The 61,721-nt window shown below is 50.0% G+C and overlaps 2 protein-coding genes across 6 annotated transcripts; one reads left to right on the top strand and one right to left on the bottom strand.

The window, feature by feature from the left end:
* Positions 1-18,758: 18,758 nt before the first annotated feature.
* Positions 18,759-36,243, bottom strand: ASL (argininosuccinate lyase). 5 transcript variants are annotated; one of them, XM_024358179.3, is made up of 17 exons: positions 36,159-36,237; positions 35,922-35,976; positions 30,050-30,244; positions 29,596-29,679; positions 29,111-29,167; positions 28,873-28,970; positions 25,064-25,141; positions 24,905-24,982; positions 24,357-24,409; positions 23,952-24,014; positions 22,836-22,950; positions 22,558-22,642; positions 22,399-22,458; positions 22,039-22,122; positions 19,626-19,706; positions 19,050-19,156; positions 18,759-18,945 (listed from the first exon to the last, which is right to left on the bottom strand). In XM_024358179.3, exons 2-17 carry the CDS (start codon positions 35,931-35,933, stop codon positions 18,801-18,803), a joined length of 1,395 nt encoding a protein of 464 aa, XP_024213947.3. In that variant the 5' UTR covers positions 35,934-35,976; positions 36,159-36,237; the 3' UTR covers positions 18,759-18,800. The 5 variants fall into 5 exon arrangements, with proteins under 5 accessions (XP_024213947.3, XP_024213948.3, XP_063670347.1 ...); XM_024358180.3 differs by lacking the exon at positions 24,905-24,982 and having other exon boundaries at positions 36,159-36,243; XM_063814277.1 differs by lacking the exon at positions 30,050-30,244 and having other exon boundaries at positions 36,159-36,228.
* Positions 36,244-40,676: 4,433 nt separating this feature from the next.
* LOC107976134 (golgin subfamily A member 7-like) lies at positions 40,677-41,072 on the top strand. Its single transcript, XM_054655634.2, has one exon. The coding sequence runs from the start codon at positions 40,677-40,679 to the stop codon at positions 41,028-41,030; it is 354 nt and encodes a 117-aa protein (XP_054511609.1). The 3' UTR covers positions 41,031-41,072.
* Positions 41,073-61,721: the final 20,649 nt, after the last annotated feature.

The raw sequence follows: 61,721 nt of genomic DNA, 5'->3' as shown, positions 1-61,721 counted from the left end.
AGGGAGTTAGCTGGGTGTTCGAATGGTACCTGGTAGGCCAGGTGCGGTGGCTCATGCCTGTCATCCCATCATTTCGGGAGGCCAAGGCGGGTGGATCACTTGAGTCCAAGAGTTCAAGACCAGCCTGGCCAACATGGTGAAACCTCATCTCTACTGAAAATACAAAAATTAGCCGGGCATGGTGGCAGGTGCCTGTAATCCCAGCTACTCAGGAGACTGAGGTAGGAGAACCACTTGAGCCCGGGAAGCGGAGGTTGCAGTGAGCCGAGTAAACATTCTTTTTACTGTCTGCACCTCTGGTCCTGGATAGTCGCTGATCACCATGACAATTAAGGGTATGGACCTTAAGAAGAAAAGATTATCCTGGATTTTCTATGTGGTATCAACATAATCACGTGGATCATTAAAAGCATAAAATCATTCTCACATGATGTCAGAGCCCAAGGGAGGTGTGGCTAGGGAAGAATGATCTGAGAGATGCAATATTCCTGCCTTTGAAGATGGAGGAAGGGGCCATGAGCCAAGGAATGTAGGTAACTGTAGAAGCTGGAAAAGGCAAGAAAACAGATTCTCCTCTGAAGCTTCCAGAAAGGACTGCAGCCCGGCTGGGTGCCACGGCTCACACCGGTAATCCCATCAGTTTGGGAGCCCAAGGCAGGCGGATTACTTGAGGTCAGGAGTTTGAGACCAGCCTAGCCAACATGGTGAAACACTGTCTCTACTAAAAATTTAAAAAATTAGCTGGGTGTGGTGGCAGGCGCCTGTAATCCCACCAACTTGGGAGGCTGAGGTAGGAGAATTGCTTGAACCCGGGAGGGGTAGGTTGCAGTGAGCCAAGATCGTGCACTCCAGGCTGGGCAACAGAGCAAGACTCTGACTCAAAAAAAAAAAAAAAAAAAAAAAAGGACTGCAGCCCTACCAACACCTTGATTTTAACCCAGTGAGACTGATGTAGGACTTCTGTATTACTCCATTCTCACACTTCTATAAAGAAATACCTGAAGGCCGGGCACGGTGGCTCACGTCTGTAATCCCAGCACTTTGGGAGGCTGAGGCAGGCAGATCATGAGGTCAGGCGTTTAAGACCAGCCTGGCCAACATGGTGAAACCCCGTCTCTACTAAAAAATACAAAAAAAATTAGCTGGGCGTGGTGGCGCACACCTGTAATCCCAGCTACTGGGGAGGCTGAGGCAGGAGAATCTCTTCACCCAGGAGGCAGAGTTTACAGTGAGCTGAGATTGCACCACTGCACTCCAGCCTGGGCAACACAGCAAGACTCTGTCTTAAAAAAAAAAAAAAGGAATACCTGAGACTAAAAAAGAAAAAAGAAATACCTGAGACTAGATAATTTATAAAGAAAGGTGGTTTGGCTGGGCGTGGTGGCTCACACCTATAATCCCAGCACTTTTGGAGGCCGAGGTGGGAGGATCACGAGGTCAGGAGATCAAGACCATCCTGTCAGTGAAAACCTGTCTCTACTAAAAAATACAAAAAATTAGCCAGGCGTGGTGGTGGGTGCCTGTAGTCCCAGCTACTTGGGAGGCTGAGGCAGGAGAAAGGTGTGAACCCAGGAGGTGGAGCTTGCAGTGAGCCGAGATTCTGCCACTGTACTCCAGCCTGGGCGACAGAGCAAGACTCTGTCTCAAAAAAAAAAAAAAAAAAAAAAAAAGGTGGTTTAATCAGCTTACAGTTCCACAGGCTCTAGAGGAAGAAAGGCAGCATCTTCTTCTGGGGAGGACTCAGGGATCTTCTACTCATGACAAAGGTGAAGGGGAGCAGGACCAAGAGACGAGGGGAGGAGCTACACACTTATTATTATTATTACTTTATTTCTTTATTTTATTTTTGAGACAGAGTCTCGCTCTGTCACCCAGGCTGGAGTGCAAGAGTGCAGTGGCATGATCTTGGCTCATCACAACTTCCGCCTCCTGGTTTCAAGCAATTGTCCTGCCTCAGCCTCCTGAATATCTGGGATTTCAGGTGCCTGCCACCCTGCCCAGCTAATTTTTGTATTTTTAGTAGAGATGGGGGTTTCACTGTGTTGTTCAGGCGGGTCACGAACTCCTGACCTTGTGATCTGCCTGCCTTGGCCTCACAAAGTGCTGGGATTACAGGTGTGAGCCACCACGCCCAGCCCATGTCTGCAAATTCTCTGACACCCCTCATGGAGTGGAGTCTAACTCCTCCCCACCTTGAACATGGTCTAGCCTTCCTGACTTACTTCCTTTTCTTTTGAGACAGGATCTCACTGTGTATCCCAGGCTGGAGTGCAGTGGCGCAATCACGGCTCACTGCAGCCTTGACCTCCTGGGCTCTGGCGATCCTCCTACCTTAGCCTCCTGAGTAGCTGGGACCATAGGTGCTCACCACCACACCCAGCTGATTTTTTTTTTTTTTTTTTGAGATGGAGTAGCACTCTTGTTGCCCAGGCTGGAGGGCAATGGCGCGGTCTGAGCTCCCTGCAACCTCTGCCTCCCGGGTTCAAGCAATTCTCCTGTCTCAGGGTCCCAAGTAGCTGGAATTACAGGTGCCTGCCACCACGCCCAGCTAATTTTTGTATTTTTTTGTAGAGATGATGTTTCACCATGTTGGCCAGGCTGGTCTCAAACTCCTGACCTCAGGCAACCCGCCCACCTCGGCCTTCCAAAGTGCTGGGATTACAAGTGTGAGTCACTGCTCTCGGTAGATTTTTGTATTTTTTTGTAAAGATGGAGTTTCACCACCGTTGCCCAGGCTGGTTTCGAACTCCTAGGCTCAAATGATTCTCCCATTTCAGCCTCCCAAAGTGCTGGGATTATATGTGAGAGTTACTGTGCCTGGCCAACTTACTTCTTCTAATTCTTTTATTTTTTTTTGAGACAGAGCCTCCCTCTGTTTTCCAGGCTGGAGTGCAATGGCGCGATCTTGGCTCACTGCAGCCTCTGCCTCCCGGGTTCAAGCTATTCTCCTACCTCAGCCTCCCAAGTAGCTAGGATTGCAGGCATGTGCCACCACACCCAGCTAATTTTTGTATTTTTAGTAGAGATGAGGTTTCACCATGTTAGCCAGGCTGCTCTTGAACTCCTGACCTCACTCAGGTGATCTGCCCACCTCAGCCTCCCAAAGTGCTGGGATTATAGGCGTGAACCACCACGTCTGGCCCTGACTCACTTCTAAGAGGTAGAATGTGGTCAAAGAGACTGCATGACTGCTGAGGCTGCGTCAGAAAAGGTAATGCAGCTCCCACCTGGCTCTCTCTGGGGCTATGGGCCTTTGGAGCATGAAGCCAGCCTATAAGAAGCCCAGCTGCCTCCATACCACCATGCTGGAGGGATTACATGGAGAGATCACACAGTTATACTGTGAGATGTCCTGTCTGTCCCAGCCCTCAGCCATTTGAGTCTTCCCAGTCTAAATACAAGACGTGTGACTGAGGAAGCTTTTGAAATGATCCCACATGGTGGTGCATGCCTGTAATCCCAGCTGCTTGGGAGGCTGAGGGAGAGTTGCTTGAACCCAGGAGGCGGAGGTTGCTGTGACCAGGATCAAACCACTGCACTCCAGCCTGGGTGACAGAGCAAGACTCCATCTCGAACAATAAAAATAAAAATGAAGGCCGGGTGTGGTGGCATATGCCTCTAATCCCAGCACTTTGGGAAGCCGAGGTGAAAGGATCACGAGGTCAGGAGATAGAGACCATCCTGGCTAACACAGTGAAACCCCGTGTCCACTAAAAATACCAAAAATTAGCCCTGTGTGGTGGTGGGCACCTGTAGTCCCAACTGCTTGGGAGGCTGAGGCAGGAGAATGGCGTGAACCCGGGAGGTGGAGCTTGCAGTGAGCAGAGATCGGGCCACTGCACTCCAACCTGGGTGACACAGCAAGACTCCATCTCAAAAAATAATAATAATAAAATAAAAAATAAAAATAAAAACATGGTCTGGTCTTCATGACTCACTTCCTTTTGAGACAGGATTTCAGCCAGTACTGTAAACATATGAGGAACCATAAGCAAGACCTCCTAGCTAATTCAACCCCCTGAATTATCAGAGGTAATAATTGTGACAGTTGTTTTACAACCTGGGATGTCTCCTTACACAGCAAAAGACAACAGATAGACACATATAGTACTTTGCACATAAAAAACATTGAAAACAGCAGTCCTGGCCAGGCACGGTGGCTCACTTCTGTAATCCCGGCACTTCGGGAGGGCGAGGCGGTGGGATCACCTGAGGTCAGGAGTTCGAGACCAGCCTAGCCACCATGGTGAAGCCCCGTCTCTACTAAAAATAAAAAAATTAGCCAGGTGTAGTGGTGTACACTGGTGTAATCCCAGCTACTCAGGAGGCCGAGGGAGAATTGCTTGAACCTAGGAGGTGGAGGTTGCAATAAACCAAGATCGTGCCACTGCACTCCAGCCTGGGCAAGAGTGAGACTCCATCCCAAAAACAAAAACATGTCAGTCCTAATTGTTATTATTATTTCAAACCAGCTTTATCTTGACCCACTAGGCCCTTATGTCATAGCAACTATTATTTATTGAACACTTAGTATAAATCAGCACATATGTGCACACCTTGTTATACTCCACTTTGATTTATTGTGCTTCACAGAAACTGCATTTTTTACAAATTGAAGGTTTGTGGCAACCCTGTGTTGGGTAAGTCTGTCAGTGGCATTTTTCCAACAGCACATGCTCACTTCATACCTCTGTGTCACAGTTCGGTAATTCTGGCAGTATTTCAAACTTTTATTTTATTTATTTATTTATTTATTTTGAGACGGAGTCTCGCTCTGTCACCCAGGCTGGAGTGCAGTGGCGTGATCTCGGCTCACTGCAAGCTCCGCCTCCCAGGTTCACGCCATTCTCCTGCCTCAGCCTCCCGAGTAGCTGGGACTACAGGCGCCGGCCACCACGCCTGGCTAATTTTTTGTATTTTTTAGTAGAGACTGGGTTTCACCATGTTAGCCAGGATAGTCTCGATCTCCTGACCACGTGATCCACCCGCCTCTGTCTCCCAAAGTGCTGGGATTACAGGCTTGAGCCACCATGCCCAGCCCAAATTTTTAATTATTACTATATCTGCTGTGGTGATCTGTGATCAGTGGTCTTTGATATTACTACTACAGTTGTTTTGGGCATCATACACCATGCCCATTTAAGATGGTGAATTTAATCAACAAATGTGTGTGTTCTAACTGCCTCTCTGACCAACTGTGCCTCCGTCTCATGCCTTCTTGCCCTCTTGAGTCTCCCTATTTCCTGAGACAGAACAATATTGAAATTAGGTCAATTAACAAGCCTACAATGGCCTCTAAGTGTTAAAGTGAAAGGAAGGGTCCTACATGTCTCACTTAATGTCAAAAGCTAGAAATGATTAAACATCATGAGGCAGACATGTTGAAGACTGAGAAAGAACAAAAGCAAAGCCTCTTGTACCCATTAACCAAGTTGTGAACACAAAGGAAAAGTTATTTTTTTCTCTCTCTCTCTTGAGACAGAGTCTCGCTCTGTGGCCCAGGCTGGAGTGCAATGGCGCAATCTCGGCTCCCTGCAACCACTGCTCCCGGGGTTCCAGTGATTGTCCTGCCTCAGCCTCTCAAGTGGCTGGGATTATAGGCACGTGCCATCACAACCGGCTAATGTTTTGTATTTTTAGTAGAAACGGGGTTTCCCCATGTTGGCCAGGCTGGTCTTGAACTCCTGACCTTAGATGATCTGCCTGCCTTGGCCTCCCAAAGTGCTAGGATTACAGGCATGAGCCACCGTGCCTGGCAGGAAAAGTTCTTGAAGGAAATTAAAAGTGCTACTCCTGTGAACACACGAATGAGAAGAAAGCAAAGCAGCCTTATTGCTGATACAGAGAAAGTTTGGTCTGGATAGAAGATCAAACCAGTCACAACATTCCCTTAAGCCAAAGCCTAATCCAGAGCAAGGCTCTAACTCTCCTGAATTCTATGAAGGCAAAGAGGGGTGAGGAAGCTGTAGAAGAAAAGGTGGGGCTGGGTGCGGTGGCTCAGGCCTGTAATCCCAGCACTTTGGGAGGCTGAGGTGGGCGGATCACGAGGTCAGGAGTTTGAGACCAGCCTGCCCAATACAGTGAAACCTCGTCTCTACTGAAAATACAAAAATTAGCCAGGTGTGGTGGCACGCGCCTGTACTCCCAGCTACTCAGGAGGCTGAGGCAGAAGAATCGCTTGAACCCGGGAGGCAGAGGTTGCAGTGAGCAGAGATTGTGCCACTGCACTCTAGCCTGGGCAACAGGGCAAGGCTCCATCTCAAAAAAAAAAAAAAAAAAAATTAGCTGGAGGTGAATTGCTCAATCCCATGAGCAAACTTGAATGAATGAGCAATTGCTTCTTATGACTGAGCAAAAAAATTGGTTTCTTCCGATGGGATGTACTCCTGGTGAAGATACTGTGAATATTGCTGAAATAACAGCAAAAGATTTAGAATACTACATAAAAACCTAGTTGATAAAGTAGGAGCAAGGTTTGAGAAGATTGACTCTAATTTTGAAAAAAGTTCTGCCGTGTGTAAAATGCTATCAAACAGCATCACATCCTACAGTGACGGTGGAAGTCAATTGATGCTGCAAACTTCAATGTTGTCTTATTTTAAGAAATTGCGACCGGGCACGGTGGCTCAGGCCTGTAATCCCAGCACTTTGGGAGGCCGAGGTGGGCGGATCACGAGGTCAGAAGATCGAGACCATCCTGGCTAATACGGTGAAACCCCGTCTCTACTAAAAATACAAAAAATTAGTCGGGTGTGGTGGTGGGCACCTGTAGTCCCAGCTACTTGGGAGGCTGAGGCAGGAGAATGGCGTGAACCCGGGAGGCGGAGCTTGCAGTGAGCTGAGATCACGCCACTGCATTCCAGCCTGGGCGAGAGAGCAAGACTCCATCTCAAAATAAATAAATAAAAATAAATTAAAAAAGAGAAATTGCAGCCAGGCGCGGTGGCTCATGCCCGTAATCTCACACTTTGGAAGGCCAAGACGGCTGAATCACCTGAGGTTGGGAGTCCGAGACCAGCCTGACCAACATGGAGAAAACCCCATCTCTACTAAAAATACAAAAACTTAGCCAGGCATGATGGCGCATGCCTGTAATCCCAGCACTTTGGAAGGCTGAGGCGGGTGACTCACCTGAGGTCAGGAGTTCGAGACCAGCCTTACCAACATGGAGAAACCCCATCTCTACTAAAAATATAAACAATTAGCCAGGCATGGTGGCACATGCCTGTAATCCCAGCTACTCGAGAGGCTGAGGCAGGAGAATCAATTGAACTTGGGAGGTGGCAGTTGCAGTGAGCCAAGATCCCCCAGGTGTGCACCACCATGCCAGAATAATGAAAACTTTTTTTTTTTTTTTTTTTTAAGAGATGGGTGTCTCCCTGTGTTGCCCAGGCTGGTCTTGAACAGCCTGGGAAACAGCAAGAATCACTTTCTAAAAAATTAAAAATAAAAAGATTAGCCGGATGTGGCAGCACACACCTAAAGTCTCAGCTACTCATGATGCTGACGGAGGTGGATCACTTGAGCCCAGGCGTTTAAGGTTACAGTGAGCTATGATCATGCCACTGCATTCTTGCCTCTTTTAGTGAGACCCTCCTTTAAAAAATAAAAAGTTATGTTTACACTCTTCTGTAGTCTTTTATTAATTAATTAACTTTTTTATTTTTTGAGAGGGGGTCTTGCTGTGTCACCCAGGCTGAAGTGCAGTGGCGTGATCTTGGCTCACTGCAACCTCCACCTTCTGGGTTCAAGTGATTCTCCTGCCTCAGTCTCCCGAGTAGCTGGGATTACAGGCACATGCCACTCTGCCTGGCTAATTTTTGTATTTTAGTAGAGATGGGGTTTCACCATGTTGGTCAGGCTGCTCTCGAACTCTTGACCTCAAATGATCCACCCGCCTCTGTAGTCTCTTAAGTATGCGATAAAATTATGTCTATAAAAACAATGTACAGGCCGGGTGCGGTGGCCCACGCCTGTAATCCCAGCACTTTGGGAGGCCAAGGCAGGCAGATTACCTGAGGGCAGGAGTTTGAGACCAGCCTGGCCAACATGGAGAAACCCCATCTCTACTAAAAATACAAAAATTACCTGGGCCTGGTGGCACATGCGTGTAATCTCAGCTACTCGGGAGGCTGAGGCGGGAGAATTGCTTGAGCCCGGGAGGCGGAGTTTGCAGTGAGCCGAGAATGTGCCACTGCACTCCAGCCTGGGCAACAGAGCAAGACTCTGCCTCAAAAAAAAAGAAGAAAGAAAGAAAGAAAAAAAGTATATACCTTAACTTAAAAATAATGCTTAAAAATATTAATGATCATCTGAGTTTTCTTTCAGTAAGTCATTACATTTTTGTTAGTGGAGGGTCTTGCCTCGATGTTGGTGGCTGCTGACTGATCAGGGTGGTGGTTCCTGAAGGTTGAGATGGCTGTGGCAATTACAGGCGTGCACCACCATGCCTGGCTAATTTTTCTATTTTTAGTAGAGACAGTGTTTCACCATGTTGGCAAGGCTGGTCTTGAACTCCTGACCTTGTGATCCGCCTGCCTTGGCCTCCCAAAGTACTGGGATTAGAGGCGTGAGCCACCAAGCCCAGGCTTAATACACCATTTTATAAGTTTTTTCTTAGGTAGGGTCTCACTCTGTCAGCTATGCTGGAGTACAGTGACATGATAAGAACTCTCAATGAAGCCTCAAACTCTGGGGCTCAACAGATCCTCCTGCCTTACCCTCCAGAGTAGCTGGGACTACAGGCATGCACCAACATGCCCTTCTAATTTTTGAATTTTTAGTAGAAATGGGGTTTCACCATGTTTGGCCAGGCTGGTCTCGAACTTCTGATCTCAGGCTACCCACCCACCTTGGACTCCCAGAGTGCTGGGATGACAGGTGTGAGCCACTGTGCCTGGCCTCATTTTTTTTTTTTTTTTTACTTCACTTTATTGTGCTTCAGAGATATTGCATTCCTTAACATTTTTTAAATTTAAAAATATAAATAGGCCGGGCGCAGTGGCTCAAGCCTGTAATCCCAGCACTTTGGGAGACTGAGGTGGGCGGATCACAAGGTCAGGAGATCGAGACCATCCTGGCTAACACGGTGAAACCCCATATATACTAAAAATACAAAAAAATTAGCCGGGCGTGGTGGCGGGCACCTGTAGTCCCAGCTACTCGGGAGGCTGAGGCAGGAGAATGGCGTGAACCCGGGAGGCGGAGCTTGCAGTGAGCTGAGATTGTGCCACTGCACTCCAGCCTGAGCGACAGAACAAGACTCTGTCTCAAAAAAAAAATGATAATAATAATAATATATAAAACAATTTAGATGGGGGGGGGGTCTCACTATGTTGACCAGGCTGGTCTCGAACTCCTGGCATCAAGCAATCCTCCCATCTCAGCCTCCCAAAGTGCTGGAGTTACAGGCATGAGTCACCATGCCTGGCCCATTTCTTAACATACTAGAGGATTGTGGCAACCCTGTGTTGAGGTAGTGTATTGGTGCCCTTTTTCCAACAGCATGTGTTCATTCGGTGTCTTTGTGTCACATTTCGGTAATTCTTATTGTATTTCAAACTTTATTACTATTTTTTTGAGACAGAGTCTTACTCCATTGCCCAGGCTCAAGTGCAGTGGTTTGACCATAGCTTACTGCAGCCTTGACCGCCTGGGCTCAAGTGATCCTCTTGCCTCAGCCTTCTGAGTAGCTGGGATGACTGGTTTGTGCCACCATTCCTGGCTAATTTTTAATTTTTTAAAAAAATTTTATTTTTATAAAAGCAGGGTCTCACTATGTTGGTCAGGCTGGTCTCAAACTCCTGGGTTTCTAGCAATCTTCCCGCCTCAGCCTCCCAAATAGATGGATTACAGGCGTGAGCCACTGCACCTGGCTCTTTTTTTTTTTTTTTGAGATGGAGTCTCACTCTGTCGCCCAGGCTGGAGTGCAGTAGCCCGATCTCGGCTAACTGCAACCTCCGCCTCCCAGGTTCAAGCGTTTCTTCTGCCTCAGCCTCTGGAGTAGCTGGGAGTACGGGTATGAGCCACCAAGCCCGCTTGGCTGTTTCTTTTTCTTCCTCCCTCTTTCCTCTTTTCCTCCTCCACCTCTTGTTTCTTTTTCTTCCTCCCTCTTTCCTCCTCCTCATTCTTTTTCCTCCTCCTTCCTTCCTCCTTACTGCTGCCCCCCAAATTGCTGGGATTACAGGCATGAGCCACCGTGCCTGGCAGTTTCCGTCTCTTCCTTCTCCTCCTCCCCCCTCCCCTCCCCTCCTCCTTTACAGGCCTGAGCCACCAATCCATGTAGTTTCCTTCTCCTCCTCCTCCTTTACAGGCATGAGCCACTGCGCTTGGCTGTTTTTTCCTCCTCCTCCTCCTCCTCCTCCTTTACAGGCGTAAGCCACCTCGCCTGGCTGTTTCCTCCTCCTCCTCCTTTACAGGCTGCGCCACCACACCTGGCTGTTTCTCCCTCTTCCTCCTCCTCCTCGTCCTTTACAGTCGTGAGCCACCTCGCCTGGCTGTTTCCTCCTCCTCCTCCTCTTCCTTCTCCTCCTTTACCGGCATGAGCCACCCTTCCTGGCTGTTTCTTCTTCCTCCTGCTCCTCCTCCTTCTCCTCCTCCTCCTCCTTTACAGGCATGAGCCACTGTGCCTGGCTGTCTCCTCCTCCTCCTCTACAGGCGTGAGCCACTGCAACTGGCTGTTTCCTCCTCCTCCTTTGCAGGCTTGAGCCACTGTGCCTGGCTGTTTCTTCCTCCTCTTTCTCCTTTACAGGCGTGAGCCACCACGCCTGGCTGTTTCCTCCTGCTCCTCCTCCTCTTCCTCTTCCTTTACAGGTGTGAGAGCCACCGGGCCTGGCTGTTTCTTCCTTCTCCTCCTCCTCATTCTCCTCCTCCTTTACAGACCTGAGCCACGGAGCCTGGCTGTTTCTTCATCCTACTCCTCCTCTACAGGTGTAAGCCACCAAGCCTTGCCGTTTCCTTCTCCTCCTCCCTCTCCTCCCCCTTCTCCTCCTTCTCCCACTCCTCCTCCTTCTCCCCCTCCTCCTTCTCCCCCTCCTCCTCCTTTCCTCCTCCCCCTCCTTTCCTCCTCCTCCCGTCTTCCTTTCCTCCTCTTCCACCTCCTCCTCCTCCACCTCCTTCTCCTCCACCTCCACCTCCTTCTCCTCCTCCACCTCCTCCTCCTCCACCTCCACCTCCTTCTCCTCCACCTCCACCTCCTTCTCCTCCTCCACCTCCTTCTCCTCCTCCTCTACCTCCTCCACCTCCTTCTCCTCCTCCTCCTCCCCTCCTCCCCCTCTCCTCCTCCTCTCCTCCTCCTCCCCTCCTTCTCCTCTCCTCCTCCTCCCCTCCTTCTCCTCCCCTCCTCCTCCCCTCCTTCTCCTCCCCTCCTCCTCCCCTCCTCCTCCCCTCCTTCTCCTCCCCTCCTCCTCCCCTCCTTCTCCTCCCCTCCTCCTCCCCTCCTTCTCCTCCCCTCCTCCTCCCCTCCTTCTCCTCCCCTCCTCCTCCCCTCCTTCTCCTCCCCTCCTCCTCCCCTCCTTCTCCTCCCCTCCTCCTCTCCTCTCCTCCTCCTCCCCTCCTCTCCTCCTCCTCCCCTCCTCTCCTCCTCCTCCCCTCCTCTCCTCCTCCTCCCCTCCTCTCCTCCTCCTCCCCTCCTCTCCTCCTCCTCTCCGCCTCCTCTCCTCCTCCTCCACTCCTCCTCCTCCTCTCCTCCTCCCCCTCTCCTCCTCTCCTCCTCCCCCTCTCCTCCTCTCCTCCTCCTCCCCTCCTTCTCCTCTCCTCCTCCCCCTCTCCTCCTCCTCCTCTCCCTCTCCTCCTCCTCCTCTCCTCCTCCTCCCCTCCTTCTCCTCTCCTCCTCCTTCTCTCCTCCTCCTCTCCTCTCCTCCCCTCCTCCTCCCCTCCTCCTCCGCTCCCCCTCCCCTCCTTCTCCTCCCCTCCTCCTCTCCTCCTCCTCCCCTCCTTCTCCTCCCCTCCTCCTCCCCTCCTTCTCCTCCCCTCCTTCTCCTCCCCTCCTCCTCCCCTCCTTCTCCTCCCCTCCTTCTCCTCCCCTCCTCCTCTCCTCTCCTCCTCCTCCCCTCCTCTCCTCCTCCTCCCCTCCTCTCCTCCTCCTCCCCTCCTCTCCTCCTCCTCCCCTCCTCTCCTCCTCCTCCCCTCCTCTCCTCCTCCTCCTCTCCTCCTCCTCCACTCCTCCTCTCCTCCTCCCCGTCTCCTCCTCTCCTCCTCCTCTCCTCCTCCTCTCCTCCTCCTCCTCTCCTCCCCTCCTTCTCCTCTCCTCCTCCCCCTCTCCTCCTCCTCCTCTCCTCCTCCCCTACTTCTCCTCTCCTCCTCCTCCCCTACTTCTCCTCTCCTCCTCCTCCTCCTCCTCTCCTCCTCCTCCCCTCCTTCTCCTCCTCCCCCTCTCCTCCTCCCCCTCTCCTCCTCCTCCCCTCCTTCTCCTCTCCTCCTCCTCTCCTCCTCTCCTCCCCTCCTCCTCCCCTCCTCCTCCTCTCCTCCTCCTCCTCTCCTCCTCCTCTCCTCCTCCTCTCCTCCTCCTCCTCTCCTCCTCCTCTCCTCCTCCTCCTCTCCTCCTCCTCTCCTCTCCGCCTCCTCTCCTCCTCCTCCACTCCTCCTCCTCCACTCCTCCTCCTCCTCTCCTCCTCTCCTCCTCTCCTCCTCCTCTCCTCCTCTCCTCTCCTCCACTCCTCCTCCTCCACCTCCTCCACTCCTCCTCCTCCACTTCCTCTTCTTTCTCCTCCTCCTCTTCTTCCTCCTCCTCCTCCATCTCCTGCTCCTCCACTGCTCCTGGCTGTTTCTTCCTCCTCCTCCTCCTCCTCTTCCTTCTCCTCCTCCTCCTCCTTTAACACGCATGAGCCACCACACCTGGCTGTTTCCTCCTCCTCCTTTACAGGCTTGAGCCACTGTGCCTGGCTGTTTCTTCCTCTTCCTCTTCCTCCTTTACAGGCATGAGCCACGGCCTGGCTGTTTCCTCCCGTTCCTCCTCCTCCTCCTCCCCCCCACTCCTCCTTCTTTCTTATGTATGTATTTATTTATTTATTTACTTACTTATTCATTTATTTTTAGACAGAGTCTCCCTTTGTCACCCAGGCTGGAGTGCAGTGGCATGATCTCAGCTCACTGCAACCTCTGCCTCCCGGGTTCAAGCAAGTCTCCTGCCTCAGCTTCCCAAGTAGCTGGGACTACAGGCTCCTGCCACCACACCCAGCTAATTTTTGTATTTTTAGTAGAGATGGGGTTTCACCATGTTGGCCAGGCTGGTCTCGAACTCCTGACCTCAGGTGATCCACCTGCCTCGGCCTCCCAAAGTGCTGGGATTACAGGCGTGAGCCACCGCGCCCAGCCACTATTTTTTTTATTTATTTTTTAAAGACAGAGTCTTGCTCTTGTCACCCAGGCTGGAGTGCAATGGTGCAATCTCGGCTCACTACAACTTCTGCCTCCTGGGATCAAGCAATTCTGCTTCAGCCTCCCGAGTAGCTGAGATTACAGGCGCCCGCCACCATGTCCAGCTAAGTTTTGTATTTTTAGTAGAGATGGGGTTTCACCATGTTGGCCAGGCTGGTCTCAAACCCCTGACCTCAGGTGATCCACCCGCCTCAGCCTCCCAAAGTGCTGGGATTACAGGCGTGAGCCTCTGTGCCCAGGATTATTGTTTTATTTATTTATTTATTTATTTATTTATTTATTTATTGAGATAGAGTTTCACTCTTGTTGCCCAGGCTTTATTTATTTATTTAATGAGATAGAGTTTTGCTTTTGTTGCCCAGGCTGGTGTGCAATGGCATGATGTTGGTTCACTGCAACCTCCACCTCTGGAGTTCAAGCGATTCTGCTGCCTCAGTCTCCCAAGTAGCTGGGACTAGAGGCGTGCACCACCACACCTAGCTAATTTTTAGCATTTTAGTAGAGATGGGGTTTCACCATGTTAGTCAGGCTGGTCTTGAACTTCTGACCTCAGGTGATCCACCTGCCTTGGCCTCCCAAAGTGCTGGGATAACAGGTGTGAGCTACCGCGCCAGCCTATTATTGTAATAATGTCTGTCATGCTGATCTATGACCAGTGATCCTTGATGTTACTATTGTATCCATCCAAAAGTAATTGCAGGTTTTGCCATTGAAAGTAATGGCACAGCTGGGCGCGGTGGCTCATGCCTGTAATCCCAGCACTTTGGGAAGCTGAGGTGGGTGGATCACGAGGTAAGGACATCGAGACCATCCTGCCTAACACGGTGAAACCCCGTCTCTACTAAAAATACAAAAAAAATTAGCCAGGCCTGGTAGCAGGCGCCTGTAGTCCCAGCTACTCGGGAAGCTGAGGCAGGAGAATGGCGTGAATCCGGGAGGCAGAGCTTGCAGTGAGCCAAGATCACGCCGCTGCACTCCATCCTGGGCGACAGAGCGAGACCCTGTCTCAAAAAAAAAAAAAAAAAAAAAAAAAAAAGTAATGGCACTAGGCTGGGCGGGGTGTCTCACACCTATAATCCTAGCACTTTGGGAGGCTGAAGTGGTTGGATCACCTGAGGTCAGGAGTTCAAGACCAGCCTGACCAACATGGCGAAACCCCATCTCTACTAAAAATACAAAAAAAATTAACCAGGCCTGGTGGCAGGTGCCTGTAATCCCAGCTGCTTGGGAGGCTGAGGCAGGAGAATCACTTGAACCCAGGCAGAGGAGGTTGCAGTGAACCGAGATTGCGCCATTGTACTCCAGCCTGGGCAACAGAGTGAGACTATGTCTCAAAAAATAAAAATAAAAACAAACAAACAAAAAAAGATTGACAATGGAAGCGGAGAGAGAATTGAAGATGCTACACACTGGTCTTGCAGATGGAAGAAGGAACTACAAGCCAAGGAATGCAGGTGGCCTCTAGAAAATGGAAAAAACAAGGAAATGGATCCTCCTCTAGATCCTGGCTGACACTTGATTTCTTCTCAGTAAAACCAATTTCAGACTTGTGATGTCCAGAATTATCAGATTACACATGTTGAGCCATTAAATTCATGGTAGGCCGGGTGTGGTGGCTCATGCCTGTAATCCCAGCACTTTGGGAGGGTGAGGCAGGTGGAAGGCTTGAGCTCAGGAGTTTGAGACTAGCCTGGGAAACATAGAGCCCATCTCGATTTTTTAAAAATAAAATGAAATTATTTAAAAAGTTTGGCTGTTTTTTTCTTTCTTTTTTTTTTTTTTTTTGAGAAGGACTCTCACTCTATCACCTAGGCTGGAGTGCAGTGGCATGGTCTCAGCTGACTGCAACCTCCACCTCCCAGGTTCATGCAATTCTCATGCCTCAGCCTCTTGAGTGGCTGGGACTACAGGTGTGCACCACTGCGCCCGGCTAATTTTTGTATTTTTATTAGAGATGGGGTTCCAATATGTTGGCCAGGCTCATCTCGAACTCCTGGCATCAAGTGATCCACTGGCCTCGGCCTCCCACCGTGCTGGGATTACAGGTGTGAGCCACTGTGCCTGGCTTGGCTTGGTTTATTTTTTTTTTTTTGAGGTGAAGTCACGCTCTTGTTCCCCAGGCTGGAGTGCAATGGCACGATCTCAGCTCACAGCAACCTCCACCTCCCGGGTTCAAGCAATTCTCCTGCCTTAGCCTCCTGAGTAGCTGGGATTACAGGTGCCCGGCACTGCATCCATCTTTTTTTTTTTTTTTTTGAGACGGAGTCTCGCTCTGTCACCCAGGCTGGAGTGCAGTGGCGTGATCTCCGCTCACTGCAAGCTCTGCCTCCCGGGTTCATGCCAGTATCCCGTCTCAGCCTCCCGAGTAGCTGGGACTACAGGCAGTGCCTGGCTAATTTTTTGTATTTTTAGTAGAGATGGGGTTTTACCATCTTGGCCAGGCTGGTCTTGAAGTCCTGACCTTGTGATCCACCTGCCTTGGCCTCCTAAAGTGCTGGGATTACAGGCGTGAGCCACCGCACCCGGCCTGTTTTTTTTTTTTTAATGTGGTAGCTGGGATCTTGCTATGTTGCCCAGGCTGGTATTGAACTGAACTCCTGGCTTCAAGCAGTCCTCCCACCTTGGCCTCCCAAACTGTCGGGATTACATGCATAAACCACCGTACTTGGCCTCTAATTTCAGACATCTCTTATCAGGAGTTTGGTGAGATTTGCATAGAAGAGGTCTCTGTGTCACCACGGGCTCCCTACTGAACACTTGCCGTGTGCCTGGCCTGGCCTCAGGGCTCTCTGCAGGCTTGGTGTAGCCATGCCTCCCTTGACTGCAGCAAGGTGCAGGTCCCCTCCAGGCCCTGCATCCCAGTCACCCTCCCCTCAAGGTCAATGTGGGGGAATTTATCTGTACATCACTCTCTAGGGTGGAGGAGGTGTCTGTTTTGCAGGAAGCTAACCCAGTGGTTGGCATCACATACTAGCTGGATGGCTGACCTTACCACTCCATACACCGTGCCCCTTAGGAGGTCACAGGTCACCCTTGCGGTGCTGGTACAGGCCTCAGCCTGAGCAATACCCGTGATGGTGCCTGAATGGTCCAGGAAAGGGTAGATTCAGCAAGGGGTGAATGAGGGCAGGGGGAGCCCAGGGGACGCTGGGAAAGAAGGGAGATGGACAGTGACTGACGGGGCCACCCACACCCATCAGGTACCACCAGTCCTGCCAATGACACCCAAGGCAGGAGGTCATTTTTTTTCCCCCAATGAGACAGAGTCTCACAATGTTGCCAAGGTTGGTCTTGAACTCCTAGCCTCAAACAATCCTGGCTCAGCCTCCTGAGTAGCTGGGATTACAGGTGCACACCATCATGCCATGCTTTTTTCTTTTCTTTTTTTTCTTAGGTCACTGTGTTATTTTTGTTGTTGTTTTTTGAAACAGAGTCTTGCTCTGTCACCCAGGCTGGAGCCAGTGTCATGATCTCGGCTCACTGCAACCTCCCCCTCCTAGATTCAAGTGATTCTCCTGCCTCAGCCTCCTGAGTAGCTGGGATTACAGGCATTCCCCACCACGCCTGGCTAATTTTTGTATTTTTGGTAGAGATGGGGTTTCACCCTGTTGACCAGGTTGGTCTTGAACTCCTGACCTCAGGTGATCTGCCCGCCTTGGCCTCCCAAAGTGCTGGGATTACAGGCATGAGCCACTGTGCCCAGCCAGAAAGTTTGCATTTCTAAGCTCCTCGGTGAAAATTATGATGGCCAGGAATGACAGTCTGAGAACAACTGCTCTGGAAGATTTTATCTGTGACCCAGAACTTTGACCCTTTTGGGGATTTGGTGTCACATCCTCACTGCTGGAGTTTGGCTTTTGGTTCCTTTTTTTTTTTGAGACACAGTCTACTTCTGTCACCCAGGCTGGAGTGCAGTGGGACAATCTCAGTTCACTGCAACCTCCACCTCCCAGGTTCAAGTGATTCTTCTCCCTCAGCCTCCCAAGTAGCTGGGATTACAGGCATGTACCACCACGCCCAGGAAATTTTTTTTTGTATTTTTAGTAGAGATGGGGTTTCACCATATTGGCCAGGCTGGTCTCGAACTCCTGGCCTCAGGTGATCTGCCCGCCTTGGCCTCCCAAAGTGCTGGGATTACAGGCGTGAGCCACTGCACCCAGCCTTGGTTCTTTAACAAAATCTGTCATTGCTCCCAAAATCACGTGGTAGGGGTTATTCATTCTTCCTTGAGTTTAGCTTGTTTGTCTTTGTTGTTAATAAAATATAAGTTTCAGACATTTCTTATTTTTTGTCTTTTAGGGACAGGGTCTTGCTCTGTTTCCCAGACTGGAGGACAGTGGTGCCATCACAGCTCACTGCAGCCTCCCACTGCTGGGCTCAAGCAATCCTCCCGCCTCAGCCTTCCACGTAGCTGGGACTATAGGCACACACCACCACAACTGGCTAGTTGTTGTTGTTGTTTTTAGACAGAGTCTTGCTCTGTGGCCCAGGCTGGAGTGCAGTAATGCAGTCTTGGCTCGCTGCAACCTGTCTCCTGGGTTCAAGCAATTCTCCTGCCTCAGCCTCCCGAATAGCTGGGATTATGGGCATGCGCCACCACGCCCGGCTAATTTTTGTATTTTTATTAGAGATGGGGTTCCACTATGTTGGCCAGGCTGGTCTTGAACTCCTGGTCTCAAGTGATCCACCAGCCTCAGCCTCCTACAGTGCTGGGATTACAGGTGTGAGCCACCGTGCCCAGTTTGGCTAGTTGTTTTGTTTTTGCTTTCATTCATGTTTTTTTTAATATGGTAGTTGGAGTCTTCCTGTTGCCCAGGCCTCCCAAAATGCTAGGATTACAGGCGTGAGCCATCGCTCCTGGCCTAGGAGGTCACTGTGATACCCTGTTTGAAGGGGATGGGGCCTGGACAGAGCAGAGGCTATGATGGGAGCCCCCTCTTCCCTTCCCGTCTACGACTCTCATTGCCCTTGCCCAGTTTTCTCCGCTTCCATTTATTTTTCATTTATTTATTTATTTTTAGAGATAGGGTCTCACTCTGTTATCCAGGCTGGAATGCAGTGGCGTGATCATAGCTCACTGCAGCCTCCACTCCTGGGCACAAGTGTCCTCTCACCTCAGCCTTACAAGTAGCTGGGACTATATGCATGGGCCACCACGCCAGGCTATTTGTTTTATTATTGAGTAGAGATGGGGGTCTCCCTGTGTTGCCCAGGCTGTGTCAAACTCCTGGCCTCAAGCATCCTCGCACCTTGCCCTTCCAAAGTGCTGGGATTACAGGCCACCCTGCCCTGCCTCTCCAGTCCCTGACTGTCCCCACTGGCCAGCGCCAGAAAGCCCAGCAACGAGGGAGCCAGGCTGGGGCAGGAAACACACAGCAGCCTCCTCTCGCGCCCACTTTATTAGGGGGCAGGTGTGGGAGGACCTAGGCCTGCTGTGCCTGCAGTAGCGCCCGCACCTGGCGGATCTGCCAGTCGACGCTGGAGCGCGCAGTGCCGCCCAGGGCACCATACTGCTCCACACTGTGCCCGTAGTCCCACACGCAGCTCACGTCGCCCGAGAACAGGGGGCTGGGGAGAGAGGAAGAGGTGGGCCAGGGCGCCAGGCCACCCTGGGCTCCAGGCACCCAGGCTCACTTCCTAGGAGGCAGCATGGGGAAGGGGATGGGCCGTACCTGATGGTCTGCAGCTCCTGCAGTGACAGCTGGTTGAGGGCGACCCCCTTGGTCTCGGCCATGAACACAGCTTTCCCGGAGGCCTCGTGGGCCTGGCGGAATGGCATCTGGGTGCCAGGGAGGAAGATGGCGCTGAGGCAGCTTTCTCCATGCCCTGATCTGCCTCCATTGCCTGCACCCCCTTCCTTTTTTTTTTTTTTTTCTTTTTGACACAAGTCTCGCTCTGTTGCCCAGGCTGGAGTGCAGTGGCGCTATCTCACCTCACTGCAAACTCCACCTCCCAGGTTCAAGCAATTCTCCTGCCTCAGCCTCCCGAGTAACTGGGATTACAGGAGTGTGCCACCACACCCAGTTAATTGTTGTATTTTTACAACAAAAGAGATGGGGTTTCACCATGTTGACCAGGCTGGTCTCAAACTCCTGGCCTCAAGTGACCCGCCCACCTCGGCTTCCCAAAGTGCTGGGATTACAGGGGTGAGCCACCAGGCTGGGCCGCTTGCACCCATTCCTGAGCTCCCCCACCCTCTGGGGGGGCACCCCATCTCCTCACCCTCCCCCTGGCTGCTACACACTTACCCCTTTGCGGACCAGGTAATAGGCAAGGTCAGTGGCCAGCATGTCGGGGCTGAGAGCCTGTCCCATGTTCTCTTGGTGAATCTGGGGGCACAGGTGGGCGAGTGGTGAGCCCTGGGGACCCTGGGGTCTGAAGCTGCCAGGCCCAGGACCTGCCCCTCTGCCAGGACATCCCTGCCTTGGGCAGATACTCTCTTACCCACTCGGCTCTGTCTCACTCTCAACTTGAACCATCTTCTCATAATTATCGATAATATTTACATGTGCTATGAACACTTACTGGTCTGTATGTTTTACTGGCCTTTATGTTTTCAAAGAGTCCTTATCTTCAGCATGCATCAGATGTTCCTGGAGGATTTGTTTTCTGTTTTAGGAGACAGGGTCTTGCTCTGTTGTCCAGGCTGGAGTGCAGTGGCCATTATAGCCCTCTGCAGCCTGGACTCAAGGGATCTTCCAGCCTCAGCCTCCCAAGTAGCTGGGACTACAGCCATGCACGCCACCGTGCCTAGCTAATTTGTTGTTGTTGTTTTGGGCTTTTTTGAGACAGGGTCTTGCTCTGTCGCCCATGTTGGAGTGCAATGGCACAATCCTGGCTCTCTGCATCCTTGAGCTCCTGGGCTCAAGGGATCCTCCCACATCAGTCTCCTAAGTGGCTGGGACCACAGGTACACGCCATCACGACTGGCTAATTTAATTTTTTTAATTTTACAGACAGGGTCTCGCTATGTTGCTCAGGCTGGTTTTGAACTCCTGGGCTCAAGCGCTTCTCCTGCCTCAGACTCTCAAAGTGCTGGGATTACAAGCATGAGCCACCAGGCCTAGCCACTGGAGAATTTACTAAGAAAAATACAAATTGCTGGGGAGCACCCCCAGAGTCTCTGATTCAGCCATCTGGAGTGGGGCCTCACATCACATTTCTCAGGACTTCTGAGGTGATGCTGGTGCTGCTAGTTGGGGGACTAGCCTCCAGAAACACTGCCTTTTTTTTTTTTTTTTTTTGAGATGGAGTCTTGCACTGTCACACAGGCTGGAGCGCAGTGGCGTGATCTCTGCTCACTGCAGTCTCCATCTCCCGGGTTCAAGCAATTCTCCTGCCTCAGCCTCCTGAGTAGCTGGGATTACAGGCGTGTACCACCACACCCAGCTAATTTTTATATTTTTAGTAAAGACGGGGTTTCGCCATGTTGGCCAGGCTGGTCTCGAACTCCTGACCTCGAGTGATCTGCCCACCTTAGTCTCGCAAATTGATGGGATTACAGGCATGAGGCTCTGCACCCAGCCAAGAAACACTGATTTCAAGACATATCCTGAACTATTTAGGAATGAAATGATGTGATGATGGGAATTTGCTTCAAAATAAGGGGGTAAGGGAGTGGGAGAGAGCTGTGGGTAAAGACAGCTGGAGCCAGGATGTCCGTGAGTTGATTATCATTGAAGCTGGGTGTCGGTACATAGGGTTCATTATGCATTCTCTAGCTGTTATATACATAAATTTCCCATAATAATTGATTTTAAAAGAAATCAGCCAGGCAAAGTGGCTCATGCCTATAATCCCAGCACCTTGGGAGACCAAGGTGGGAGGATGGCTTGGGGCCAGGAATTTGAGACCAGCCTGGGAAACATAGGGAGACCCTGTCTCTACAAAAAATAAAAAAATTAGCCAGGCGTGGTGGCGCATGTTTGTAGTCCCAGCTACTCTGGAGACTGAGGTGGGAAGATCACTTGAGCCCAAGAGTTTGAGGCTGCAGTGAGCTACGACCGCACCACTGCACTCCAGCCTGGGCGACAGAGAGTGACCCTGTCTCTAAAAAATATTTTTTAAAGATATTTAATTTAATTTAATTTAATTTAATTTAATTTAATTTATATATTTGTAGATGGAGTTTTACTCTGTGGTCCAGGCTGGAGTGCAGCGGCATGATCTTGGCTCACTACAACTTCCATCTCCTGGGTTCAAGCTATTCTTCTGCCTCCGCCTCCTGAGTAGCTGGGATTACAGGTGTGGGCCATCACGCCTGGCTAATTTTTGTATTTTTCGTAGAGACATGGTTACGCCATGTTGGCCAGGCTGGTCTCAAACCCCTGATCTCAAGTGCTCCATCTGCCTCGGCCTCCCAAAGTGTGAGATTCCAGGCATGAGCCACTGCACCTGGCCTTTTGTTTAGATTTTCTTTTTTTAAAGAGTTCTGGTCAGGCCATTTGACAGGCCCCAGGCCCCCTGAGTCTCATCTACTTCCACTGCATGGCAGCAGTTTCTGTCCTTTCCCTGTTCCCCAGGAGCAGGAGCGAGCACACCTCTCCTTCCCTGCCCCAGGTCCTCCAGCCCCACCTCACCTCCTCCCAAGGCCACCCTCCCCGCATGCCCACCCCAGTGCCTGGGACCTAGGGGAGGAGAAGCAGGGGGGTGATGTCTTGCCTGCAGCGTAGAGATGACGCCAGTGGCCACCTGGAGCACGGCACTCATAGTGTCTGACACTTCAAACACAGCTTCCTTGTCCTCCTGGGAGGCACATGGCAGGAGGTGAGGGCCTAGCAGCCCCCTGGCACCCAGGGTCCCCACAGCCCCACCCCCCTACTGAGGCATCCCCACTGCCTTCCATGGGAAGAACACTCAATACCCCAACAAAGGAAGGGCAGAGAGTTCAAGGGCAGCCACGGATGGAGCTGTGTGCACAGGATGGGAGGATGTATGGCAATCCCGGGGTGGGGCCCTGCCTGGGTGTGCCAGAGCCCTGAGAACTGGCACGTAGTAGCCAGGCCTCCCCCGGCCTCGCACCTGTAAGTCTTTGTTGTAGGTGCTGGGAAGTCCCTTGAGGGTCATCAGGAGCCCGGCACACTGCGGGAAGAGGGAGGCACAGGGGCTGGACCCGGGATCCTGCCCCGCTGGCCACCCACCATCAGCCCAGAGGCCCCGCCCCTCCCCCGCCTTGCTCACCCGCCCAAACACACGCCCAGCCTTGCTCCGGATCAGCTCCAAACTGTCGGGGTTTTTCTTCTGGGGCATCAGGCTGCTTCCCGTGCTGGGGACAGAGGTGCTGGCGCTGAAGGGGCTGGACCCTTGGCTGGTCCAGCGCCGCAATGGCCAGGTCTGGCGGAGGGGTGGGGCGGGGAGGAAGGCAGCCACGTCGGCGGGGAGGAAGGCAGCCACGTCCGCGGGCGGCGGGGAATACAGAGGCCGGCAGCGGCAGATGGAGGTGGCAGTTCAGGGCTTACCTGTAGGCATCTGAGAGCTGCACGAAGCTGAATTCCTTGGTGCAGTAGAGGATGAGGTCCTCGGCCATCCTGCTGAGATGGGTCATGCACAGCGAAGCCCAGAACAGGAACTCGGCTGGGAGAAAAGGTTCCCAGTCACCAGGCCTCTCCCATCCCCACCCAGCCTGACCATACAGGGGGCAGGAGGAGGTTAGGCGGTGGGGGGACCCGGCTAAATTTTCATTTTTCGCAAAGATGGGGTCGTGCTATGTCGCCCAAGCTGTTCTGAAACTTGTGGGCTCAAGCAATCCTCCTGCTTTGGCCTCCCAAAGTGCTAGGATTACAAACGTGAGCCATTGCACCTAGAGTGTTTTTTGTTATTGTTGTTTTAAATAAACCAGCTTTACTGAGTTATCACTCACATACAATTTATCCATTTATTTATTTATTTATTTTTTGAGATGGAGTCTCGCTCCCAACGCACAGGCTGGAGTACAGTGGCGCAATCTCGGCTCACTGCAACCTCTACCTCCCAGGTTCCAGCGAATCTCCTTCCTTAGCCTCCCGAGTAGCTGGGATTACAGGCATGCACCACCATGCCCCGCTAATTTTTGTGCTTTTAGTAGAGACAGGGTTTCACCATGTTGGCCAGGCTGGTCTTAAACTCCTGACCTCATGTGATCCACCTGCCTCGGCCTCCCAAAGTGCTAGGATTACGGGCGTGAGCCACCATGCCTGGCCTATTTATTTTTATTTTATTTTTTGAGATGGAGTTTCGCTCTTGTTGCCCAGGCTGGAGTGCACTGGCGTGATCTTGGCTCACTGCAGCCTCCGTCTCCTGGGTTCAAGTGATTCTCTGGCCTCAGCCTCCTGAGTAGCTGGGATTACAGGCACCTGCCACCACACACCCAGCTAAATTTTGTATTCTTAGTAGAGATGGGGTTTCACCATGTTGGCCAGTGCTGGGCATGGTGAACCACCATGCCCCACCCAATTTACCCATTTAAGGTTTATACTTCAGTGTACAATATCACCACAACCAGCCTGTCCGTGGAGGTGTGGGAGGAAACTGGAGAGAAGCTGGGCTGAAGGACTAAAGTGAGGCACAGGGCAGGGGACTGGCTCCCCAGGACTCACCCACAAAGTCCCGCTCACTAGTGGCATCCATGCTGTTGAGAGTGATGGCCCCAAAGTTGAGTTCTGGGGGGGTGGGAGGAAGCAGGGCTAAGCTGGAGGACAGGGAGTGGCCCCCTCTCCCCCAACTAGGTTGCCCAGCCCCCTCCCCTGATCAGGGTGGGGCAGCAGCTGGGGGGAGGGATCTTTTGCACAGTCCCAGGAGGGAGGCAGGAGCCCTGAGTCTCTCAGTACCAGGCATCCCTGCCATGAGTGACCCCTGAACTTGATGACCTCAGTGCCCATAGGCAATGAATGAAGGTTTCACCAGGAGCCACAGGCCCCTGCCCTCTGGTTTCAGGTGTGTCTGCAGGTCTTGGCGGGTGCTGAGGGTGATTCTCCCTGGGGAGGAGGGGCAGGACGTCTCACCTGCTCGGAGCAGCTCTCGGTCCACACCCAGGGGATTGCCTGCAATGGCCCCACTGCAGGGACAGGGATTCATGGTGACCAGGGCTCCTGGCAGGCAGCCCTGACACACACACACACACACACGAACGCACACACAGAGAACCAAGTCCTGGTTGCCAGGGCAACCACCTGGCGCTTAGCCTCTTCCCTGGCCCAGTCTCCTTGGGTACAGAATACTTGTCCCCAAGTGTCCACAAAACACTTGTCCCCAAGCACTAAGTCACCCTGGGTGCAGGACACTTGTCTCCTGACACATGTTCCCACATGTCAGGCTGAGGGCAGCAGGCTGGGCTTGCCAGGAGCCTTGCTGGAGGGCTCTGGCCCTGCTCAGACACATTCAATGGCTTGGTCGTCCCCACCTTAGCGAGAGCTGGGGCTCCATGCAGGGTCCCCCGCTGAGCAGATAAGGCGGTTTTCTGTCCCACTCTGCACTTCCCAGCTCTGTCAATCCCTAAGGCTATGCAGCAGCCACCCCCACCAGGCCCTCGGGGCACTGGAGCCTCACCCACCTCCCCAGGGGCAGGACATTGATCCGTTTCCGCACCTCCAGCAGCCGCTCAGAGTCTCGGGTCAGTGCCACGGCGTGGCTGTGGGAAGCCAGGGGCAGGAGGGTCAGGGCAGCCGGGGTCCTCCCCTCTAGCACAGCCCCTGCACCTCACCTGGCTCACCTCAGAATCCAGTGGCTCCAGCGGATGGGCTGGGCCCTCTGCAAATGGGTGTACCCCGGGAAGAGAACATCACGTTCCCTGTGGGAGAGGAGGAGCAGAAGCTCGGGTGGAGGCTCATGCAAGGCTTGCCTGTGACACTGGAACCCTGCAGGCCTGGGTTACCCCGGGAAAAAGTGTCGCCCTGCAGCACTCCACCTGAATGAGGGATCTGGTGATCTCCCAGGGACAAATCAGTCTTAAGGGCAAAAGAAGCTAGAAGTGGGACCGTGTGAACCAAGGACTGGGCCTGAGCTGTGGGGCTTCCTGCAGTGAGGCTTTGCCAGAAACACCCGAAGTCCAGCCTCTGTCACTCAGCATCTCCGAGCAGGGGCCAGAACAGGGGAGGAGGCCCATGTTGGGTATGACTTGGCCGTGGGAGGTTTCGTTTGAGGACCCTAGAAATAGCTGGGGCTCATTCAAGGGCTGCTCTGAGCAGGTGAGATGCCCTGCACCTCATTCAAGTAGGCAGGGCAGAGGCAGAGGTGCTGTGAGTGATGGTCCTGTTTTCTTGTTGTTTTGTTTTGTTTTTATTTTTAGAGACAAGGTCTCGTTCTGTTGCCCAGACTGGAGTGCAGTGGCATGATCATAGCTCACTGCTGCCTCGATCTCCTGGGCTCAAGCGATCCTCCTGTCTCAGCCTCCTGAGTAGCTGGGACTAAAGGGACATGCCACCATGCCCAGCTAATTTTTAGTTTTTTGTAAAGATGGGGTCTTGTGGCCAGGCGTGGTAACTCACGCCTGTAATCCCAGCACTTTGGGAGGCCGAGGCGGGCGGATCACAAGGTCAGGAGATCGAGACCATCCTGGCTAACACGGTGAAACCCCATCTATACTAAAAATACAAAAAATTAGCCGGGCGTAGTGGTGGGCGCCTGTAGTTCCAGCTACTCAGGAGGCTGAGGCAGGAGAATGGCATGAACCCAGGAGGCAGAGCTTGCAGTGAGTCGAGATTGCACCACTGCACTTCAGCCTGGGCGACAGAGCGAGACTCCGTCTCAAAAAAAAAAAAAAGATGGGGTCTTGCTATGTTGCCCAGAGTGGTCTGAAACTCCTGGTTTCAGGCAATCCTCCTGCCTTGGCCTCCCAAAGGGCTGGGATTACAAATATGAGCCACCATACCTGGCCTGTTTTTTGTTGTTGTTGTTTTTGAGAAAGAGTTTTGCTCTTGTTGCCCAGGCTGGAATGCAGTGGCGTGATCTCGGCTCACTACAACCTCCACCTCCCAGGTCCAAGAGATTCTCCTGCCTCCCAAGTAGCTGGGACTACAGGTGCCCACCATCACACCCAGCTAATTTTGTGTATTTTTAGTAGAGATGGGGTTTCACCATGTTGGCCAGGCTGGTCTCGAACTCTTGACCTCAGGTGATTCACCCGCCTCAGCCTTCCAAAGTGCTGGGATTACAGGCGTGAGCCACAGCACCTGGCCTGTTGTTGTTTTTTGTTTTTTTTTTTTTTTGAGACGGAGTCTCGCTCTGTCGCCCAGGCTGGAGTGCAGTGGCACAATCTCGGCTCACTGCAAGCTCCGCCTCCCGGGTTCACGCCATTCTCCTGCCTCAGCCTCCCGAGTAGCTGGGACTACAGGCGCCCGCTACCACGCCCGGCTAATTTTTTGTATTTTTAGTAGAGACGGGGTTTCACCGTGTTAGCCAGGATGGTCTCGATCTCCTGACCTCGTGATCCGCCCACCTCGGCCTCCCAAAGTGCTGGGATTACAGGCGTGAGCCACCGCGCCCAGCCTGGCCTGTTGTTTTAAATAAACCAGCTTTACTGAGATATCATTCACAATTTACTCATTTAAAGTTTACACTTTACTGTACAACCATCACCACAACCAATTAAAACATTTTCATCACCCCATGAAGAAATTCTGTACTCAAGGCCAGGCACGGTGGCTCAAGTCTTTAATCCCAGCACTTTGGGAGGCCAAGAGGGAAGGATCACTTAAGGCCGGGAGTTTGAGACCAGCCTGAGCCACATAGCGAGACCCTGTTTCTACAAAAAATTTAAAGAATTCGCGGCTGGGCACGGTGGCTCACACCTGTAATCCCAGCACTTTGAGAGTCCGAGGTGGGTGGATCATGAGGTTGGGAGATTGAGACCATCCTGGCTAACATGGTGAAACCCAGTCTCTACTAAAAATACAAAAAATTAGCCGGGCGTGGTGGTGGGCACCTGTACTCCCAGCTACTCGGGAGGCTGAGGCAGGAGAATGGCGTGAACCTGGGAGGCAGAGGTTGCAGTGAGTGGAGATCGCGCCACTGCACTCCAGCCTGGGCAACAGAGCAAGACTCTGTCTCACAGGTGGTGCACACCTGTGGTCCTAGCTACTCAGAAAGCTGAGGTGGGAGGATCATTTGAGTCCAGGAGTTTGAGACTGCAGTGAGCTATTACCGAGCCATTGCACTCCAGCCTAGGTGACAGAGCAGGATCTCATCTCTAAAGACAATTTAAAAAGTTAAAAATTTAAAAATTAAGTGGAGCGCAGTGGCTTATGGGTGTAATCCTAGCACTTTGGCAGGCCAATGCGGGCAGATCACCTGAGCTCAGGAGTTCAAGACCAGCCTGGTCAACATGGCAAAACCCATCTCTACTGAAAAAAATATAAAAATTAGCTGGACATGGTGGTGCACACCTGTAATCTCAGCTACTTGGGAGGCTGAGGCACTAGAATCACTTGAACCCAGGAGGCAGAGTTTGCAGTTAGCTCAGATAGCGCCACTACACTCCAGACTAGGTGACAGAGCAAAACCCTGTCTCAAAAAAAAAAAAAAAAAAAAAAAAAAAAACAACAACAACAAAAAATTAAAGAAACCCTGAACTCAGTAGCAGACACTCCCTGTTCCTCCTAGCAGCCCCACACCACCTGCTGGGTGACAATTCTTGTGCCCTTGTTTTCCCCCAAGTCTGCACAACAGGGGTCACAGGGAGTTGAGGAAGAGGAGGGGTCTCTGACAACACATGGAGACTCCTCAGCAGCTCTTCGTCCAGGTCTGCAAGGAACAAATCCAGTCCCAAAGACACCAGGTCCCAGAAGCCAAAGCCTGAAATGAGGCCAGCAGGAGGCAGCCTTTGGCTCTGTCTTTTGCCAGATGGGCTGGATGGGGAGGCGAAGCTTAGGATGGGGGATCTGGGGGACAGGCAGTGTGGGGAGTGACTCTGGCTGCTCCAGGCACAGCCAAGCTAGCTGTGCTTGGCTTAGCTTCCTGCCTTGAAATCCGCAAATGGTGAGTTTTCTTTTTTTTTTTTTTTCTTTTTTTTTTGAGACAGGAGTCTCGCTCTGTAGCCCAGGCTGGAGTTCAATGGTGCGATCTCGGCTCATTGCAACCTCCTCCTCCCGGGTTCAAGCAGTTCTTCTGCCTCAGGCTCCCGAGTAGCTGGGATTACAGGAGCACACCACCACATTGCCTAATTTTTGTATTTTTAGTAGAGACAGAGTTTCCCCATGTTGGCCAGGCTGGTCTCGAACTCCTGACCTCAGGTGATCCACCCACCTCGGCCTCCCAAAGTGCTGAGATTACAGGCGTGAGCCACCGCACCCAGCCCCACGAAGGGTTAGTCTTCTCTGCCTGCTGAGCTAGACTGGCATGGGAGTATTGGGGCCTGCAGGAAATGGCCCACTCCTGGCTGCTCTGCCTCGATCCTGGAGTTCTGGGATGCCCCTGTCCCCCAGGGCCTGGCACCCCCACGCTGTTCACCCCTGCCCCCTAGGTCTCCTGTTCAGGCTTCCATCACACCTCTGTCTGCCCCCTGGGTGTCCCTGTAGGACTCACGCCTCTGCCCGATCCACCATGGTCCTAATGAGCTCCCAGAGGAGGCCCGAGAGCGTGGAGCAGGTCTGCCGCATCCACAGCCTGAGGTCCGTGACCACCTGTGCAAGGAGGAGATGGTGCTCAGGGAGGCCGACGTGTTGCTTCCCTGAGGAGCCAGGACCGCTGCAGAACTCTAACTGCCCCCTGGGCTCCTCAAGGTTGGGACAACACGGAGCAGGGGGTGGAGGGGCTAAAGCACCTGGTCATTCCGGCTCCGTCCCGTGTGCAGCTTCCCTGCCGTTTCACCAATGAGCTCCTGGAGGTGAAGGGAGACCCAGGGTCACGGTCTATACCCCCAGAGGAGTCAACCCAGGCAGGGCAGGTTTCCTCATCAGCCCTGCCAACCTACCTCCATACCCCAGGGCTCCGGGTCCTCCCCAAATCTCTCGCCATTTCTGCTGAGGCCTGTTCTTTTTTTCTTTTCTTTTTTTAATTTTTGTAGTTGTGGGACCTCATTATGTTGCCCAGGCTGGTCTCGAACTCCTGGTCTCAAGCAATCCTCCCACCTCAGCCTCCCAAAGTGCTAGGATTATAGGCATGAGCCAGGGTGCCTTGCTCATGTCCTGAGGTCTCACATGCTGTCTGCCAATGGCGAAGTAAACAGAATGGTGCTAATGCTCAAAGTGGCCCTGGGCAAGGTGGAGAGGGGAGGCAAGGAAAGCGGTGGGGCTCCAGGGGTCGTACCTTCAGGCGGCGCTCATTGGCTGTGTGGATGTCCTCATCATTGGAGTTCAGTTTGAAGGTGCCCTGGGCCCACTCCTCAGCCACCTGTAGTGGGTAGCACCAATGCCGGGGTCAGGTGAGCAGGCATCAGCAGCCAAGAGAGCCCCTGCCTTGGTCCCACCCTATCCCTGGTGACTGACTGTCCCTGTCCAGGAGCTGAGTCCTGGAAGCGCACCTTGGGAGGGGGCATCTCAGGCCCAGCACACCTTTACCCATGAGCCATGTGGGCCACAGGGGTCATTAAAGGATGGAGAGAGGCAGTCATCAAGGCACACAGTTAAACAGCACTTGAGTATATAATTAGTTCAATGTGAAACCACAGATGGGCAACACTGCACTGTTTGCTCAGGGATTTGGTGGGAGCCTGGGGCCACAGGGAAGGGGCCTTGGGTGGGGCTTGGGCCACGGCAAGTACCTTGTCTAGGCCATGGAGTATCTGGTCCATCTCGGCCTTGGTGAGGAGCCCTGCCTTCTCCAGGCCCCTGCTGTAGGCTTTGCTGCCTTGAACATCCACCTCCCAAAGGTGCCGGTCGTAGGCAATGGACGCGTTGAACTTCTCCATGATGGGGTCCACTGCACCCACAAACCGGCCACCCCAAAGCTTCCCACTCTGGCCAGGAGAGCAAGAACAATTAGTCTCTCCTCCACCCTCCAGAACAGTGCTTCTTGCAAAGAGTCTTTGGGAAACTTATCAAGTCTGATGGTAGCAGGGGCATCAGATCATTCTAACTGGGCAGACAAGGAGGCTGAGACCTTCCCAGAGTCACCACCCTGGGAGTGAGCATGGGAACATGGCTGAACACCAAAAGTTTGGGTTCTTTTTTTTTTTTTTTTGAGACAGAGTCTCACTTTGTCGGCCAGGCTGGAGTACCTCTGCCTCCCAGGTTCAAGAGATTCTCCTGCCTCAGACTCCCAAGTAGCTGGGATTACAGGCACGTGCCACCACACCCAGCTAATTTTTGTATCATTAGTAGAGATGGGGTTTCACCATGTTGGCCAGGCTGGTCTTGAACTCCTGACCTCAGGTGATCCTCCCACCTTGGCCTCTGAAAGTGCTAGGATTACAGGCATGAGCCACTGTGTGTGGCCTTGAAGTTGGGGTTCTTTCCCACCACATGGCACCCCTCCAAGGAGATGGTGGCAGGGCCTGAGACACCTCTGGGACCACAGCAGAGCTTCTGGAACCTTTCCCACCACTGACCAAGGTGCTAGGTGCCATCCTAATTGTTGACACAACCCTCTGGGGTAGGCACCAATACAATTCCACTATGAAGATGGGGAAACTGAGGCACAGAGCAGCCTGCTCTCACCTGGGGTGGGATAGCCAGGGCTGCGGCCCAGCAGTCTGAAGTCAGAACCTATGCTTTTCACCCCTGTTCCACCAGGGCTTCTGGACTTGGCTCTGGTGTCCAGAACCTTTGCTGCAGGGACAGGCAAAGAGGCCTTGAGGGTCTCCACCAAGCTTAAGTGCCCTGCAACTCTCTCCCTCACAGCTTGGGGCTGGACTAAGATCCCAATTCCTACCACTCCCTTGGCTCTGAAAAGCACCCTGACACCCCCCATTGTCACTGGCCTTCTAGGAGGTCACTGGGTGATCCCTTACTCTCCAGGGGCCAAGGGCAGAGGAATGGTATGTAGGCATCTACGTTTTGTTTGTTTTCTTTGAGATAGAGTCTCACTCTGTTGCCTAGGCTGGAGTGCAGTGGCGTGATCTCGGCTCACTGCAACCCCCACCTCCCGGCTTCAAGCCAATTTTCCTGCCTCAGCCTCCCGAGTAGCTGGAATTTTAGGCGTGTGCCACCACACCTGGCTGAGTTTTATATTTTTAGTAGAGACGGGGTTTCACCATGTTGGTCAGACTGGTCTCGAACTCCTGATCTCAGGATCCCCTGACCTTGGCATCCCGAAGTGCTTGGGATTACAGGCATGAGCCACTGTGCCAAGCCTGTTTTGTTCATTAAAAAAATCTTTTTTAATTTTTTTTTTTTTTTTTTTTTTGAGATGGAGTCTCTCTTTGTCACCCAGGCTGGAGTGCAGTGGCGGGATCTTGGCTCACTGCAAGCTCCACCTCCCAGATTCACGCCATTCTCCTGCCTCAGCCTCCTGAGTAGCTGGGACTACAGGTGCCCGCCACCATGCCTGGCTAATTTTTTCTATTTTTTTTTTTTCAGTAGAGACGGGGTTTCACCTTGTTAGCCAGGATGGTCTTAATCTCCTGACCTCATGATCTGCCCACCTCGGCCTCCCAAAGTCCTGGGATTACGGGTGTGAGCCACCACACCCGGCCTTTAAATTCTTTTTTAGACACAGGGTCTCATTTGTTACCCAGGTTGGAGTGCAGTGGCACCATCATAGCTCACTGCAGCCTCAAACTCCTGGTCTCAACCAATCCTCTTGCCTCAGCCTCCCCAATAGTTGGGACTACAAGCATGCGCCACCACACCCAGACATTTTTTTTAAATTTTATAGGACTGGGAGTGGTGGCTCATGCCTGTAATCCCAGCATTTTGGAAGGCTAAGGTGGGTGGATCATGAGGTCAGGAGATAGAGACCATCCTGGTCAACATGGTGAAACCCGGTCTCTACTAGAAATACAAAAATTAGCCAGGTGTGGTGGCGCTCGCCTGTAGTTCCAGCTACTTAGGAGGCTGAGGCAGGAGAATCGCTTGAACCCGGGAGGCGGAGGTTGCAGTGAGCCAAGATCACGCCACTGCACTCCAGCCTAGGTGACAGAGCAAAACTCTGTCTCAAAATAAATAAATAAATGAACAAAATAAAATAAAATAAAATAATTGGTAGAGACAGGGTCTCACTATGTTGCCCAGGCTGGTCTTGAATTCCTGGGCTCAAGCTGTCCTCCAGCCTCAGCTTCCCAAAGTGCTGAGATTATAGGCATGAGCCTAGGCGCCAGCCACATCTATGTTTTGAAAGAGGGCAGAGGCCAGGGCATGGGACAGAGTGGGGAGGGGGTACAGAACACCTGGGGAGCAGCCCTAGTGCCCAGGACTGGGAGGAGGGTGGGGTAGAGGTGGGCATGTCACTTCACTGACGTCCTTTTTGTGGAAGGGAGTCTACAATGGCCAATGGGGACATATATCCTCCTCTGTCCCCCTACAATGCCCCAGACTTCTATTAACCACCTGGCCTGGCACCTATTATTAAACCTCAGGGGCTGGGCGTGGTGGCTCACACCTATAATCCTAGCACTTTGGGAGGCTGAGGTGGGCGGATCACGAGGTCAGGAGATCGAGACCATCCTGGCTAACACGGTGAAACTCCGTCTCTACTGAAAACACACACAAAAAAATTAGCCAGGCATGGGGGTGGCGGGCGTCTGTAGTCCCAGCTACTTGGGAGGCTGAGGCAGGAGAATGGCGTGAACCCGGGAGGCGGAGCTTGCAGTGAGCTGAGATCGTGCCACTGCACTCCAGTCTGGGCGACAGAGCAAGACTCTGTCTCAAAACAAAAACAAAAACAAAAACCCTCAGGGTTGGGAGGCCCAGGCAGGTGGATCGCTTGAGGTCAGGAGTTCGAGATCAGCCTGGCCAACATGGTGAAACCTCATCTGTACTAAAAATATAAACATTAGCCAGGCGCAGTGGCAGGAAGCTGTAGTCCCAGCCACTTGGGAGTCTGAAGCAGGAGAATCACTTGAATCCTGGAGGTAGAGGTTGCGGTGAGCAGAGATGGCGCCATTGCACTCCAGCTTGGGCGACAGAGCAAGAATCCTTCTTAAAAATAATAATAATAATAAGATAAGGATAATAATAGTACCTCTCTGATAGCCTTATTGTGAGCATTTAATCAGATAATATTTGCAAATTGCATACATAACACGGTGCCTGGTGCTCAGGAAGGACTCGAGAAATGCCAGCTGTTACTAAGGGAGGGCTGGCAGGGGATAGGACATGCTTCAGCTCCACTCCTGGTTCCTGTATGCACCCCAGAGACCTCTCCAGTGCTCTGGCCCTGAGCTGTGAGCTGACTCCTCTATGCCCAACAGTCCCGACTGCCAAAGGACTCTGCCCTTCAGAGGCAGCCTCCGCCCCCGCCCCATCTTTGAGCTGGTCCTGCCCCTTACCCCACAGCTGCCCCACCAAGCCTAGATCTCCAGCAAAGCACCACGTGGGGCCCTGGTCCTGATCACTGGAGCCAGCCAGTCAGAATTGGGGCCAGCCTGCCCCTCAGCCAGGAGCCTGGCACCGCCTCCCCCAGCAGGCTCCTGGGCCACCCTGCCTAGGTTGTTAGTAATAAAAATAACTACTTAATAAGTGGAGCTGCAGCCAAACCAATTAGTGCCAACCTACAGGAAGGCCTGGGGCAACCTGAGGTCACCTAGAACACTGGGCTTGTTGGAAGCCAGACCAAACTGCTCTAGAACCAAACTCCTATCCTTACTGGCAGGCATAATAGGACCCCACAGGGAGATCAGAGTGAGGTGTCTCCCCTTGGGCACTGAGGAGAGTGGAGGCCCAGTGTGGTAGCAGAAGGTGCTACTCCAAGCCAGGACACATCTGGGCCAGAATGGTCTCTTCAGGGCCAGGGGATGGGGCACTGAGTTGGGCTGGGTTGAATGAGCAACAGTTAAGGTCGAATGTATATGGGAAGTACCAGTTTTGGTTTTGGGACTTGTGGGTTTTTTTTCTTTTTTTGAGGTGGAGTCTTGCTTTGTCGCCCAGGCTGGAGTGCAGTGGTGCGATCTCAGCTCACTGCAACCTCCGCCTCCCGAGTTCAAGCGATTCTCCTGCCTCAGCCTCCCGAATAGCTGGGACTACAGGCACCCACCACTACACCCAGCTAATTTTTGCATTTTTAGTAGAGACGGGGTTTCACCATGTTGGCCAGGCTGGTCTCAAACTCCTGACCTCAGGTGATCTGCCCACCTCGACCTCCCAAAGTGCTGGGATTACAGGTGTGAGCCACCATGCCTGCCAGGTTTTTTTATTTTTATTTTTTTGAAACTGGATCTCACTCTGTTGCCTGGGCTGGAGTGCAGTGGTGAGATCATGCTCACTGCAGTCTCAAACTCCTGGGCTCAAGCAATCCTCATGCCTCCGCCTCCTGTGAGACTACAGGTGTACGCCACCACACCTGGGTAATTTTCAAAATCTTTTTGTAGAGACAGGGTCTCACTACATTGCCCTGGCTGGTCTGGAATTCCTGGGCTTCAGCAGTCCTCCCGCCTCGGCCTCCCAAAGTAGAAATATCAGTATTGTTGTGGTTAGCCACCATTTATTGAGCACCTACTGTTGCTCAGCCCTGTGCTAGGGATTTCACATATGTTATTACGGCCTTTTATGAGGTGGGCAATATTACCCCTATTTCACAAATGAGGAAAGAGGTTTAAAGGGCTCAAGTGACTGGTACAGAAACCAAGTCTGTTTGGCTCCAAAGTCCAGGCCCTACCCCCCTGCCATGACCCAGAAGCTTGCAGGGCACTGAGCTTGCAGGGCATTGAGAAAGAGGAAGTGAATTGCTAGCTAATGAAGGCCAAAAGGGCCTGGAACCCAGACCTCCTGCTTCCCGGAGTTCCCTTCATCAAGCATCAGGCGAACAGCCCCTTTCACCTGAAGGGTCCAAAGCAATGGCCTCATAATCTAGTGCCTTACAGAGTGAGGCCGACAGCTATTATTGCCCCCATTGCCAGATAAATCAACTATGGCCCAAGGAAGGAAAACCTCTGCCTGGGAATCCAGCATCTCAGTGGTCAGGAGGAGAGGCCAGGAGCCACTGACCCTAAGAGGCAGGGTCCAGTGAGACAGGAAGGGACCAGGCACCAGGGTTGCTGGAGCCACGAGGCGACGTCCTCTTTTTCCTGGCTCTTTCCACATGCCACAGTCAAGGACAAGAACACTTAGGGGCTGAGCTTTATTCTATAAACAGGGACAATTGCTCTAGCAGGAGAAGGGATGTGGTGTGGGGTGGGACCTGACAGGAGGACACGTGGTAAGAAGGAAGGAAGAGTTGGAAGGCTGAAGGCTTGGGAGCCACTTTTCCTGGCCAGGCAGGCATCACTGTGAGGTGAGGGCAGAGCCACTCTACCCCTAGTAGTGTGGGTTGGTGGGTTTGCCACAAGGGCTGCCTGCGGATACTGGTGAGTCCCGGTAAAGGTGACTGCTGGGCTCCAGAAGATGCACCTGGGAGGGCTGGGGGTGCAGGCTTCCTAGGTAATTTTCAAAATTACTTCCTGGAGGGCGATTCCCAGCAGGGTGGCCCGAGGCAGGTCTGGCGCCCCCACTCTCTCCTTTGGAGGCTAGGAGGACCGGAGTCCCCGAGGTCCCACTCACCTCCGAGGCCATGTTGGGCGGTTCCTCGTCGTCCGGAAGCTTCGGTCCTCCGGGTCTGGAAGACAAGACCGGACTGACGACCTCCTTGGCCAGCAGGGTCCCCCGGGCCGGGCTGGCTCCGAGTTCTGGGCACTGCGCTTGAGGGAGCGCAGCCCTTGGGGACGCGGACGTGAGCGCGCGCCACGGTGCTCGGCGTCCTCCACGCCCGTCCCGCCCATCCGGCCGCCGCGCACTCACCTCCGCCTGGCCGCACGGATAGTGTCGCGCCCGCCACTGGCCAGGGCTTTTCTGGCCGGGATGGCGTCAGCAGCCGCCGGTCCTGTCCCCACCCCTGGCGACGGCCGCGCCAATAGGAGGCCGCCCGGCGGGGTGGGCGTTGCCTCCATCCTCCAATCCTGGCCGTGGGCGGGGACACCTCCCGCTGAGCTGGAGCCTAAGCGGCCCCGGGGCGGGGAAGCGGGCGGGGAAAGGGTTGGGGGGGACCCCGACGGGGAAGGGGCCTGGGCTGGGGTTGAGGAGGGTAGTGCGCTGGCGTTCGTGCTGTGGTCAGCAGACACGCAGGGGACTGGAGACCCGGGCCAGGGGTAGAGGCTATGACATCAGGCCCGGGCCTAACAGGTTCAAAAGATATATAAGGTGAAATGGCATGTTCGCTCATTCATTCATTCATTCATTCATTCATTCAACAAACACGTACCAGGCACCTCTATGTGCCAGGTACAGAGAAAGGCATCAAGGAAAAAGGAAGGACCATCAGAAATGAAGCCTGTGCCAGGCGCGGTGGCTCACAGCTGTAATCCCAGCACTTTGGGAGGCCGAGGTGGGAGGATCGCTTGAGGCTAAGAGTTGGAGACCAGCCTGGGCAATACAACAAGATCCCGTCTCTACAAAAAAATTAATAATAATAATAAAAAAAAGTCAGGCGTGGTGGTGCACGCCTGCAGTCCTAGCTACTCAGGAGGCTGAGGCGGGAGGAGCACTTGAGCCCAGGAGTTCGAAGCTGCAGTGAGCTATTGTGCCACGGCACTCCAGCCTGACTCCTCTATAAAAGAAAAGAAACGCGGCCAGAGGCCGGGCGCGGTGGCTCACGCCTGTAATCCCAGCACTTTGGAAGGCCGAGGCGGGTGGATCACGAGGTCAGGAGTTTGAGACCAGCCTGGCCAAGGTGGTGAAACCCCGTCTCTACTAAGAATACAAAAATTAGCCGGGCACGGTGGCGGGTGCCTGCAATCCCAGCGACTCCGGAGGCTGAGGCAGGAGAATCGCTTGAACCCGGGAGGCGGAGATTGCAGTGAGCTGAGATGGTGCCATTGCACTCCAGCCTGGGTGACAGAGCAAGATTCAGTTTCAAAAAAAAAAAAAAAAGAAAGAAAGAAAGAAAAGAAAAGAAAAAAGAAACGCAGCCAGGCACAGTGGCTTATGCCTTTAATCCCAGCACTTTGAAAGGCTGAGGCGGGCGGATCACCTGAGGTCAGGTATTCGAGATGAGCCTGGCTGACATGGTAAAACCTTGTCTCTATTAGCCGGGTGTGGTGGTGGGCGCCTGTAGTCCCAGCTACTCCGACAGCTGAGGCAGGAGAATCACTTGAACCAGGGAGGCGGAGGCTGCAGTGAGCTGAGATGGCACCACTGCACTGCAGCCTGGGCAACAGAGTGAGACTCTTGTCTCAAAAAAAAAAAAAAAAGAAAGAAAGAAAAGAAAAAGAAAAGAGAAAACAAAGAAAGAAACGAAACAAAAGAAATGAAGCCTGACTTCAAGAAGTTCCAATATAGCATGGAGGAGGTGTGCAGGGAGCACAGGCGTTGGGTGGTGGGGGGGGCTATGTTGGGTACTCAGGGAAGAGGTCCTTGATCTGATTAATTAATTATTCAACCAAAATGTCAGGCTGGATTCTAGGCACTGGAAGTACCCTGAAGGGGCTTCTAATGAACCTGTCTTCTGCATTGGGTCTTGGAAGATGGGGGGAATTTGCCCAGGGAAGAAGGGGAGAACATTCCAGGCAGAGGGAGAAGTCTGGACAAAAAATGTGACTGGCCTGCTTTAAGAACAGGAAATCATCCAAGTGGCTGTAACTATAACAAAAGGTAGGGAGGAGAGGTGGAAGGAGTTTGGGAGAAGGCTGTGAAGAGTCTTCAATGTCAAGAGAGGGAGTTTGTTCTTGGTCCTATAGGTCATAGGAAACCCTGATCGATTTTAAAATCAGAGGAGCCAAATTTATTTTATTTTATTTTTATTTATTTATTTTTTTGAGATGGAGTTTCGCTCTAATTGCCCAGGCTAGAGTGCAATGGCACAGTCCCAGCTCACTGCAACCTCTGCCTCCCAGGTTCAAGCGATTCTCCTGCCTCAGCCTTCCAAGTAGCTGGGGTTACAGGCATGCACCACCACGCCTGGCTAATTTTATATTTTTAGTAGAGATGGGGTCTCTCCATGTTGGTCAGGCTGTTCTTGAACTCCTGACCTCAGGTGATCCGCCCGCCTCAGCCTCCCAAAGTGCTGGGATACAGGGGTGAGCCACTGCGCCCGGCTGAAACCCCATGTTAAAAAAGAAAGAAAGGAAGGAAGGAAGATAAATCTAGCTATAGTATTGAGGATGGAATGGAGGGAGAAGAAGAGACCAGTGGCTGGAATGTTTTGTGATTTGAAGGTGTTTAGCCCTCACTCAACTCAAGAGTGGAATTACTTGGAGTTCCCAGAATGCACCTGACTGTTTCAAGCCTTCCTAAATGCTCTTCCCTGTGCCTGGGATGCCCTTCCCTCAGTGTCGATCTTGCTACCTCCCATTTGTCCATCAGTATTTTTTTTTTTTTTTTTTTTTTTGAGACGGAGTCTTGCTCTGTCCCCCAGGCTGGAGTGCAGTGGCACAATCTCGGCTCAATGCAAGCTCCACCTCCCGGGTTCACGCCATTCTCCTGCCTCAGCCTCCTGAGTAGCTGGGACTACAGGCGCCCACCACCATGCCCGGCTAATTTTTTGTATTTTCAGTAGAGATGGGGTTTCATCGTGTTAGCCAGGATGGTCTCAATCTCCTGACCTCGTGATCCACCCGCCTTGGCCTCTGAAAGTGCTGGGATTACAGGCGTCAGCCACCACGCCTGGCCTTGTCCATCAGTATTCTAGCCAAACATCATCAATGTCAGGTAGACTCCCAGCTGATCCAGGCGTCCAACTCTGGGCTCCCATGTGATCCTGAGTATACGGGCATTTAGCAATCTTTTCCTGATTTGGGAGCACTGTAGTAGTGCCTTCTGGGCCTCCACCACCCAAGTGGTGAGCTCCTTGCAAGCAAAGCCTCATCTGACACATTTGTGTGCCCTGACTCCCAGCCCTCTCCTGTCTTCTCCCACAGAAGCCCTAGAACTGGGCTGCAGCTGACCACTGGGAGGACAGGAAAGACTGTTAGATCAACTGTATGCCGTGTGGTCCTGAAAAATGCCAAAGTGGAGTGGCAAGTCCCGAGATCCAACAGCTAGTGTCTGAGGCCTGGCATCCCTTCCTGGGAGGCCTCGTGTGAAAGTCAGTGGCATTCTGCAGACGTGAGGTCGTACTTCTGAATATCCAGCAAAATACTGGGGCCAAACCCTTTGACAAATGAACTGAGGCTAGAAAGAGAGTTGGAGAAGTGGTTTGACAGCAGAGCTGTAACCACAATACCTAACATGGGTAAGTCACCAGGTGGCAGGCTCTGAGCTAAAATTCATCTCATTGCATCTTCACGACAGTTCTGTTTATAGATAAAGAAAGAGAAGCTGGCTGGGATCCGTGGCTCACGCCTGTAATCTCAACACTTTGGGAGGCTGAGGCGGGCAGATCACCTGAGGTCGGGAGTTTGAGACCAGCCTGACCAACATAGAGAAAGCCCATCTCTACTAAAAGTACAAAATTAGCTGGGCATAGTGGTGCATGCCTGTAATCCTAGCTACTCGGGAGGCTGAGGCAGGAGATCGCTTGAATCGGGAGGCGGAGGTTGCGGTGAGCCGAAATCGTGCCATTGCACTCTAGCCTGGGCAGCAAGAGTGAAACTCCATCTCAAAAAAAAGAAAAGAAAAGAAACAGAAGCTGCAAAGGGTTAGGGTTAGGGGTTAGAGGACATGTACACAGGCACCCAGGTAGAAGAGGACAGTCAGTCTGGCTGTCCAGAAGACAGAAGAGAGATTGTCAGTCCAGGTTTGTTTGCAACAAACAGCAAGCTTGCAAGCTTGGCATACGTGGAGGCCATGCTGTAGGGATGGGGAAGAGACTCAGGAAGAGGAGAAAGACAGGAAGGCAAGCTGGGCACGGTGGCTCATGCCTGTAGCCCCAGCTACTTGGGAGGCTGAGGCAAGAGAATCGCTTGAACCCAGGAGGTGGAGGTTGCAGTGAGCTGAGATCGTGCCACTGCACTCCAGCCTGGGGACAGAGCGAGACTTGGTCTCAAAAAAAAAAAGACAGGAAGGCAGCATAAAGGCTTGCAAAAAACAAAAAATCAAAAACAAATAAACAGAAAGCAGATGAGTCAAAAGTGTCTGCAGCTGAGTCCCTGACAGTTGACACTGAAATGGACGTGAGCCTTTATCTTGACAAAGCATCCTTGGCATTAAAGACTCATAGGAGGGCAGGGCGAAGTGGCTCATGCCTGTAATCCCAGCACTTTGGGAGGCTGAGGTGAACGGATCACCTGAGGTCAGGAGATTGAGACCAGCCTGGCCAACATGGTGAAACTAAGTCTCTACTAAAAACACAAAAATTAGAGTGCGGCCTGTCCTGTCCTTGCCATGAGGCTGCAGCAGGCACCAGAGTCCAGAAAGGTGTTCATTCAGCGAGACTACAGCAGTGGCACAGGCTGCCAGTTCCAGACCATGTTCTCCATGGAGCTGGAGAACCAGATTGATAGGCAGCAGTTTGAAGAAATAGTTCAAACTCTAAATAACCTTTATGCAGAAGCAGAGAAGCTTGGTGGCCAATCATATCTCGAAGGTTGTTTGGCTTGTTTAACAGCATATACCATCTTCCTATGCTTGGAAACTCATTACCAGAAGCTTCTGAAGAAAGTCTCCAAATGCATTCAAGAGCAGAATGAGAAGATCTATGTTCCACAAGGCCTTCTCCTGACAGACTCCATTGAGTGAGGACTGCGAGTTATTGAAATTACCATTTATGAAGACAGAGGCATGAGCCATGGAAGATAAACCATAGAATTAAAGATCCTGCTTCTAGCCGGGCCCCTCATGTATCCATTGGCCGACTGCAGAGTGTCTCTACATCCTCTCCAGAGTATCATTCCTATCTGCCGCCAGAGCCACAGTGCCATTTACTCCAAGGACTTTGTAAAATTCCACACCTGGAATGACCTCTAGTCGCTCAGTATCCACTTTGTGTCTCCAAATTGTGTAGGACTCTGTAATCTTTTGACTAGTTTGTGAGAAAACACAATGAAGCATTTCACTTTTTTTATTGAAGGCCATTTAATAAAACACAGCTGGTCAGCCCAGTGCAAACCTTATTATCTGCCACCAGTACGTACCATTGGTTCTCTTCATTCCTTGGGCCAGCTTCTCAGGTAGCTTTAGACCTCAACAAGTTGTATCTTTTCCAGTGTTCCATCTTGTTCCCCTAAATTAATAAAATGCTTTTCTCCAGGATTTTGGCAAGGGTTGGTGTGGCTGTGGTTTTGCTAATGCACCTCCTAGATTTCAAAGATTTACCAGTTTTACCATGACTCATATATTAAGATCTGTTTCTACTATTCAGTTCCTCAAACTGAAGCTCATTGAAAAAATAATGTATAATGTTATTTGTTTTATTATAGCAATTATTCCTCATTAAAGCAGTATTTAATGCAATTTCCAGTTATTTCTTTGGAGAATGTTATGTCATTGTTGCATTACCTTAAAGATTGTGAAGATGTGATGTGTGTTGCTTGTTCATCACAAAAATCAGTAAGCACAATAAAGTGGATGCCAAACCATCAAACACATAGATGTTCCTCCTGGGTCCCTGGATATGTAATAAGCAGGTATAAAAATATTTTAATTATAGTTTTCTTATAAATATAACTTACGAGAAAAACATTTGATTGGAATAATACTGTATACTACTAATTTTTAACTATCCCTACGCAAACCTTATGACTCACAGAATTTTCTCATATACAGTATTCAGTGCACAGAAAACTTATGACTGGCTCAAGTACAGTAAGTTACTTCTAAGTAAAACTCTCAAGTCTGAGTCCATATTTGTAGCTCTGCTTTTGGTTGTACGTTTCTAGGATCAGGGCTGCTTATGCCTTTTCGTTCATCCTTGGGGTTTGAGAGCACTGTATGAGGGAGAGAGTTTAAAAATACATTAGGAGACAGAAACCATTAAAAGTTTAACTGTCAGAGATATTGTAGGTGCTAATACTGGATTTCATCTTTCAGATTTAATTTCTTTTATGGGTCTGTTAATCATTCAATAAATCCCATAAGTATGTGTAATATTTCAATTGTGTAAAACTCGTTTGTCACTTTAAAGCCTGTAACAGTGTGTTTGTGTTTTCAACCCATTGCAATAACTTTGCTGAAATATTAACACATTAATAAAACTTTTCTTAAAAAAATAAAATAAAATAAAAATACAAAAATTAGCCAGGCGTTGTGGTGCATGCCTGTAATCCCAGCTACTCGAGAGGCTAAGGCAGGATAATCACTTGAACCTGGGAGACGGAGGTTGCAGTGAGCCAAGATCACACCACTGCATTCCAGCCCGGGTGATTAAAAAAAAAAAGGCCGGGCACGGTGGCTCCTGCCTGTAATCCCAGCACTTTGGGAGGCCGAGGTAGGCGGATCACTAGGTCAGGAGATCAAGGCCACCCTGGCTAACATGGTGAAACCCAGTCTCTACTAAAAATACAAAAAATTAGCTGGGCGCCGTGGCGGGCGCCTGTAGTTCCAGCTACTCGGGAGGCTGAGGCAGGAGAATGGCATGAACCCAGAAGGCAGAAGTTGCAGTGAGCCGAGATCGTGCCACTGCACTCCAGCCTGGGCGACAGAGCGAGACTCTGTCTCAAAAAAAAAAAAAAAAAAAAAAAAAGGAAGACATGGAAAAAGCCAATAAAACAACATATGAACAAAATGGAAATATCAGTAAAGAGATAGAAAACCTGAAAAAGAAACTAAGAACAAATTTTGCAGCTAAAAAGTATAATAACTAAAATGACAAATTGGCAGAATAAATGATATAGTTTGGATGTCTGTCCCCCCAAACCTTATATTTAAATGTAATCCCGATGTTGGAGGTGGGCCCTGGTGGGAGGTGTTTTGGTCATGGGGCCAGATCCCTTACGAATGGCTTGGTGCTCTCCTTGCAATAGTGAGTGAGTTCTCGTGGGATCTGGTTGTTGAAAAGTGTGTGACACCTCCCTCCTCTCTCTCTTGCTCCTGCTCTTGCTGTGTGATGGGCTGGCACTCCATTACCTTCCACCATGATTGTAAGTAAGCTTCCTGAGGCCTCACCAGAAGCAGATGCCAGCACCATGCTTCCCACAAAGCCTGCAGAACCATGAGCCAATGAAACCTCTTTTCTTGCTGAATTACGCAGTCTTGGTAGTCCTTTATAGCAACACAAAGAATGGCCTAATACAAAAAAGAATGAGCAAATTTGAAGAAAGGACAATGGAAATTATGGAGTCTGAGGAATAGAAAGAAAAAAGATTGAGGAAAAGTGAACAGAGCCTAAGAGACCTGCGGGAAACCATCATGTGCACCAACCTATGTATTGTGAAAGTTCCAAAGGAGAAGGGGGATGGGTGCTGAGAGAATATTTAAAGAAATAATAGCTGAAAACTTCCCAAATTTGACAAAAGACATGAATATAAAAAATCCAAGAAGTTCAATGAACTCCAAGTAAGATGAAATCAGAGACCCATAGTGAGACACATTATAATGAAAGTTTTGAAAGCCAAGAAGAGAACCTTGAAAAGAGCATGAGAGAAGCAACTCGACATGCAAGGAATCCTCAATAAGATGAAAATCAGCAGATTTCTCATCAGAAACTATAGAGATCAAAAAACTAATATAGTGAAGTGGGGAGCTGTCAACTAAGCATCTCATATCCAGCAAAACTATCCCTCAAAAATGAGAGAGTGGCCAGGTGTGGTGGCTCATGCCTGTAATCCCAGCACTTTGGGAGGCTGAGGCGGGCAAATCACGAGGTCATGAGTTTGAGACCAGCCTGACCAACATGGTGAAATCCTGTGTCTATTAAAAATACAAAAATTAGCCGGGCGTGGTGGCAAAGAGAATTGCTTGAACCTGGGAGGTGGAGGTTGCAGTGAGCCGAGATTGTGCCACTGCACTCCAGCCTGCGTGACAGAGTGAGAGTCCGTCTCAAAAAAAAAAAAAAATGTGAGGGAGATAGTAAGACATTCAAGATAAACAAAAGCTGAGGGAGTTTGGGCTGGGCATGGTGGCTCACGCCTGTAATCCTAGCACTTTGGTAGGCCGAGGCGGGCATATCACCTGAGGTCGGGAGTTCGAGACCAGCCTGATAAACATGGAGAAACCCCGTCTCTACTAAAAATACAAAATTAGCCGAGCGTGGTGGCGCATGCTTGTAATCCCAGCCACTCGGGAGGCTGAGGCAGGAGAATTGCTTTAACCCAGGAGGCGGAGGTTGTGGTGAGCCAAGATCGCGCCATTGTACTCCAGCCTGGGCAACTGAGCAAAAATCTGTCTCAAAAAAAAAAAAAAAAAAAAAAAGCTGGCCAGGCGCAATGGCTCATGCCTGTAATCCCAGCACTTTGGGAGGCCAAGGCAGGCGGATCATGAGGTCAGGAGTTTGAGACCAGCCTGACCAACATGGTGAAATCCCATCTCTACTAAAAACACAAAAATTAGATTGGTGTGGTGGCGGGCGCCTGTAATCCCAGCTACTCAGGAGGCTGAGGCAGGAGAATCGCTTGAACCCGAGAGACGGAGGTTGCAGTGAGCCCAGATCGCGCCACTGCACTCCAGCCTGGGCGACAGAGCAAGACTGTGTCTCAAAAAAAAAAAAAAAAAAAAGCTGAGGGAGTTTGTTGTCACTAGACCTGCCCTGGAAGAAATGCTCAAAGGAATCCTGCAGGGTGAAATGAAAACACACTAGTCAGTAACTCCAAGCCATTTGAGGAATTAGAGATCTCAATAAAGATAAATACATGGGTAATTATAAAATCTAGTATTATTGTAACAACAGTCTGTATCTCCACTTTTTGTTTTTTGTTTGTTTGTTTGTTTGTTTTTGAGACAGATTTTCCCTCTGTCACCCAGGCTGGAGTGCAATGGTGCAATCTTGGCTCACTGCAACATCCACCTCCCTGGTTCAAGCAATTATCCTGCCTCAGCCTCCCGAGTAGCTGGGATTACAGGTGCTGGTGACCATGCCCGGCTAATTTCTGTATTTTTAGTAGAGATGGGGTTTCATCATGTTGTCCAGGCTGGGCTTGAACTCCTAACGTCAGGTGATCTGCCTGCCTCGGCCTCCCAAAGTGCTGGGATTACTGGTGTGAACCACTGCACCTGGCGTCCACGTTTTGTTTTCTAAACGATTTAAAGAAAGAATATATTTTCAAAAATAGTAGTCTAAAAGCTAGTGTTATTGTAACTTTAGTTTGTAACTCTACATCTTGTTTTCCACATAATTTAAGGGACAAATGTATTTAAAAGAATTATTAGGCCAGGTGTGGTGGCTCATGCCTATAATCTCAGCACTTTGGGAGGCTGAGGCGGGTGGATCATGAGGTCAAGAGTTTGAGATCAGCCTGACCAACATGGTGAAACCCTGTCTCTACTAAAAACACAAAAATTAGCTGGGCGTGGTGGCATGTGCCTGTAATCCCAGCTACTCAGGAGGCTGAGGCAGGTGAATCGCTTGAACCAGGGAGGCGGAGGTTGCAGTGAGCCGAGATCGCATCACTGCACTCCAGCCTGGGTGACAGAGCAAGACTTTGTCTCACAAAAAAAAAAAAAAAAAAAAAAAGAATTATTAGTTTTGTTTGGGGACATGCAATGTATAAAGATATAATTTTGTACATCAGCGGACCGGGCGCGGTGGCTCACGCCTGTAATCCCAGCACTTTGGGAGGCTGAGGCAGTGGATCACGAGGTCAGGAGATCAAGACCATCCTGGCTAACATGGTGAAACCCCGTCTCTACTAAAAATACAAAAAATTAGCCGGACGTGGTTACAGGCGCCTGTAGTCCCAGCTATTCGGGAGGCTGAGGCAGGAGAATGGCCTGAACCTGGGAGGCGGAGCTTGCAGTGAGCAGAGATCACGCCACTGCCCTCCAGCCTGGGTGACAGAGCGAGACTCTGTCTCAAAAAAAAAAAAAAAAAAAAAAAAAAAAAAATTTGTACATCAGCAACTGAAAGCGTTGAAGACAGAGCTGGAAATAAAGAGTTTCTGTATGTTCTTGAAATTTTGCATGTTATTAAAGTATATATCTCTTTTACTTAGATCTTCTTTAACTTCTCTGAGCAACATTTTATAGTTTAAAGCGTACACACGTTCACATTTGTCTTAGCTTCCTAGGGCTGCTATAACAAATTACTATGAACAAAAATTTCTATTGATCTGGCTTAAAACAACAAATTTATTTTCTCTTAGTTCTAGAGACTAGAAATCTGAAATAAAGGTGTCAGCAGAGCCATCCTCTTTCAAAGGCTGTAGAGAGGAACGTGTTCCAGAATCTGTTTCTTTCTCTTCGCTTCTGGTGTCACCGTTAATGTTTGGCATTACTTGATCTGCAGCTGCATAACTTCAATTTCTACCTCCATCATCACATGGCATTTTCCCCCTGTGTCTTCACATTGTTTTCTTATAAGGACACCAGTCATATTGTATTGAGAGCCCACCTACTCCAGTATAACCTCCTTTTAACTAATTCCATCTGAAATGACCCTGTCTCCAAATAAGGTTATAACCTGAGGTAGTAGAGGTTAAGACTTCAACCTATATATCTGGAGAACACAATTCAACCCATAACAACATCTGTTGTCAGATTTAGCCATAAGTATTTCACATTTTTGATGCCATTATAAATTGTATTATTAACTTACTTTTAATTTCTGATTCGTTGTTGCTAGCATATGGAAATACACTTAATTTTTGTGTTGATCTTATATCCTGCTTTTAAAAAATAGGCTTTATTAAATTTTCTACATAGATAGTCATCTGGGAATAAGTAGAATTTACTTCTTCCTTTCTAAATTGAATGTCTTTTTAAAAAAACCTCATTGAGGCTGGGAGCAGTGGCTCATGCCTGTAATCCCAGCACTTTGAAAGGCCGAGGCAGGCGGGTCACCTGAGGTCAGGAGTTCGAGACCAGCCTGACAGGATAAAACTCTGTCTCTACTAAAAATACAAAAATTAGCCAGGCACAGTGGTGCATACCTGAAGTCCCAGCTACTCGGGAGGCTGAGGCAGGAGAATCTCTTGAACCCGGGAGGTGGAGGCTGCAGTGGGCCAAGATTGCACCACTGCACTCCAGCCTGGGTGACAGACCAAGATTCTGTCTCAAAAAAAAAAATAAAAAATAAAAAATAAAAACCTCATTGCACTGGCTAGACTATTTTGTACAAAAAAAAGAGAGAATATTTTATACAGTGCTGAATAGAAGTGAGGGGAGTGGACATTCCTGTCTTGACCTGATCTTTATGGGAAAGCATTTAGTCTTTCACCATCAAGCATGCTGTTATTTGTAGGTTGTTTGATGGTGCCCTTTATCAGTTTGAGGAAGTTCTCTTCTATTTCTAATTTGCTGAATTCATCCTGTCAAACACTTTTCTGAATCTATTGAAAGATATTAATGGTTTTCTTTTTTAGTTTAATAAAGGAGTTACATTGATTGTTTAAAAATAGCCTTACTGAGATATAATTCATATAGCATAAAATTCACACATTTACAATGCACGATTCAGTGATTATTATACTCAAAAGTTATGCAACCATTGCCACAGCTTAATTTAAAAACATTTTCATTGGCTGGGCATGATGGCTCACGCCTGCAATCCCAACACTTTGGGAGGCCAAGGTGGGCAGATCACAAGGTCAGGAGTTTGAAACCAGCCTGGCCAACATGGTGAAACTTGTCTTTACTAAAGATACAAAAAATTAGCTGGGCGTGGTGGCACGTGCCTATAATCCCAGCTACTTGGGAGACTGACGCCGGAGAATTGCTTGAACCTGGGATGCAGAGGTTGCAGTAAGCCGAGATCACGCCACTGCACTCCAGGCTGGGCAACAGGGTGAGACTCCATCTCAAAAGAAAAAAAAAAAAAGAAAGCAAAAAAATTTTTCATAAAAGAACTCCACAGCTATTAGCAGTCTAAAAATATTTTCTTCCATGCTGTGGATTGTCTTTTCACTTTCTTGGTTGCATCATTTGCAACAAAAATGTTTTTAATTTTGATGAAGTCCAACATATTTCTTTTTTCTTTTTCTTTTTGTACTTTTGGTGTCATATCTAAGAAAACTTTACCTAGCCCAAGGTCATAAAGATTTACTCTTGTTTTCTTCTAAGAGTTTTATAGTTTTAGCTCTTAAATTTAAGTCTATGCTCCAGTTTGAGTTAATTTTTCTATATAGTGTGAGGTAGGGGTGCAAGTGATTCTTTTGCATATGGATATGTAGTTACCTTTGCAGTAGTTGTTGCAAAGACAAATTATGGCCTAGTAGTATCTCATCATGGATTTAATTTGCATCTCTTTCGTGAATAATAATGTTGAGCATCTCTTCATATGTCTATTGGCTATTCGTATATCTTCTTTGGAGAAATAGCTATTCAAATCATTTTCTCATTTTTATATTAGGTTGTCTTTTCAAATATCCCCATTAAAATGTCTTGACATTCTTGTAAAAAATCAGTTGGCCTAAATGTAAGGTTTTCTTTCTTTCTTTATTTCTTCTTTTTTTTTTTTTTTTTGAGACAGAGTTTTACTCTTGTTGCCCAGGCTGGAGTGCAATGGCATTATCTCGGCTCACCGAAAACTCTGCCTCCCAGGTTCAAGTGATTCTCCTGCCTCAGCCTTCCCAAGTAGCAGGGATTACAGGCATGAACTACCACACCTGGCTAATTTTGTATTTTTGGTAGAGATGGGGTTTCTCTATGTTGGTCAGGCTGGTCTCAAACTCCTGACCTCAAGTGATCCACCCCCCTCGGCCTCCCAACGTACTGGGATTACAGGCGTGAGCCACCGCACCCGGCCGAGTTTCACTCTTGTCACCCAGGCTGGAGGGCAATGGCACTATCCCGGCTCACTGCAACCTCTGCCTCCCAGGTTCAAGTGATCCTCCTGCCTCAGCCTCCTGAGTAGCTGGGATTACAGGCACCCACTGTGGCACCCAGCTAATTTTTGTATCTTTAGTAGAGATGGGATTTCACCATGTTGGCCAGGCTGGTCTGGAACTCCTGACCTCAGGTTATCCACCGGCCTCAGCCTCCCCAAGTGCTGGGATTACAGATGTAAGCCACTGCACCTGGCCTCAGTATGTTATTCTTTTCTGATGCTATTGTAGATAAAATTCTCTTTTCTTTCTTTTTTTTTTTTTTCTTTTGAGATAGTTTTGCTCTTGTTGCCCAGGCTGGAGTGCAACGATGCGATCTTGGCTCACTGCAACCTCTGCCTCCCTGGTTCAAGTGATTCTCCTGTCTCAGCCTCCCTCTAGTTCCCTCTGCCTTTCTCTAGCTTCTGGTGATGCCTAGCAATTTTTGGCATTCTTAGGTTTGTAGGTGCATCACTGTGATTTGTACCTCCATCGTCTCATGACCTTCTCCCTGGGTCTCCTCTGTGTCTCTGTATCCAGATCTCCCTCTGATATAGTTTGGCTCTGTGTCCCCACCCAAATCTCATGTTGAATTGTAATCCCCAGTGTTGGGGGAGAGATCTGGTGGGAAGTGGCTGCATTATAGGGGCAGATTTCTCCCTTGCTGTTCTTGTGATAGTGAGTGAGTTCTCATGAGATCTGTTTTTTTATTTCTTATTTTTTATTTTTATTATTATTATTTTTTTTAGACAGAGTCTCGCTCTGTTGCCCAGGCTGGAGTGCAGTGGCGCTATCTTGGCTCACTGCAAGCTCCGCCTCCCGGGTTCATGCCATTCTCCTGCCTCAGCCTCCCAAGTAGCTGGGACTACTTGGGAGTCCCAAGTAGGTGGGAGGCACCTGCCACCACGCCCGGCTAATTTTTTACATTTTTAGTAGAGACAGGGTTTCACTGTGTTAGCCAGGATGGTCTCGATTTCCTGACCTCTTGATCCGCCCGCCTTAGTCTCCCAAAGTGCTGGGATTACAGGCGTGAGCCACCGCACCCGGCCAGATCTGGTTTTTTAAAAGTGTGTAGCACTTCCCCCCTTCACTTGCTCTCTCTCTTGCCGCCATGTGAATACATGCTTGCTTCCCCTTCACGCTTCCACCAAGATTGTAAGTTTCCTGAGGCCTCCCCAGCCATGACTCCCATATAGCTTGTGGAGCTGTCAATTAAACGTCTTTTCTTTGTAAATGACCCAGTCTCAGGTACTTCTTTTTTTTTTTGAGACGGAGTCTCACTCTGTCGCCCAGGCTGGAGTGCAGTGGCGTGATCTCGGCTCACTGCAACCTATGCTCCCAGGGTTCAAGCGATTCTCTTGCCTCAGCCTCCCGAGCAGCTGGGATTACAGGTGTCTGCCACCGCGCCTAGCTAATTTTTATAGTTTTAGTAGAGACGGGTTTCACCATGTTGGCCAGTCTGGTCTTGAACTCCTGACCTTGTGATCCACCCACCCCAGGCTCCCAAAGTGCTGGGATTACAGGTGTGAGCCACCGCATCCAGCCTTCAGGTAGTTCTTTATAGCAGTGTGAGAATGGACTAACACTCCCTCTCCTTTCTCTTATAAATGTATCAGTCCTTAGATTTAGGGTCCATGCTAATCCAGAATGATCTTGTTTTAACTTGATTACGTCTGAAAAAACCCTATTTCCAAATGAGACCAGATTTACAGGTACTGGAAGTTAGGACTTGAATGTATATTTCTGGGGACACAGTTTAATCCTCTGCATTGGGGTTTCCACAGTTGCCCATAATCAGGTTGAGGAAGTTTCCTTCTCTTTCTAGTTTATTGCTGTTTGTTTAAATAGTGAATTATACTTATAGAGATTTAAATAGTAATAAAAATCTTATATATTAACCTATGTACTTTCCATTTCCTATGCTCTTTATTCCTGTCAATCCAGATTTTCATTTGTTATCATTTTCCTCCTGTCTGAAAAACTTATTTAATATTTTATGTAGTGCAGTTCTGTTGGTGATGAATCCTCTCAGCCTTTGTATGTCTGGAAATATCTTTATTTCATCTGTGTTTTCTTTTATTTTTTGAGATGGGGTCTCACTCTGTCACCCAGGCTGGAGCACAGTGGTGCAATCTCAGGTCACTGCAACCTCCGCCTACCAGGTTCAAGTGATTCCCCTGCCTCACCCTCCTGAGTAGCTGGGATTACAGGTGTGCACCACCATGGTTAGCCAATTTTTGTATTTTTAGTAGAAACGGGGTTTCACCATGTTGGCCAGGCTGGTCTTGAACTATGGGACTCAAGTGATCCACAAGCCTCAGCCTCCCAAAGTGCTGGGATTACAAGCATGAGCCATCACGCCTAGACTTATTTTCATAATATATACATATATGTGTGTATATATATATATATATGTATATATATATATATTTTTTTTTGAGACAGAGTCTCGCTGTCGCCCAGGCTGGAGTGCAGTGGCGCGGTCTCAGCTCACTGCAGGCTCCACCCCCCAGGGTTCACGCCATTCTCCTGCCTCAGCCTCCCGAGTAGCTGGGACTACAGGCGCCTGCCACCTCGCCCTGCTAATTTTTTGTATTTTTAGTAGAGATGGGGTTTCACCGTGTTAGCCAGGATGGTCTCGATCTCCTGACCTCGTGATCCGCCCGCCTCGGCCTCCCAAAGTGCTGGGATTACAGGCGTGAGCCACGGCGCCCGGCCTCATAATATTTTAATAAATGATTGTTATTGTATAGAAATGATGGCCAGGTGGCAGTGGCTCACGCCTGTAATCCCAACACTTTGAGAAGCTGAGGCAGGAGGATCACTTGAGGCCAGGAGTTTGAGACCAGCCCGGACAATAAGTGAGACTCTGTCTCTATTAAAAAAAAAAAAGAAAGAAAGAAAATAAAAAATAGAAATGCTATTGTAGGCCGGGCGTGGTGGCTCATGCCTGTAATCCCAGCACTTTGGGAGGCTGAGGCGGGCGGATCACAAGGTCAGGAGATGGAGACCATCCTAACACAGTGAAACCCAGTCTCTACTAAAAATACAAAAAAATTAGCCAGGCGTGGTGGCAGGCGCCTATAGTCCCAGCTACTCAGGAGGCTGAGGCAGGAGAATGGCACGAACCTGGGAGGCTGAGGTTGCAGTGAGCCGAGATCGCGCCACTGCACTCCAGCCTGGGCAACAGAGTGAGTCTCCGTCTCAAAAAAACAAAAAACAAAACAAACAAAAAAGTACCTACCTTAACTTTAAAAATATTGCTTAAAAATGTTAATGATCATCTGAGTTTTCAGTAAGTCATTACATTTTTGTTAGTGGAGGGTCTTGCCTCGATGTTGGTGGCTGCTGACTGATCAGGGTGGTGGTTCCTGAAGGCTGAGATGGCTGTGGCAATTTCTTTTTTTTTCTGAGATGGAGTTTTGCTCTTGTTGTCCAAGCTGGAGTGCAGTGACGCGATCTCAGCTCACTGCAACCTCTGCCTCCTTGGTTCAAGCGATTCTCCTGCCTCAGCCTCCCGAGTAGCTGGGATTACAAGTGTGCACCACTATGGTTGGCTAATTTTTTGTATTTTTAGTAGAGATGGGGTTTCACTATGTTTGCCAGGCTGGTCTTGAACTCCTGACCTCAGGTAATCCTCCCGCCTCGGCCTCCCAAAGTGCTGGGACCACAGGCATAAGCCACCACGCCCAGCCAGCAATTTTTTTTTTTTTTGAGACGGAGTCTCCCTCTGTCGCCCAGGCTGGAGTGCAGTGGCACGATCTTGGCTCACTGTAAGCTCCACCTCCCGGCTTCACGCCATTCTCCTGCCTCAGCCTTCTGAGTAGCTGGGACTACAGGCGCCCGCCACCACGCCTGGCTCATTTTTTTGTATTTTTAGTAGAGACGGGGTTTCACCGTGTTAGCCAGGATGGTCTCGATCTCCTGACCTCATGATCCACCCGTCTTGGCCTCCCAAAGTGTTGGGATTACAGGCGTGAGCCACCACGCCTGGCCAGCAATTTCTTAAAATAAGACAACAGTGTGGCCGGGCGCAGTGGCTCACGCCCGTGGTCCCAGCACTTTGGGAGGCGGAGGAGGGTGAATCACATGAGGTCGGGAGTTCGAGACCATCCGGACCAACACGGTGAAACCCTGTCTCTACTAAAAATACAAAAAATTGGCCGGGCGTGGTGGCACACGCCTGTAATCCCAGTTACTGGGGAGGCTGAGGCAGGAGAATCATTTGAGCCTGGGAGGCGTAGGTTGTGGTGAGCTGATATTGTGCCACTGCACTCGGGCCTGGGAGACACAGCGAGACTCAGTCTTAAAAAAAAGAAAAAAAAAAGACAACAGTGAAGATTACAGCATCAATTGACTTCCAACTTCACTGTAGCATGTGATGCTGTTTGATAGCATTTTATACATAGGAGAACTTTTTTCAAAATTAGAGTCAATCTTCTCAAACCCTGCTGCTACTCTATCAACTAGGATTTTATACAGTATAAATCTTTTGCTGTTATTTCAACAACATCTACAGCATCTTCACCAGGAATACATCACATTGGAAGAAACCAATTTTATTTGCTCAATCATAAGAAGCAACTACTCATTAATTCAAGTTTGCTCATGGGATTGGGCAATCAATTCACTCCCATCTTCGGGCTGAACTTCTTTTTTTTTTTTTTGAGATGGAGTCTCACTCTGTCGCCCAGGCTGGAGTGCAGTGGCGCAATCTTGGCTCACTGCAACCTCCATCTCCCGGGATCAAGCAATTCTTCTGCCTCAACCTCTGAAGTAGCTGGGATTACAGGCGCGTGCCACCACCCCCGGCTAATTTTTGTACTTTTAGTAGAGATGGGGTTTCGCCATGTTGGCCAGGCTGGTCTTGAACTCCTGACTTCAGGTGATCTGCCCTCCTTGGCCTCCCAAAGTGCTGGGATTACAGGTGTGAGCCACCATGCCTGGCCTGAACTTCTAATTCTAGTTCTCTTGCTATTTCGGCGACACTTGCAGTTCCTTCCCCAACTGAAGTCTTGAACGCCTTGGAATCGTCCATGAGGGTTGGAATCCACTTCTTCCAAAATTCTGTTCATGTTCATCTTTTGATCTTCTCCTATGAATAACAAATGCTTTTAATGGCATCTAGAATGGTGAATCCTTTCCAGTTTTCAATGGCTTCACCCAGATCCATCAGAGGAATCACTAGCTCTCATAGCCATAGCCTTACAAAATGTATGGGTTTTTTTTTTTTTTTTTTGAGACGGAGTCTTGCTCTATTGCCCAGGCTGGAGTGCAGTGGAGCGATCTCGGCTCACCGTAACCTCCACCTCCTGGGTTCATGCTATTCTCCTGCCTCGGCCTCCTGAGTAGCTGGGACTACAGGCGCCCACCACCACGCCTGGATAATTTTTTGTATTTTTAGTAGAGATGGGGTTTCACTGTGTTAGCCAGGATGGTCTTGATCTCCTGACCTCGTGATCCGCCTGCCTCGGCCTCCCAAAGTGCTGGGATTACAGGCGTGCACCACGGTGCCTGGCCAATGTATTTCTTTTTTATTGAGAGGGAGTTTCACTCTTTCACCCAGGCTAGAGTGAAGTGGCACAATCTTGGCTCACTGCAACCTTTACCCCCCAGTTTCCAGTGATTCTCCTACCTCAGCCTCCCCAGTAGCTGGAATTACAGGCGTGTGCCACCACGCCCGGCTAATTTTTATGTTTTTAATAGAGATGGGGTTTCACCATGTTGGCCAGGCTGGTCTCGAACTCTTGACCTCAGGTGATCCACCCATCTCAGCCTCCCAAAGTATTAGGATTACAGGCATGAGCCACCACACCTGGCCAAAATACATATATATATTTCTTTTTTCTTTTTTCTTTTTTTTTTTTTGAGACAGAGTTTCGCTCTTGTTGCCCTGGCTGGAGTGCAATGGCATGATCTTGGCTCATAGCAACCTCTGCCTTCCGGGTTCAAGCCATTCTCCTGCCTCAGCCTCCGGAGTAGCTGGGATTACAGGCATGCATCACCACACACGGCTAATTTTGTATTTTTAGTAGAGACGGGATTTCTCCATGTTGGTCAGGCTGGTCTCGAACTCTGGACCTCAGGTGATCTGCCCGCCTCGGCCTCCCAAAGTGCTGGGATTACAAGTGTGAGCCACTGCGCCTGGACCTTTTTTTTTTTTTTTTAGATGGAGTCTCACTCTGTTGCTCAGGATGGAGTGCAGTGGCATGATCTCAGCTCACTGCAAACTCTGCCTCCCAGGTTCAAGCTATTCTCCTGCCTCAGCCTCCTGAGTAGCTGAGACTACAGGCATGGGCCACCATGCCTCGCTAATTTTTGTATTTTCAGTAGAGACGGGGTTTCACCATGTTGGCCAGGCTGGTCTCGAACTCCTGACATCAGGTGATTCACCCACCTCGGCCTCCCAAAGTGCTGGGATGACAGGCGTGAGCCACCACGCCCAGCCCCAACTTTTCTTCTACAACTTCCTCACCCCTCTTGGCCTTCATAGAATTCAGGAGAGTTAGGGCCTTGCTCTGGATTAGGCTTTGGCTTAAGGGAATGTTGTGGCTGGTTTGATCTTCTATCCAGACCACTCAAACTTTCTCTATATCAGCGATAAAGCTGTTTTGCTTTCTTTTCATTCACGTGTTCACTGCAGTAGCACTTTTAATTTCCTTCAAGAACTTTTCCTGCCAGACACAGTGGCTCATGCCTGTAATCCTAGCACTTTGGGAGGCTGAGACAGGCAGATCATCTGAGGTCAGGAGTTCGAGAGCAGCCTGGCCATCATGGTGAAACCCCGTGTCTACTAAAAATACAAAAATTAGCCAGGTGTGGTAGTGCATGCCTGTAATCCCAGCTACTTGAGAGGCTGAGGCAGGAGAATCACTGTAACCCAGGAGTGGAGGTTGCAGTGAGCTGAGATCGCGCCACTGCACTCTAGCCTGGGCCACAGAGTAAGACTCGGTCTCAAGAGACTTGGCTAATGGGTACAAGAGGCTTCGCTTTTGTTCATCTCAGTTTTCTACATATCTTTCTCACTATGTTTAATCATTTCCAGCTTTTGACATTAAGTGAGATACGTAGGCCCCTTCCTTTCACTTTAACACTCAGAGGCCATTAGGTATTGACCTAATTTCAATATTGTTCTGTCTCAGAAAATAGGGAGATTCAAGAGGGCAAGAGGGCGTGAGACGGAGGCACAGTTGGTCAGAGAGGCAGTTAGAACACACACATTGGTTGATTAAATTCACCATCTTAAATGGGCACAGTGTATGATGCCCAAAACAACTGTAGTAGTAACATCAAAGACCACTGGTCACAGATCACCACAGCAGACATAGTAATAATGAAAAAGCTTGAAATATTGTTAAGAATTACCGAACTATGACACAGAGGTATGATGTGAGCACGTGCTGTTGGAAAAATGCCACTGACAGACTTACTCAACACAGGGTTGCCACAAACCTTCAATTTGTAAAAAATGCAGTTTCTGTGAAGCACAATAAATCAAAGAGCAGTATAACAATGTGTGCGCATATGTGCTATGTCTGTTTTATACTAAGTGTTCAATAAATAATAGTTGCTATGATTAATACATAAGGTCCTAGTGGGTCAAGATAAAACTGGTTTGAAATAATAACAATTAGGACTGCTATGTTTTTGTTTTTGAGATGGAGTCTCAGTCTGTTGCCCAGGCTGGAGTGCAGTGGCACAATCTTAGCTTATTGAAACCTCCATCTCCCAGGTTCAAGCAATTCTCTACCCTCAGCCTCCTGAGTAGCTGGGATTACACCAGTATACACCACTACACCTGGCTAATTTTTTTATTTTTAGTAGAGACGGGGCTTCACCATGGTGGCTAGGCTGGTCTCGAACTCCTGACCTCAGGTGGTCCCACCGCCTCGCCCTCCCAAAGTGCTGGGATTACAGAAGTGAGCCACCGTGACTGTCTGGGACTGCTATGTTTTCAATGTTTTTTATGTGCAAAGTACTATATGTGTCTATCTGTTGTCTTTTGCTGTGTAAGGAGACATCCCAGATTGTTAAACAACAACTGTCAGAATTATTACCTCTGATAATTCAGGGTGTTGAATTACATAGGATGAGGTCTTGCCTAGGGTTCCTCCTATGGTTACAGTACTGGCTGAGGCTGGGGTCATTTCATTTTCATTTTTATTTTTCAAGATGGAGTCTTGCTCTGTTGCCCAGGCTGGAGTGCAGTGGCTTGATCATGGCTCACTACAACTTCTGCCTCCTGGGTTCAAGCAATTTTGCCTTAGCCCCCCGAGTAGCTGGGATTACAGGCGCGCACCACCATGTGGAGTCATTTCAAAAGCTTCATCAGTCACATGTCTTGTGTTTAGGCAGGGAAGACTCGAATGGCTGAGGGCTGGAACAGAGGACATCTCACAGTATAACGGTGTGGTCTCTTTATGCAATCCCTCCAGCATGGTGGCTTGGAGGCAGCTGGGCTTCTTATAGCCTGGCTCTGTGCTTCAACGGCCCATATTCCCAGAGAGAGCCACGTGGGAGCTGCATCACCTTTTCTGATGCAGCCTCAGCCGTCATGCAGGTCTCTTCCACCGCATTCTACTCCTTAGAAGTGAGTCAGGGCCGGATGCGGTGGCTCACACCTGTAATCCCAGCACTTTAGAAGGCGGAGGTGGGCAGGTTGCCTGAGGTCAGGAGTTCAAGACCAGTCTGGCCAATATGGTGAAACATCATCTCTACTAAAAAATACAAAAATTAGCTGGGAGTAGTCGTAGGCACCTGTTATTCCAGCTACTTGGGACCCTGAGACAGGAGAATTTCTTGAACCCGAAAGGCAGAGGTTGCAGGGAGCTCAGACCATGCCATTGCCCTCCAGCCTGGACAACAAGAGCATTACTCTGTCTCAAAAAACAATAAATAAATAAATAAATAAATAAATAAATAAATAAATAAATAAAATAAAATAAAAATCAGCTGGGTGTGGTGGTGAGCACCTATGGTCCCAGCTACTCAGGAGGCTAAGGTGGGAGGATCACCAGAGCCCAGGAGGTTGAGGCTGCAGTGAGCTGTGATTGCACCACTGAACTCCAGCCTGGGAAACAGAGTGAGATCCTGTCTCAAAAGAAAAGGAAGTGAGTCACGAAAGCCAGACCATGTTCAAGGTGAGGAGGAATTAGACTCCACTCCATGAGGGGTGTCAGAGAATTTGCAGACATGGGCTGGGCGCGATGGCTCACGCCTGTAATCCCAGCACTTTAGGAGGCCAAGGTGGGCGGATCACAAGGTCAGGAGTTTGAGACCAGCCTGAGCAACATGGTGAAACCCCTGTCTCTACTAAAAATACAAAAATTAGCTGGGCTTGGTGGTGGGTGCCTGTAATCCCAGCCAGTCGGGAGACTGAGGCAGGAGAATCGCTTGAACCCCAAGAGGTGGAGGTTGTGGCGAGCCAAGATCACACCACTGCACTCCAACCTGGGTGACAGAGAGAGACTCCGTCTCAAAAAAAAGAAATTAGCAGACATGTTTTAGAACCACTGTGTGTGTATGATCACATTTCATTCTTTTAGTGTTACGAAAGCAGTAGAGTTCAGCCTAGCTCCAGCTGTTGGCCGCACAGAAAGCCAATCATTGAGACAGTGATTATTGCCAAGGAAGATTTTAATTGGGTGCTGCAGCTGAGGAGATGGGAGATCAGTCTCAAATCCATCTCCCTGACTACTAAAATTAGGGGTTTATACAGCAGGGAAGAAATGCAACTATGTGTGGGAATACAGGAACTCAGGAGGGGTAAGGAAGCAATCATGATGAATGAGGGGTCCGGAGTCTCATTGTCAGGATGCCATGACCTGGTGAGTTTCAGTTCTTTGATAAACTTTGAGAGGCCTGGGGATCCTTTCCTGAGGAAGGAACTCAGGTAAAATAAAATGTAAGTTTCAAGCTTTATGACCGGAAGTGTCAATTTCTTTTTGTTTATTTATTTTTTTCTTTTCTTTTCTTTTCTTTTTTTTTTGGAGACAGAGTTTCGCTCTGTCACCCAGGCTGGAGTGCAGTGGCGTGATCTCAACTCACTGCAGCCTCTGTTTCCCAGGTTCAAGGAATTTTCGTACCTCAGCTTCCTGTGTAGCTGGGATTACAGGCTCCTACCCCCATGCCCAGCTAATGTTTGTATTTTTGGTAGACGCGGGATGTCACCATGTTGGCCAGGCTGGTCTTGAACTCCTGACCTCAGGTGACCTGCCCGCCCTGGCCTCCCACAGTGCTGGGATTACACGTGTGAGCCACCCACCTGGCCAGGACTTGTTTTCTTAATCCCTGTGCTATAGAAATTATACTAGACTAAAATATAAAGGGTTTTGTTTTTGTTTTGTTTTTGTTTTGTTTTGAGACATAGTGTTGCTCTGTCACCCAGGCTGGAGTGCAGAAGCACAGTCTCGGGTCACTGCAACCTCCACCTCCCAGGTTCAAGTGATTCTCCTGCCTCAGCCTCCCAAGTAGCTGGGATTACAGGAAACCACCACCACACCTGACTAATTTTTGTATTTTTAGCAGAGATGGGGTTTCACCATGTTGGCCAGGTTGGTCTCAAACTCCTGACCTCTGGTGATCTGCTCGCCCTGGGCTCCCAAAGTGCTGGGATTACAGGTGTCAGCCACTGTGTCCGGCCGGGATTTATTAATAAGCACTTTTTTTTTTTTTGAGATGGAGGTTCACTCTTGTTGCCCAAGCTGGAATGCAGTGGCACAATTTCAGCTCACTGCAACCTCCACCTTCTGGGTTCAAGTGATTCTCCTGCCTCAGCCTCCCGAGTAGCTGGGATTATAGGCATAAGCCACCATGCCCTGCTAATTTTCTGTATTTTTAGTAAAACGGGGGTTTCACCATGTTAGCAAGGCTGGTGTCGAACTCCTGACCTCAGGTGATCCACCCACTTTGGCCTCCCAAAGTGCTGTGATTACAGGCATGAGCCACTGTGCTCAGCCATTTTTTTTTTTTTTTTTTTTTTTTTTTGAGATGGAGTCTTGCTCTGTCACCCAGGCTGGAGTGCAGTGGCATGATCTCAGCTCACTGCAGCCTCCACCTCCCAGGTTCAAGTGATTCTTCTGCCTCAGCCTCCTGAGTAGCTGGGATTACAGGCAAGTGCCACCACGCCCAGCTAATTTTTGCATTTTCAGTAGAGACGAGGTTTCACTATGTTGTTCAGGTTTGTCTCAAACTCCTGACCTCAGGTGATCCACCTGGCTCGGCCTCCCAAAATGCTCGGGCACTACGCCTGGCCCCTTTTTTTTTTTTTTTTTTTTTTTAGTAGAGATGGGGTTTCACTGTGTTGCTCAGGCTGGTCTCGAACTCCTGAGCTTAGGCAATCTGCCTGCCTAGGCCTCCCATAGTGGTAGGATTACAGGCGTGAGCCATGGCGCCCGACCTTTTCTTTTTCTTTTTTTTAAAGAGACAGTATCTCCCTCTGTCACCCAGACTGGAGTGCAGTGTTGCTCACTGTAACCTCAAACCTTAAGGCTCAGGTGGTTCTTCCGCCTCAGCCTACTGAATAGCTGGGACTACAGGCACATGCCACCCTGCCTGGCTAATTTTTTGTAGAGACATGGTCTCACTGTGTTGCACCATCTGGTCTTGAATTCCTGGGCTCAGGCAATCCTCCCACCTTGGCCTTCCAAAGTGCTGGGGTGACAGGCATAGGCATGGCATCTGGCCAATAAGCATTCTTATGCAGTGTTTACTAAGCGCCAAGCACTATCCCAAGCACTTTTCTGGGGACTGTGTATGTTTATGTGAAAAAGCCTACAGCAGAGGCCCCAGGAGACAGGCCTGCCTGGAGGGCTGGGTTGGGAGTGGAGAGCAGGCCCCCTCAGGACCATGGAGCCTCCAGGACAGAGTCCTTCCTCCCAAGGAAGTTAAGGCAGAGTTAAGGTTCCTGCTTGGTTGGAAGGTCCAAGGGGCAGTCCTGAGTGGGACACTGTGACTGTCACTCTGATTGTCCCCCTACAAGGCCCCATGGACTCCAGCAGCCAGAGAATGAAGATAATAATAAATTAAAGCATCTCAAGGCATCTGCAGAAATCGTGTCAGGCAGGAGGCCATGCCTCAGGGTGTAGGAATAACAGCAGCCTGGCCTGCCGCAGCAAGATAGCAGCCCCTACTGCAGAGGCCGGTGGCAGCCACCATTGGGGGCACAGACTCTGGGGGTGCTCGTGCATGCGTGTGTGTGTGTGTGTGTGTGCATATCATACTTTGAGACACCTGGATCTATCTAGGAGGTATCTGAGAGGTACTCAGCCTCCTGCAGAAAAGGTGGGGACGGACCTGGAGAAGCAGCATTTTGTAACCTTGGACCCTGAGTGAGCAGGAGACAGTCTGCACAGAACAACAGATATATACGGGAATGTACTGATTTTCTCTTACTGCAGTAACAAACTGCTGCACAAAACCCCACAAATTTATTGTCTTAAAATTTTATAGGTTAGAACAAGGGTCCCCAAACCTTGAACCACAAACCAGTACTAGTCTGTGGCTTGCTACGAACCACGTCGCACAGCAAGAGGTGAGT

Source organism: Pan troglodytes, chromosome 6 (assembly GCF_028858775.2).
Source record: "Pan troglodytes isolate AG18354 chromosome 6, NHGRI_mPanTro3-v2.0_pri, whole genome shotgun sequence".
Lineage (NCBI taxonomy): Eukaryota > Metazoa > Chordata > Mammalia > Primates > Hominidae > Pan > Pan troglodytes.
Note: the sequence above shows the minus strand (reverse complement) of the source record. Positions and strands in the feature narration are given on the sequence as shown.

Coding starts and splice junctions, on each gene's coding strand:
- LOC107976134 (XM_054655634.2), top strand. CDS start 40,677: ATGAGGCTGCAGCAGGCACCAGAGTCCAGAAAGGTGTTCATTCAGCGA.
- ASL (XM_024358179.3), bottom strand. Junction 29,680..30,049: donor TACTCCATGGCCTAGACAAG/GTACTTGCCGTG, acceptor TACCCACTACAG/GTGGCTGAGGAGTGGGCCCA. Junction 29,168..29,595: donor CCAATGAGCGCCGCCTGAAG/GTACGACCCCTG, acceptor CTTCACCTCCAG/GAGCTCATTGGTGAAACGGC.